This window comes from Lonchura striata, chromosome 5, assembly GCF_046129695.1.
Source record: "Lonchura striata isolate bLonStr1 chromosome 5, bLonStr1.mat, whole genome shotgun sequence".
NCBI classification, from domain to species: Eukaryota; Metazoa; Chordata; class Aves; order Passeriformes; family Estrildidae; genus Lonchura; species Lonchura striata.
This window is the reverse complement of record NC_134607.1, coordinates 23,903,289-23,968,718: the sequence shown is the minus strand read 5'-3', so window position 1 is coordinate 23,968,718 and position 65,430 is coordinate 23,903,289. Positions and strand designations below refer to the sequence as shown.

Genomic DNA, 65,430 nt, shown 5'->3' with positions numbered 1-65,430 from the left:
TTCAACAGTGCTGTCAAGGAATATGTCCCTCAGGGACCTTAAAACACAGGAAAGAGTTGCTGGGGCTAGCAACTCACATCTGAGAGTGGGGTTTTCCCTGGATCTGGCATGGCACTTGTTTTTATCAGCTGCCAAACCTTTGGCAATTCACCAGCTCCTGATAACACAAGTAAAAACCTGGAAAAGACAAATCCAAACACTTAGGCCGAATTACTATGTACACACAGGGATTCTCGTGCCTGGTGGGAACAACCAGGTTATCCATTCTTCCCCTTATGTCCAGGGCAGGCCCTGGACACCAGGTCTCAGTGAGAAAGAGCAGCACTGCTGGCAGATCTCTCTCCTGCCACTGAGACTTTGGTGAAACTTTTATGCAGCAAATGTTTGCTGCTTGGCCTCATCTATTAAGGGGGCAGATGCTGAAAGTTGTTTGGCTAGCGGATTAAATAAATCCCAGTGTTTTCTGCCAGACCAGGTGGATCAAGGTTTTCAGCTCCCTGGTCCTTACAAGATCAACAAGCAGCATTCAGCAGCTCAGTTACTGCTGAATATTCAGCTTTGAGAGTTTCATTGTGGCCATAGCCCTAGTAGCAACCATGAATCCACATTTCAAATGGCACTTGGAAGCACCAGACAACTAGAATACAAAAGGAGTATATTCAGATCAGGCGGTGTATGTGCTCTTTAAACTGTTTTTAATGTTCCTCGGGACTCAGCCTTGGAGGCCTGTGTAGATAAGTGGTGGGTTTTGCTGGTCACCTCACATGTGGTCCTGTTCAGAGCTGCGTCAGTGCCATGCCAGCTCACCAAACTGAGGTATTTTCAAGGTGACTATCAGAATGATCACTTCCCATAGCAACCTGTCACATGGAATATGTGTTATTTTGACTGGGAAAGTCCATCCCTAGCTCTATTTTGTACACCAGGTACACATCTGGTATGCGTGATGTTCATCTGGATGCCAGGTTCATCTGCATCACAGAAAGTGGGAAGCAATGGTGGCGACATCAGCCATGGCTGAGTGCTGAGAAGTCACATGAACATTTATAAAAGGAGATGTAGGGCACTACCCCATCTGTTTGGTATCTCCCTTCACTCAGGTATAAACCTCCTGCAGCTGATGCCAACCCTGGTAGCTCAATTATCCACCAGAGTATGACCCCTTGCTCCTCTCTCCTTTGGTGAACAGAGATCTTACTGGGGATAAAATTACCTCTTAATGTTTTCATTACCATGTCTTTTGTACATCCTCTCGTAACAACCTACCAACTCCCAACACTAAAAGAGGATCTATTCAGATTAGATAGAAGGCTTTGTGAGGTGGTGAAACACTGGCAAAGGCTGCCTAGTAAGGTGGTACATGACAAATCCTTGGAAACATTCACAATTAGCTTGGAAAAGTCCCTGAGCAGGTTCATTCAGTTGAAGATGTCCCTGTTCATTGCAAGGGGGTTGGACTAGATGATCTTTAAAGGTCCTTTCAACCCAAACCATTCTAGGATTCTTTGAATACCACTGGCAGCAATGGTATTGGGATGAGCATCTGCTTTGGGATGAGGCACGTGTATAGTGACAGCTTTGAAGTGGCATCTGTAACACTGACTATCTACTTTTCTTTACTTTTTACAAGTTAGCCTACAAAATAATTCTATTCATTGGCAACTTTCTTGACCTGAATTTCCAGGGGTTACGATGTCCAGTGATCCTACAGAGTTCTACATCTTTTAAGGGGGTTCAATCACCCATTTGGCCAAACTGTACCAGGAACCATCTTTCTATTGAGTTTTGCAAGTAGAGGGTGCTGTACCTGTCAATCTTGCTGAAGCAACAGTTTTCCTCAGAAACCAATCTACCTACGCTGCAGTTTCAGGCTCTTCCTAAGAAAGGTTCTTCTGAAGTGCAGTGTAAGGCTGAATAATTTCAGATGGGAAGCATAACTGCCTACTGAGAGAAACGGGAACATACACTCCATTTTAAGCCCATTACAGAAAGAATTAGAAAGTCACGCGGATGCAAAGCTAATATCATCCTCTAGATAGTAACTGCTGCATCTAGTGCTGCTCAGCAATGTGCAAAAATAGAAGTAGACAGAAATCCACCCAGACAAAAGGCAAGATTTTTTTCTAATGTCAATCAGGTGCCCAGACATGGCTCCAGAGCTGTGAACATCCCATTGGCCTGACTGCCCCAGCGACCCCTCCTCACCTCCATTCTCCCAGACACCTGCAGTTTTCTTTGAAGCAGGGACATGGCAGGCATTTCCCAGAGACATGTCAGGACGCAGAAGGAAAAGCAGAGATGGATTCTATCTGTCAACTCACGATGAAATACAGTGACAGCCCCCCAAGTCCCAAAAGAAAGCTCAATTTTTTCTAGTTAAAAAAAGCATTTGGCTCCTTCCCTAGACCAGCTGCTTCCTACATAAGTAAGAGGCATGCACAGTGTACAGAAAAGAATATTTGACATTCCTAATCAATTAGATAAGGGGAAAAAACAGTCCATTTTCCTGTTCAAAATAAAATTATCATGGTTACTTCAGATTTCAAGGACATTTATCTTTCAGCTTCAGACAGAGGGGCACTGAGTAGACTGCAGGTTACTGACCCAGGGCTAGAGAATGACTAAACTGCCAGCTGGAATGGAGGAGCCCAGGCTCAGCTCTAGTGGAACACCGGGATGGGAACAGCTGTGTCAGTAGTCAGCCAAGTCAGGTGTGCCCTAACAGAGCCAGGAGTGTGCCAGGCCAGGAAAAACTGGCAACATGGCAGGAGGGAGTTAAAACACCTCAAACCAAATTGTTCAAGGGAAGCACTCCCAGATCTTGCCTGCACACTCCCTGGCTTTGAAAACTTGTGTAAACATTTAACCAGGGAAATGCCAAGGAAATCAAGGTGAGGAAGAAGGTGGCTGGAAGGGTTGTAAGAGGACATAGGCACTTTCACAATTTGAGCTCAGCTCAGGATATTTCAGTGGAAAAGACACAATCTGTGTGTTCTGTATCTTTTACTCAAAATCACTGGAGGCTCCAGGCCCCGGGGCAGATGCCAGGCACCACTGCCAGCCATCCAGTGGAGGCAAAAGGAGCAGGCACAGTGGCATGATGCCCTCTCCTTGAAGATCATGTGTCTCTGGATCATCTTTGAAGCCTCTCCACAGGCCAGTGGAGGATGGATGAGATCTTTGACAGGATTGACTGTGCTGTCTCCCAGTTCAGAGGAAAGCAGCAGCCCCTTTGCACTGGCTTAGTGCAACCAGGGTGGGCAGGGTGGGCTGCAGGTCCCTGGTATGGAATTTACCACAAGCACTTAGAGGCTCCCCCTGCAGTTCTTGGAGACTTCAATCCCAGACAGCTGTATCAGAAGTCTCAATTGCTGCTGCTTTGCACTTCCAATACTAAGCCTGTGTTCTTCCAATACTAAGCCTGTGTTCTTCCACTGTTTGTCAGGATAGCATGTTTCCCCAGAAAAAATATATGCCAATAGTGTAGCAAAGTGTCCGAGCCTACAAACCCTTGTCCAGACCCAGCAGAGCCCTCTGGAGACCGCACTCACATGTGGAATCTTGGGCCTGTAGTGCCACCTAATGAACAGGCGCGGCTCAGAGCCCGCATGGATGCTGCTGTGTGCAGGGAAACCAGGCAAAGGCACTTCATTACTCTCAAATGCCTTTCATCCCTCTCCCAGCACTTCAAAAACGACTTAATAAATCCTCGCAACCTTACTTTCAGGCAGCAGATAATAGTTACCCCGTTCTGTGAACAAGATGAGGAGCAGATTTTTGCTGAGCCCAAATACACAAAACAAGCCAAGAGTAGCTGAGTAACAAATGAGTGTTAACTCCTTGTTCCATGTCACTTTTGGAAATAGTGCTTCCAAGGGACAGGGCAAAGCAGTGACATGGTGCATTGTTGCAATTTGCATTCTTCTCCTGGGACTCGCTGGCTTGCTCATCATGCACCAACAGGACCCACCTGGGTGACAAGCCATGAACTCCCCTCTATCAGGAGGCAGAAGCTTGGTTCTGTTTGGTTTGTGAGGACGGTGGTCAGGTATGAGGATCAGGAATGGCTCTCAAGGTACTAAAGGACATTCCCTCAGGAAGAAGCCTGGTGGTTGGCTTTTACAGAGGACATTGTCAAGGAGAACAAATATTCCACATAAAGTGTGATCTTCATGTGGTCACAGCAACTGTCTTCTCAGATCCAGAGAGCAAGACACTGAGGTGCCTCCTAGGACTGCATTCTGGTTTCTGGCTTCTGCTGATACAAGGAAGCATCCCAGGGGACAAACCATTACCCAGGGTAGGGAGCTGCCTTTAGGCAGCAGGCAGACAGTGTGGGGAGTTCAGTCTTTCCCTGGAGCTTTGGAGTTAGGGCTCTGCATTCTTCCTTCTCCCTTTACCTTTTCTGTCATGATCTCAGGTCAGGCACCCACCAGAGCAGAGGCCTCTGTAAAGGTGCTGTCACAGAGTGCAGCATGTGTGTGAATGGCAGCTGCAGTCAGAGCCCTTCCCCAGAAATGGAGGGTGTGAGCTGAGCGTTCTCCTCAGGCTGCAGTGACTATAACACACTCTTTCCAGCAGCCCAGTCGGCTCTACTCCACGCAGCATGGCATGGCAGGGCATGGTTTAATGTGGTAGGTCTGTATATGGGCAGAGAGCACCTCCCAGGTTCAGCTTCCCAAGGGCATAACCCAGACATGTCTTGGTGTGAAGGCTGGGAGCCTGATTCTGGCACCAAAGCAGCAGATCTGGCCACAAACACCAATCATGTCATGGCTGCACAGATGCTGAACTCTCAGCTAAGTGTGAAACAGGCTCTAACCCCATAGCTGGTTTTGAACTCCTTCAAATTTTTCAGAGTGCTTCAGGGGTGAAGGAAGTGAGAACTGCCACTCTGGCCCTTCACAAAGAAGGGACAGGGGATGTACACTGTCTCACATGCAAATAGTCCTCCATGAAAGAAACATTTTTAGGGCTGGATGCTCTACAAACAGGCGGTGCCAGGAGAAGATCATACGTGAGAGTGGGAGTCTTTGGAAGTTTTAAGCAATGAACAGCTGAAGAAGTTTCCACAGAGCATGTGGGAGCCAAGGCTTTTCAAAGACATATCGTATGTCCACAGATGGGCAGGCTTTCACTAAAACAACAAAACTCAAATTAATTGAAACAACAAAACTCGATTTCATTGAAACCACAAAAAATATTTTTAAAGAAAGCAAGCCAAAAAAGCACTTCTTTTCTCTTGCCCACCCACACTTCTAGTCTAGGCTTCAGAGCAATGAAAATCGTACTACAGCTTCCTGTAGAGGAATTTATCTGAAGTGTGTGTTTTGTGTACCAAACCCGCAAGGTTCACTCTTGCTGTGACAGTCAAAGTGGCCCAGAGAGAAGGAAGACTGATCTCTAGCTAAGTGTTTATCTTGGAAAGCAGAAATCAGTGTTTCAGCACCTTCCCTAGGACATGTTTAGGAATTTTGCATGAGTCAGGCACTGGATGACATGTACACACAGCCAGGAGCTGTGGTTGGAACACAAATCTCATCTTGCCCAGGAAAAGCACCATGTCATAGCTGCTCCATGGCCCAGTGAACTCTGAGTTTGTCTTGTACTGAGCAAGTGATTCAGTGTATTGCCCTTGCTCTTGAAAAAGAGGATAATCTGGTGTTTGGGGGCAGTGTCCCAGAAGGTGGGATTTTATGGCTCTGAAGACAGAGGATGGACAGGACCTCCATCACAGCACTACTGGGTTTGTGCAATAATTGCTGAGCTATCATTTAAAATGTAGGAAAACAACAAACCCTCTTCCAGTGGCATTTGCAATGTCATAGCTGCTATTTTTTGCACTGATTCTGCTCTGGGAAGTAGCTGAGCTCTCCAAGGAAGTCGGGGAAGAAACACGTACCTTGTGGTTCCCAGTCACACCTGGCTGTGAGACAGGGTGCAGAGGAAAAGAGCTGCCCACCAGGCTGATCAAAGACTAAATGACAAGTGCCAGCTGTGTTTGGGATTCTGGGATTCTGGCTTACCATCCCACTAAAATGGTCCTCTAAGGGCCTTAGATGTGCATCCAAGGCATGGCCACATATCAAGAGAAGTGCTGGGTGTTCATATCTAAAGAGGACGGAAGGCTGCAGTCAACAGCTGTGCTGTACGCTGTGTGAGGAGTGGAGAAACCTCATGCTGGGCAAAAATTGGTTATGAATGGAAAAAAAAATTACACGGAAACCATGACAGATCTCAACCAGAGCTCTCAGGGAGTCCTCTGCTTGGGCCAGATGATCTTTTATCTACCCTCTAGGACCATCTCCTTTGGCAAGGCTGGGGGACTTCTGCGGGTTTTTTTTCCCTTGTGTCTGCTGTGCCACACTTGGAGGCAGAGCACTGCTTTGGGCTGGGGCTCACTGGCCATCCAGCCGGGGGAAGTCCTTGCGCTGGGAGCAGACCAGAGCCAGGTGAGGAACACGCAGCAGCACAGGTTTAAACACACTGTTCGCTGGCTGCTGGTGCTAAGGGCTCCGGGTAAGACGAGGAGCTGCCAACTGGCAGCAGGGGGCGGCTGCATTCCTTCCACACGTTTTAAGAATCTAACATTAAAAATACTAATTGATGTGAGCATACCGACAGGGTAGTTTTTCTGGTGCCCTTGGGCTCGGACTGCGCTGATACCCAGTGCTTCCTGCGTGCGCTTTCCAAGCTTCCATGGGGCAGACGGGGCTGCTGGGGCAGCAGCGGCTGCGCCTGTTTACTGCTCTTTACTCCTGCGATGTGCTCGGAGGCTGCCTGCCGAAACCGCAGTGTGCAAATGAACCGGGCTGTGCTTGTAGGGCAGCAGGGTGAGAGCCATCTGCTGCTGATCAGACACGCAGAGCCGCAGGGCGAGAGGCCGGCTCGCCTCCGGCTCGCCCCCGGCTCAGCGGCACCTCGCACCCGGCACCCACAGCCCGGCTCCCCCGGCTCCGGGACACCGCGGAGGCTGCCAGCGCTGGCTTCTGCTGCAAGGTCGTTTCCCGAAGCTTCACCAAGCAGCGTTTCTTCGGGATGTGCTGGGTGGTTTTGAAGCTATGCTGATCTTTGCTGCAGTCCTTGGCGGGGATAAAAAAAAAAAAATCTTTGGCAGGATTAGGCTTTGTAGAATATAAATGACCATTAATAAATTTTTAGTGTTAATGTAAGTGCTTGTATCAACTGAAAGCTGAATCACTTAATCAGGCTAGCAGCAATTAAAATGGTAATTTTTTCCTGTACTAGATTCTGCTTGCAATTTTTGCTCAAGTAAAACTCTTTGAAGTTAATTGGAATTTTGATTAAAGCCTCCTGGATCTGGGTCTCTGAATTTGTACTAAGGAAGGTTCAATATTTGCTTTGGTTTTCTGCACATGGAGTTCATCGCTATATATTAGCGTGACTGTACAATTAGTGGTAACAAGAACAACTCCAATAAAGATTTCTGTAATCTAGTTCTTGATATACTTCAGAAGAGGTCTTTTATCACAGAATGGCTTTTAAAATACTGCTAAAACAGGCTGTAAGATCTGAAAACCTTGATTGATTAAATTGTTTGTCTTAATTATTTCTAGTCCCAACGAACGGCTTAGCAAAATTCTCTTAACGGTAATTCAGAACTTGGATGGGGTGGGAGGATGGGAAATGTCCCTGCTCTTTGCCTTTAGCGCTTGGATTTTGGTTGCCAAAGCAAAGGAAAAAAAAAATAAGAACCTACAGAAATTACATTGTAACCATTAGTAGAATGTAAAGTAACTGTGGTGGAACAGCTTTCAAAGGTAACGTTTTGTCCAAAATGTTGTAAAATAAACCCCAAGCAAACGCAACCCCCGACCAGACTGCAGTAAGGCACTCTAGGGTTTTGTGACAAGGATTTTCAGGCAAAAGAGTGCTTTTCTAAAAGCTGTGACATAACTGGTGCAAATATTGCTTAAACTTCACTTGGGTCAGTTGCTGGTATGAGAAAAGCAGAAAGAAAGAAGTGAATAATCATGTGGAAATTACACTGATATACCAAGCGTGTGGGTTCTTACTATCTGTCTCTGTTATAAGAAGAGTATTACAGCTTGTGGTAAAAATGCAGGTCAATTCGTTCTTGAGAACCCCTTTGGTATCCATTAGCAAAGTTAATCTATCTACATGTATTATTTGCCTTAAGGAGACATATATTAAATAACGAGCTGCAAACATCCTGGACTAAGAAGTACAGAAGTTTATCAATAATTGAAATAATAATAACCAAAAGTTTGTTGTGACTAGGGGGCTTCTTTCTTTTATTTTGTCCTAACATGGTCATTGGAGCACGTTTTCTTCCTTTTTCCGGTCTGACAACTCAGCAGGTGGATTCCAATGTGAGGGAAAGGAATACAAGCAGATCTTTGCAATTCAGAGAAATGTTCTGTTGTTTTGTGTCTACTTTTTCTGAAGGTCTTAATTTTGAGAAACAAAGAAAATTTTACCTTAAATATTTTTCCTATTCCGTCTAAAACATAGACACAGAATAAAGGAAGAATTAAAAAGATCATAACTTTTATTGTTATTATTAACTATTATTTTGTAATATAGTATAAATGTTTTGAATATGCAACAGCTATGCTATTAAATACCAAAACCCTGTTACAAACTGCTAGTTCTGCCTAATGATTATCCAAAGGGTTATCATTCCCTGACAGTGGACTTTGAGTTCTTAGATGGCTTCAGCAAGGGTAGGCACCCTGCCAGTTACCCAAACCCATACCTGTGGGCAAATGAACACAGGCAGACTAAACAACTGAGATGAACACATTCACACTGTGCGTTTGCCATTTCTACAGTAAGGTTTGTCCCGCCTCAGACTTCACGTGCAAACAGCACCCAGTGACATTCAGTCACAGCAGAGGAGCAACCGAGCACACTTGTGGGAGTAGGTAGTTGCATATGTAGAAATAAGTCCCTGCTCTGATGTAAAAAGTTTCCTAGGAGACTTCAAAGAAAAAAAACCCTCAGTCTGTTGTTTGAAGTAGTGGTTGGGAAGAAAAAGCACATTTCTGCAGACTGGTGTGTGAGGGAGCCTGGATACCTGAATGCCTGCTCATAATGTGCTTGTTTTCTCACGCCTCACCCAGGAAAGCCTTAGTTGCCTGGAAGAGGCGGCCTGAGGTCCTGCTTGTTGCACGATGACTGAGAGCTACACGTGCGCTGTGCTCACAGAGCCCCTGCGCGCTGGTAGAGGCACAGAGGCACCCCCAGGACCCAGGACATCCCATCGGCCGGGTGGATGCAGCTGGATCGACGCTGAAACCACGATTATCAACTGGATCGACGCTGAAACCAGGACTGACATCGCATCAGCTGGATTGACACTGGAACCAGGACTGGTGATCCCTTTTTCTCTCTTTTCTCCCGTTTTTATATTTCTCTCTGTCTCTCTCCTGCCCTGCATCCCCCCCCCCACTCCCCCCCACGCCCCTCAATACATATTTTCTTTCTTCCTTCTCATCTTACCCCTTTTTTCCAAAACCCACTGCCGTGTGCTTATACAGTAGGTCAGGGACTAACACACCAATTTCCACGCCAAGTATGTAATTTACTAGTCAAACTTTCTGATCGTTCGCGGGCCCTCAGACCCCCATCGCTGCTTTCCACCGCGAGCGTGCCCGAATCCCGGCCGCTCCCTTTCCCTCACAGGCGGGCCGTGGCGGGCACCTGGCGCTGAGGCACCGTGCGGCGGCTGCCCGGGCAGGGGAGGCGCGCCGGGTCCGTGCCGCAGCGCTTCCCCCGCCACGCCGCCGCCCGGGGCCGCGTTCCTGCGGAGAGCGCCCGTAGACGCCGCGGCTCGGCACGCTCGGCGGCGGGCAGCGCTCCCTCCCGGCGCTGCCCCCGGCGGGAGGCGGGACGGAGGCGGCGCGGCCGGGGCGGGAACCGCCTGAGGCGCCGCTCCCGCCTCCTTGGCTCGCTCGCTCCCTCCCCTCCTCGCCCCCCGCTCCCGCCCCCTCTCGCGCGCGCGCCGGGGAAAACGTTGCGCAGGTTCTAAAGCGGCGGCGGGGGCGCGGCCGCGCGCGAGGGGGCGTGTGAGGGGGAGCGGCGGGGAACGGCCGCCACCGGCACAGCCTCGGCCCGCCGCCGCCCGCCCGCCCGCCCGCCGCATGGAGCTGTCGGCCATCGGCGAGCAGGTGTTCGCCGTGGAGAGCATCCGCAAGAAGCGCGTGCGGAAGGTGGGCAGCGGCGGGGCGGGGCGGGGGGAGCGCGCCGGGACACCCCCGGCCCCTCCCGCCGCGCACCGGGAGCGGGGAGGCGTGGTGGGTGCGCGCGCGGCCGCCCGGTCCCCGTGGCCGTCCCCCGGTCCCCGTCCCCTCACACCCGCGGGGGAGGCACCGGCACCTGCCCGGGGCTGGCGGGCGGGGGACGCACGTGTCAGCCGTGAGGCGGTGCGGGGCGGAGGGGGGCCCGTCGCTGCTGGGGTTCAGCCGCTCTGCAGGACGAGCGCGGGTGACGCCAAACGGGAGAGCCCGAGCCGGAGAGGGTTTGGGAAAGCTCCCGTGACTCAGTTTCCCCAGCCGCGGAAGCGCTCCCGGCCCCGCAGAGTGTTGCAAGGATTAACCTGTAAGCATGCAGTGTGTAGAGATCCTCTGGTGGAAAGTTCCTTACAGGGCAGGGTTTTTCAACCTCGGGAAGCTGATTAGACCCCCAAGAGGAAAATGAAACTGGTTCTCTGCCTCAAATAGCCGAGTGCTTTCCTCGCTCTGCCCTCCTGTAAAGGTGTCTGTGGCTGCCGCAGCGGCTTTTGGAGAGTGGTCGTCCTGCCTGCACAAAGGCCTTTGCCATGCTTTGGGAAGTGCTTAACAAACCCCTCAGCACAACATTAAATATTTTGATAGTTGTTCACGTTGCTTGCAGAGTCCTTGAATGCGGCTTCCAATCACTACACTTTTTTTTTTTTTTTTAAATCTTGTACTTAGAGTAAAAAAAAAAAAAGATAGCTCTGAACTTCAGCTGTGAGCTGCTGATTGCTTGGGTCGAAAGGATAAATGCCTGTGATGGATGGAGGAGTGTTTGAGTAGAACGTGTAGCAAGTGGAAAAGAACATGCCAGAGACACTTCATAGGTTCTGATATACTGTTTCTTTTCTCTGCTTAAAAAAAAATTAATCTGACATTTGCTCCTGGCATACATCTCCTTCCTGCATTTATGTGTGCTGACTTGTAGGTTTGCCTGTGAATGTGTGAATGGTTTGGTCTTGCTCTCTGGTTGGCTTTTAGTGTTCTGCCTGCAAGCCTTCTGCAAAGCTATGCTCCAAGCTGATGGTGGTACAAGCATGCTTAAACACCCCTGTGTGCCCAATTTTTGGAGAAAAATTTACAGCAAGTGTAGTTGAATGGGGAAGTGGCTATGTTTTGAAAATGAAGTGGTGGGACACAAGCTTTTTGGTTGCAGAGTTCAGTCTGTTGCATCTCGTACTGTAGCCCATATTTAGTTCCATCATTCACCTATTTTCCTCCGCTTTTTCCACCCTCAGGGTAAAGTAGAATATTTGGTGAAGTGGAAAGGATGGCCTCCAAAGTAAGTTGTGTTTACTTGTCTGTTTTTTCTTTAATATTCTGTAATGGCTTGCACTGTGTCTCTGCAATTGAGCATTTCATTCATAATGGGTAGTGGCTTGTCCCTCATTTCAACAACAATAAACAACACCAAAGAGCCACAAACCAAACCCAAATTTGTTTGTGAATTGGCAGCTAAGGAATACAAACTGCGTGCCAGTCTATTCTGACTGGTTTTTGCCACCACTGAAATATTTCATTGAGATACTTTCTAGATACAAATGTTTTTAAATTCCTTATGAGTTCAACAAAGAACCCACATTCTTCTGAACTTGGAATAGCTCCTGCTTTTCTGAGTCAGCACCAAGAGGACCCCACTTTATTTTTAGAGCTGTCTGCGGTCTTTTAAAATAGAAAACGTGTTGATGGTTTTGTCTTCCTCTGCAATTCACCAACGGAAAGGGGCAATATTTCAGATTTATTGATTGTAGCCAAATGCAGGTGATCTTTGTCCCTTGAAAATTACCACCATGCCTTCATTTCCTTGTCTGAAGCCTCCTGTTACTTTGAGTGCCTTTTCTGCTTTTGCTTTGGTTGCTCCATTGCAAAAAAGAAGAAAAGTTTGGGTTTTTTTCAGCATTGCTGTGCACTGTTTACAGACACTTCTCTCATTAAAATGCAGCTGCTCTTGAAGAAGAGCAATTTCTCTGTGCTTAAGCAGTCTGTGAAATGCTTTGAGATTAAAAGGATTAGGCAACTGGAGAATATTACTCTGTCATCTAGCAGTCTAGTAGAACAGCCTCGTGGCCAATCCATATGGGGCCCAGTCTTTGCTTTTCTGTTTGTGCCTGTGTGTGTACATACACAATGTGCGTGGGTACAGCAGTGTTACACACGCAGTTGCTCTGCGCGTTGCTAAGCAAAGGGAGCCGCTTGGTACGGGCTCATCCTCGCAGCTGCAAAGTGGGGCCCGCCAGGATGGTTCTGTAAGGCTGTACCTGGAGTCCAAGAAGCTGAAATGTGTTCTTGGGTGCCTAATTGTCATGCCTAATCCTGTGATTATAGGCCATGTGTGAAGATAAACAGCTTCCCTTCTCTGGTGGTGGTGGGAGAGGGTGACTTTGTTCTTGAGAGTTCTGCTGTCAGAGTGTAACCTTGTGCACTTGTTGAGCACCAGCTGCCGTGTAGCATGGGTTGGACTGCTTCAGCCTCAAATAGCCAAGTCTTACTTAATCACTGATAGAGGGTGGGGAATGTATTTGGAGCCTGTGAGTCCTCATCCCCTCTTGGCCAGAATACTGATGTTTATCCCATTCTCCTTTCAACAAATGCATTGAAGTCTTTCTCTTGTAAAGCCTGTTGCCAAGAGGGTGGGCTGAGGCAGGTTGTAATGTTTCTTGGACATAGTAGGCTTATTCCTAACTGCTGCCTTTCCTTGTCCTGCACCTTGGAACACAGTGGGAGACAGAAACACTTTGAGGAATTAATAGTACAGTTCCACTGGGTGCAAGATGATGTCAGGGTTCTCTTATTTTGATATATGGCATGTCTAAGCATCTTCCCTCTTTCCCCAGACTCCAAATCTGAAGATTGTTGATTATTTTTTTGTCCTTCCTCCTGCCTGCCTCCACTTTAACTATTGTCTCAGTAGTTTGAATTACTTAAACTCAAGATGCTCAGAGCATTGGAGTCACTTTCATCCCACTCTCAGTCTCTGTTCCTTGTTTCTAAACATATATGTGCCTGTGATGGCATGCATCACCACAAGCTGTTCGTGGCTTTGTGTCTGTTTCTTCATTCCACATCCTTCCCTTCCTTAATTACCAACCTTGTTTCATTGCTTTTTATAGTCTCTCTACCTATTATCCTATCATTCCCATTGGAAATATCATGGAAGAGAATAAGGATAAGTCAGTAGTTTACTGCTTTCACATGCAATTCACATTTCACTTTTCCCCCCCCCCTTCTTAATAAAAAATTCTTATTCATGCCCTATACCTCAGATTTATAGATTGCACTGCTGAAGTCAGGGAATGGAGGAGTGACTAGCTACAAGCTTGTTTACAACTTGTGTTGGAGTTAAAAGGAGGGGGAAGAGGAGGAGTAGAAGGAGGGGGAAGGAAGATCATATGATCTGTGTTTTCCAGAGTGCCTGCTCTCTGCAGTTTGCTGCAGCCCGGGCTGTGTGTACCCATATATAAAGCTCCGTGTGCGCGCGCGCGTGGCAAACTCAACCATGTTTTTTTATATGCAGTGTTTTGCCACTGCAGCGAAGCCAGAATCTGAACTGCAGAGAAGAAGGCAACACCCACCAGGGTGTTTTTGGTTTGTTTTTTTTTTTTTTTTTAAGCAAATCTCTTTTCTTCTCCTGCCTATGAAAAGCAATCCAATGAATTTTTTTTCCCCTTGTGGTGTTATTTTTCTTAAATTTGTAGGATGAGTGCCAGAATCCCTGCAGCTGGGAGGAAACCTTCCTCTTTTGAAACACTATCTTGGCTTTGACAGCTCACAGTCAGGTTGCTGCAGGAGGCATGGGCAAAGGAGGGAGGGAGGGAGGGATCAGCTCATTATGAAGACATGTCTGTTCTTAATTCTCTGATGTACAGTGCACCTTGAGATATTGGAATGTCATATTTTTGTTTCTCCCTTTTACAAAGGAATTGTATTTTCATTTCTAGACCCATCCTCCAGTATTGTTCCTGTATTACAGTACCTTTCTTCTCTGTAATGGAGAGATAGAAGGGAAAAGCATTCCCAAACCACCTCTCCTGTGTACCCCATGTATCCCGTGTCCTTACATGCAGCCTGTGCTTCATCCAGAAATGTAAACATCCTAAAATGCTTTCTTGCTGTTTAAAGGCACTAATACAAATACACCCTTATGCACCTGCATGTGACTCCTCTCTGGTCCTCCTCCCCAGGGTCTGGTACAAGCTCTGCCTCCAGGCCTGGATCTCACATTTCAGAAAAGTTTGGGTTCTGAGTGTTTGAGGATTCATGTTTGCTTTCTTGCCTTAGAGTTTGTATGGTAGAGACACAACACTCACCTTTTCTGGGCAAGTGTGACCCCTAAGAAGTAAACATGCCCCAAGGACCACTTTATGATTCTTTCAGCTTCCACAGTGGGAGCATTTTGGCTGCTTCTCCCTAGTGTTAAGTGCATCTGTGCTCTTTGGGAACCAGTTTTGGAGTTGCCTGCTAGGTGTGTTCAGTCCTTTCCTGAGTATCTGATTCCTGTCGCAGCTGTCTGGCTGTCGAGGAGGGAGCTAGGGCAGTGAGTGACACCGTTCCCAGGCTACTTCGGGAGTATGAAGCCTGTTCGGAGCGGTGTTGGCGGCCCTGTCCGTAATGCAGTTGGGGTACTTTGTATGGATGAGCTCCGCTCCATAGGAACAACCTGCAGGGGGAGCCGAGCAGGAGAAGGAGGCGTTGGCAAGTGGCCATCAGCTTGCCCCAGGGCCCAGCTCCTAACATATTTGGTTGAACGGCATCAGTGGAAAGAATTAAATTCTTAAATGAATACTTTCAGCTTCAGTGATTAGAAGTAATTAATAATGCAGGTGAGAAAGCGTACTTACTCTTTGAGGACTCTAAATTAAAAGAGACCTATTTTTCAGAAATATGTATCAGACTGTGCCTCATTGTTCCATGGGGTTTGTGGGATTTGAGGGAATGCTGCAAATGAGAACTGTTTAGGTATGGACTTAAAAACAGTTTGTGAGTGTCTGCACAGGCTTTGCACACAGTGTGGAGGGGGCCCTGGGGAGGAAAGTCTTCCCCATTTTCATACAAAGAGCCGCTTGATGCTTGGCCCTGCCTGTTTTGGGAAGGGGAGGTGGTATCTGGGAAGTTGGGGAGGGAATGGCTGGGATTCCTCAGAGCTCTCGCAATGTTGTGGCAGGCCCCACCAACCCTTGTGAAGACAGTATCCAGGGCTGCAGCACCCTGGTAGCAGGCCTGCAGAGAGAATGTTTCATTAAAATATTGTTTACTTTTTATTCCTTATGTTTTTCTTCAGATACAGCACATGGGAGCCGGAGGATCATATCTTGGATCCTCGCCTGGTAGTGGCTTATGAAGAAAAGTAAGGACACATGTTCTTTCTCTCCCTGGACACAGGAAAAATAAAGTGTTTTTATTTCATTGTATGCATAAAGTTCCCCATTCATGCATGAAGTGTCCCTGCTTCAGTCAAAGATGAGATGTATAGCAATGACTCCTGCTTGATTTTTGTACCCTGGTGTGGGTTGAGATGGAGAAGACAGGGTTAAAGCAGCTTTGATTGGCACTGTTCAGGAAATGAGGCCAAGAACAGGCAGCACTGAGCCAGTGAACAATCAGATTCAGGTTTTAATCGGGTCCAGAGCTGGACTGGACTGATTTGAGGTGGGAAGCTTCTCTAACCCATCCTTGATTAGCTGTGTCAGAGAAATTCCTCTATTGCAAAGTTTTCACTCCTACAGGAAGCAATTCTGGGATGTTTTCCAAGCTCACACTGGTTACCATTGGGTTTTATTGAAGGAAATTGAGGGAGCTACGCTGCAAAAGATTGAAGTCCCAACTAGGTTTTATGCTGTGGTATTTAGTGCTCAGTTTGATTTGTATTCCTTTTTCACAGGGAAGAAAGAGACCGTGCATCAGGGTACAGGAAAAGAGGCCCCAAACCAAAGCGCCTCCTACTGCAGGTAGCCTCTTGCTCTTCTGTGTATTTCTAACTCCTTAGCTGCTGTGCTGCTCCCCTGCTCTCAGTGAGGTGGAAACTGTCTGTTTGCTGTTGCATGGACAACATTGGAGGTAACAAGTTAACATAATAACATTAAATCAGTGTTTAGGCAGATAGTTTTAACCTGTTAGATGAAGAGCTAGCTAATTTGTCTTTAAAAAAGCAAAACAAAATAAAACAACAGCTCTTTCTCTCTGAACTAGGATTTTATAAAGTGTGGGCCTGGATAGCTGCAGGATACCTGGTTTGTGTGTTCTTTTAATTTCATGTTGAGCTTGGATTTTCCATCAAGTCAAAGGTAGCCCGTAGTTGGAAGCAGAGTTTCAGCATGCTTTTACTATTGCCAAGCAAAGCAGCTCATCCTAGGAAACAGGTATTAGGAAGAGCTTAGAAGGCAGTTGAAGAGGGGAGAGCAACGGTCTTGCAGAAGCAGCACATCTTATCCTAGCTCATCGAGAGGTTCAGAGACTGAACAAAGAATATTTTCCTGGTTCCCAGTGGGGAGCCCTCACTGCATGATCAGATGTCTTCTCTGACCCTTGCTGCATTGGTGTCTTGGCAGCGGCTATATGGCATGGACTTGAGGAGTGCTCACAAGGGAAAGGAGAAGCTCTGCTTCTCTCTTGCACGGAGGTTTGGAGGAGGAGACAGTAGCCTTCCAGGGGCCAAGACAGGGCAGGCAGAGTTCCCCGAGAAGACTGGGGGTGCAGTCCTGCCATTCTCTCTCCGGAAGCAACGCAAAAACCAGAAGTACCTACGACTGTCAAGGAAGAAGTTTCCGCGCATGGCGAGTCTGGAGAACCGAAACTGCAGGCATGAGTTCTTCCTGAATGATGCAGTGGGCCTAGAGGCCAGGCAGAGCCCCGAGGACTGGGAGGCCATGCAGCACACCAGCAAAGAAGGTAAGGCTAGTCATTCTTTGGTGAAGTTCTGGGGAATGTGAAGGATGTTCTGCATCCTTCTACCTTGGTTACATCCTCCTGGGATTGTGGTAGCAGCCCTTGCTGGCCTATATTATGTCCCTCTTGTTTGCAGGTTTCTTTCTTGTTTGAAGAGCACAGATTTTTTTTTTTTTTTTTTTTGTCCTGGTGGCACTATGTAGTCTTATATTCCTCATACCCCTCCCAATGTTAGAAAACGTGCAGAAGACACTGCAATTTTTCCTCCTCTTAAAATTTCCTCCCAGCAGCGGTGACACACAAGTATGACAGAAGAATTCTGCCTCTGTCCACATTATCCACATATGTGCAGTCTGCTGCTTGGCTCAAAAGACTTTGGCTGGCAGTGGGCAAGCTTGGACAGTGGCACTCCTCTCATAGTGCTGCTTTAAGAAGCATACAGGAATACTGCTAGGAACTCACAATATACTCGCTGCCCCCTCCTTCTCTTTCCTCTCCACACCCCTCTAAAGCCTCTTGATATAGAGCTATGTGAGAAAGGGAGAGAGAGATGAGGTGAGGATGGTAACTCTTGCCTGATCCCACTGAGTAGGCAGCATGAGTGTAGGCATGGGAGATGTCCAAGCACATTTGGCATTTTGGGGAAGGATACCAGTAGCTTGTGCAGGAGGGTTGTGGGATGTGTGTGTTGCTCTCAGTTACCAAGGAAACTCTATCCCTGCATTATTAGAGCTTCTGAAGGCGTAGCTTTCCTGAGGAGTGGAAAACTGGGGTTTGTGCTGCTTGTAGTAGCTAAGGGAATCCTGTTACTCCTTGCTAGGAGTAGCTGTTAGCCAGGCTGGATTAGGCAGGATCTTAGGTAGAGCGCTGTGTTCTGGGGATAATCAGCACTATTCCCTCCTTTCTGAGAGAGACTGGATTGGTGCTCAGAATCCAGGGAGACAGCAATGGGAGTAGCACAGAGGAACCCAGTGTTACATCCTGGCAGTGAGGAAATGTGTGCAGCTGTTCTCCCCAGAAGTGTGGCACTAAAGCACTTGGGGATCAGAAGAGTGAGTGGCACTACAGAATTGTAAAACTATTGTTGTTCTCTTCTTGACACATGGGCTGTGTGGAATCCCAGTTACTGTTAGGGGGAATTGGACTCTTTCTGAGGGAAGTAGAAACCACTGGTGTTTGAGACAGAAGCCAGGAAATACACTCTTAAGGGGATCTCATTCTTTGTTCAGGTTTGGACAGCAAGGTATGTAGTGGACAGGTAGAGTGACAAGGGAGAGGGTGTGTTTTCCTTCCTCTCTCTTTACATGGCAGTCTCTGGGGGCTGTGGGGAAGTGAACCTTTGGGTGGCAGAGGGGCTGATAATTGTTCTTACAGTGAGAAAGTGCAGGGGTGCTTGAGTTTCTTGTATGGAGCTGTCTGGGAGCAAAGGAGGCATATGAGGAAAAGCAGCTTCTCTGTGGACCACTACTGTGGGATTTTTGGGAGCATCACACCCAGGCTGTGTTGCAGGTGCCGTACAAGGCATTTGTACTCCATTTTATCTCCCTTTGACTCCCCTAGGAGTATATGAAGAGTAAGAGATTTTACTATGTGTATGAAGTGTAAGAGATTTTCATTTTTGCCTTTTCCACTGGGTAGGGTGTTTAGAAGACGGTGAGTTCAAACCAGGGTGAGGATGAGTGTGCTTTGCTGACACAAAACCAAATTAGGGGCTGAGATGGGATGAGGGATATGGGGGAAATGAACTTGGTGGTTTTACAGAGTCTTTTGACCTCTGCGTAGGCTGCTCTGATACTACTATGTGTCTGGACTCCTGATGCTCCATTTCCCCTTAGCCTGTGAGGGTAGGGCTTGCACATCTTGCTCTGTACATGCAGATTCAGTACAGGCTGATTTCACCTATGGTTTGTCAGAAAGGTTCCATCCTTCCTTTCCCTCTCCCCTTCCTCCTTTCTTCTCCCTCACCTCTGTTTCACTAACATGCTCTTATGTGCCTTTCTTCCTGAGCAGATGTGGATGCCAGTCTCCCTTGGATTCCCACTGTGCCCCCCAGTGAAGTGACAGTGACAGACATCACAGCAAACTCCATCACCGTCACTTTCAGAGAAGCACAAGTGGCTGAGGGCTTCTTTCGAGACCGGAGTGCGCAGTTCTGAATCTGTTTGCAATGCTCCCCAAAACCAGTGCTTTTAGGGTGGGGCTAGGGAAGGCTTACATTATCCCTGAAGAGAAAAAAAATTCAAAATGTCTCCTCTTAAAATGTTTACAGAGACCCTTTTTTTCTTTCTCCTTTTCCCCCTTTCAGATACGCAAAAAAGAGCAGTGTAGGGGGTGTGTATTTGTCATTGCTTTGTCCAGCTGAAAAACTGACAGCCCTTTCCCTGGCAAAGACTCCCCTCCTTGATGTGACAGCAGCAAGCTGAACAATTTGCCTTTTATCTTGTTAAGTGGCAGCAGCTGCATTTGTGGGGAGAGGGCATGTGGAGGTGGAAAGAGAGCTGGATCTCTAGCCTGCCGCCTTGTTCTGCAATTGATATCCCTTAGATAAAGATATGTCTCTGTACGTTGCTCTTCCCACCTTCCTCCTCCCTCTCTTCCTGCAGCAGTGAGAGGCGATGGATCCTACCTGTGTAGATAACTCCAGCCTGTTAAGACTTTCTCTCCAGTGCTGTTTTCCCTGTGGCCTGCTGTCAGGACTTCAGAAGCATATTTGCCTGTCTGTGGTAAGTCAGTCTTTGCAGCATGGGTCCATATAGACAGCAGAGCTTTCTCCCTTTGATTGTTGATCATGCGGAAAGACTGAAATGCATCTCTGAAATCCAAACTGGCAACATAAATTCAATTTGCCCTCATTAAAAGCTCAGAAAGCCTGCATAGTTGAGACATACCATTCTCTATACGCTAAAAAGGATTTGCAGGCTTGGCTCTGCTGCATGAGGAATGCATTATGGAAAGCGGGGTCCTCTTACCCTTTGCCAAATTCAGTATTAATAACAAATCTTGCCCTGAATCTGTGGTAGTATGTTCATTGAAAACTGACTCCTCTCCCCTGGGAGGAGGTACTAATAGGACAACTGAAGCATTGCCTGGCACTGCAGAGATATCTAAGATACTGGCACAGGCCCAGGATGCAGGAATTGGACAGAACTGAGCTAGAAATGGACTTTGATTAGCAGCAAGTTCTGTTCTTGGATCCCATAGAGAGATTCAAAATAAACAACATGTGGGGAAGGCATGTATTAGATCTGAGGAGAGGAAAAATTCCTAATTCTTAGCCATGAGAATTCTTGGATTGTGCTGCCTGAGTGATACTCTTCCATGACTCCAGTATCCTCACAGTATCTGTGATTCTGTACTACTTTACTGATAGGAACTTCCCCTTGGAAGGCTTAAAAATCTTTGCCAAGGAAAGTGGTCTGCATTTCAATAGACCCACCTGATCTTGCACTTAAAAATGCCTTGTCCTGGACTGCCTGTGACACTTTGAGGTTTTTGAAGAATTGCTGTATTTTGAGTTGGTAGTTTAGCAGAGCATCTGTTCTTGCACATGCATGTTCTCTTTCATTTTTAAAAGCAAATTTTATTTAAATAACTTAATTTTTTTAAAATATAGACCTTTTCCAACAGAAAGCAAGAAAAGTAAGGTAGTCTAAAGTGGGAACTGCAGGTCAGAGTGCTTCAGGGTAACATTGGCTACTGTCATGATCACTGTCCTCAAATACTATGTTTCCTTACTGCAACCCACCTGAAGCATCTCTTATCTGCTGTATTTATTCAAAATGAAGCCATGAGCCTTCTTAGCTCTGAGATAAAGACACCTGTGGAAATCCTCAATTATTTGTTTGAGGGGCTTGGCTCCTGGCCAGCAGAATTTGGGAACTCTAGGGTTTCTGGTCCTCCAAACATCTATTTATTATAAAGTGCTTGGACTGCCACTGTGGGTTTTTACTAGAAGCAATTTTTACCTCATTTAGGATATGGCAGCTCAATGTAGATTTAGGATTTCCCCTTCCATTTCAGAGCTGTTGGAGCAGGTCTGTCTTTCATGGCATCAGAGGAGTTTCAGGATTGCTGGGAAGTTCTTGAATTTCTGGACTGACCTTTTGTCTGTCAAAGAAGTAAGATGGGAGTTTTATTATGGAGAAATCTGAGAGGGTGAGAAGTGGAAGCTGGGGAGGGAATTATGTGGTGGGAGGAAGAGTGAGTGGGAAAGAAGCTTGCAATAGCTAGCAAGGGCAAGCTGATGAGGTAAGCATGCAGGCTCAGGATGTTTGTTGAACGTGGGTGTCCAGAGCGAGGTTTCTGTGTCTGGAGTTGCACTCTTTTTTGCAGGATGTGGGGTCAGACAGTGTTGTTACCATCACCCACACACCCCCTTTTCCTGACACCTGCCAAATATGCTGAATACCTGCATCTCTCTTTTGTTGTGACCAGTGGACACACCACATGGCCCAGTCCACTCTTGTGAGTTGGAGCAGGTCAGGTAGTGATGGTTGCAGAAGCATAATGTTTTAGCTTATTTTAAAAAAGTCTTGAACTGCATCTCATCCTCCTAAATCTTCATGGCATTTATTGGATCTGTTTTCTTCATCCTAATGCAGCAACTGCCACCTTTGTCATATCTTCATCTCGGTGTACAAATGCAACAAAAAAGCTTCCTATTTACTAAGTTCCTGGCTTTGGCTGACATTAGAAGCAATATCAATCCTGAAGCAGGAAAGAGCTTGTCCTAATAAACTAGATTTCCATCCTCTGCTTTTCTCCCCACTCTCCACCTGACACTTCTCAACACTTTGTTTTGGCATTTTTCTTTAAACATATTTTCTTTCTCTTGCAGTGGAGTTTTCAAAGACCTATGGTGGTCTTTCAAAAAGGATCCACCCACAGCTTCATATCTTAATCATTTTTTTGGATCAGGCTATCTAGTGTTCTGCTGGTGACTAATCATCTTGCTACACAAAATGTGGAACAAAGTACCTGGCTGCCATGCTGCTTTGTGTCAATGAGGAGATAACCATAATGGGGTTAAGACACAACAAGCTGCATGTGCGTGGGTTTGGAGGAGAGGGTGTGAAGAGGAGTTTGTGGTAGGAAATGAAGCAGTTACTTTATTGGTGTGGAATTTTTTTTGACATTCATGAATTCTTGTTTATCTCAAAGAACTTTTCAAGAAGATTTTTCTCCTGATCTTTTAAAACGTGGCTCTGTACCACATTGTCTGCTGACATATCACTGTAAACTTCCTTGGTAGAGCTGGTCTTCAGGGACTTTAAAATTAGCTTTATTCCACCTCTGCAGGTATAGAGAGGGTTTTACTAATGATAGAAAGACAGATTGTCTGGGTTTATCTCTTCTCCCCAATATTATCCATCTACCAGTTCAACCCAAAACCTGGCAGTTGAATTGGGACCTTCTGTGCTAACATATCATGAAAATCAGATGCTGTGTTTGGATCTTTGTTAAGCATTCCGTTTGATTAGAAGAGCCGGAATAGCATCCAGCTGAAGCTGAGTTTAATAATTCTATTTGAAGCACAAGCCAAGAATAGAAATGGGCTAACTCTCTCATACCTTGTTTGGCTCCATGGCTGTAAACAAGAAAAAATAAACTTCAGCCAGTGAAAATTACTGAACTGTACACAAGAAACAACCTTCTCTGAGAACTGCTCTAATAGTCATTCTTGGAACTGTTTCTGTGTGAAAATTTACCAGCAGTGTTGGGGGACAGAAGTGTTTATTTTATAGATCTTGCAGTGAACTCACTGTCTATGGGATAGACCTGAGGGACTTCATGAGACTGGAAAGCCTTTTTTGTTAACACTATGTTTAAAAAAAAAAAATCTGTATGGAAAGGACTGCCTCTGTTCCTGGATGGTTATAAACTAGATATTATTGCTCTGGTATACAAGTGATGCTTTGGAACAGCAAGTTTTAACACGTAAATAGTGGCATTAAGTAGCCTCCTGCATGCTCCTTATTGTCTTGCGTTTGCTTGGGGGCCCTTCTGCTTGTGAAGTCAGACTAAGGTGATTTTTTTTCTCTTTATGTTATTTTTTTTTCCAAGCAAGACCAGGATATTATTGTGAGAACATCCAAAAGCAGTTCCATTTGCCAAAATAAGCCCAAATTTGTTAGTGAATTGACTCTTGTTTATATCAGAGCTCAGACATAGAGAAGCTTATTGAGAAATGAATGGCTTTTTTTGTTATTAGTGTTGTGAAACTGTCCAGAATTGTTCTTCTGGTGTTTTGTGACTGGATGTATAAAATTGTTTGTTCACCTCACAGGGGGCCCTCGGTCCCAGTACTGTTTCATGCTGTACGCTAGCTAGTGCTCCTTGATGGTTTCACTGGAACAGAGAAGGGAGGCCTCACACAGGTCAAAAAGTAGGCAGGGTAGCTCAGGCAAGTGCCTCCGTGGTAGCCACAACAGAGGCCGGGGTGCAGAGACAGTGGGGGCTGCCAGCCACATCTATGTATTAAGCAAAGCAAAGTCTACTTACCACCTCTCCACCTCTTCCTCTCCTCCCAAGTTTTGAGCTTCTGTTTTCAGAAGTAGGGAAAGTACAAAAACCTCCTTTTCTTAGGTGAATTGGTATCTACCCATCTTTTGTTCCTCCCTGGCTTACCTGCAGCCTAGGAAAAAGGGGACAGTGGGCCTTTCTGGGAAAATAATAGGGACAAATGCTGGTCAGAGAAGGGAGGGACAGGGTTGCCTCTGAACTGCTCTCAGTAGGTGGTTGAGGAGCGGCCTTTGGGTCAGCTGGCAGTTGAGAGAGAAGGTGTGTTATAAGCAAAGAACTTGTAGTGAAACTGATCTCTTGCATCTGTGAGTGAAGTTCTGAATGGGCCTGCAGAGAGGTGAGTGCTGCATTTATATATCTGTCTTCTGCCATTTGGGAATGCAAGGGAGGTGTGTATGTTGACAACTTGCATAGGGTAGTGTCTACATAAAAATGTATAGCATTAGAACACATTGCTTTTGCCATGCCTGTTGTAAATGTTTTCCCCAAGGGCATGATAAACTTGTTTTAGGATAATAGCTTATGATTAGCAGGCCACAATGTCCTGCACCTGAACTTACTGTCTTCACAGAGAAAATGTGAGCTTCTGGGTGTCCAACCACCTGGATTCGACACACAAAGGTGGTCAAATAGGAAAGCTTATAAAACAGCCCCAAGACAATTGGAAGGAGAGTGAAGCAATCACTTAAAAAATGGAGTTCAGACCCTTCAAATCCTTTCCTGTAACTAGCACTTGCTGTAGAGATGACCCCTTTATCTCTTTCACCTCTTTCTCTTTCCCCCTTAACTTCTTGAAGTGCAGCAAGCGTGCAGGAGATGATCCCTAATTAACCTGGAATGATTGAGGTAAAGGGCTCCATGGGAGCATTTGGGGCTGCTGTGGATTGCTACGAAGTTGGGATGGGGTAGAATTCCTAAGAATTGGAACCTCCATCACAGCTTATCTCATTACTGCGGTATCAAAGTTTTGGCTGGGAGGGGAATTTTGGAGGAGAAGGAGGCGGAAAACATTTTTTTATTATTATTGTTGGTTTTTAACCAGAAAATGTAGTGTCAGCATAAAGAAGCTTTTTGCAAATCTGTCAAAATGTTAAGCAGCTTTTTTTTGCTTTTAAATCTGAAGTATGTTTTGAAGCACTTTGGAAATGCAAAGCACTAGGAGTGCTAAGTACTCCTTATCGTCTGTCTAAAAGTGGCATTTGAAAAGCAAAAGATGTATCTGTTTCAGGCCGCTGGCTGCTCCTTCTCATTTTTCCAGAGCTGCCACCCAGCCTTTTGCCTCCCTCCCATGGGGAGAAGTGTACTCCACCATGCCGGGAGCAGAGGGTTCCCTAAGAGAGAAGAGGAGACATCCTTGCCTTTGGGGCACAGATTGGCTTCCTCTCTCCCCACCTCCTTAGAACGAGGAAAGGGAAAAATGAAGTTGAGTTTCAGTTTGAGTGGTCCTAGTCTGGAACTATGACTGTTTCTTCCAGCTCTGGAGACATCTTTGTAGAGTTTCCTGTCTGAAAAATTGCACCTTATTAGCTTAATTGAGGAACAAGGAGATGTCTGTCGTTCTGCAGGGAGTGAGGAAGAGGAAGGGAAGGGTGAACCAGGAGCTGTCTCCAGTAGCTGCTGGATTTTTCCAGAGGCCATTTCCTCACCTCATCTCCAACAGAACAGCAACAAAACAACTAAAATAATTTAGATGAAGCTTTTGTTCTGTGTATATCAAGAACCTTTTGAGCTGGCTAAAGGCAGAGAATCCTTTTCCCTCACCTGGTCAGCTCTACAGTGTGGGGGTCAACACCCCAGTTCTCTTGCTGGGTTTTCAGCACCAACCTTTTCCCTCAGTGTATACACATCTAGAACGCTTTTGCACACTGATTCACCTAATTTCGCGTGCTCCCTTTCTGATGCAGGGGGAAGATGGGGAACAATGGGGTGAGTTAGAGGGGAGGGTCCCTGATTATTTTTGTCCCTGTCCCTTCAGTTGTTGCTGTTATTCCTGTCAGCACGCTAGAGTATTGGAGTCTTTGCACACAGAAAGCTTCCTTTTGCACAGAATGAGCTTCTAGCTTTTGTACAGACTAATTGAATGTATTTGGGGAGGGGGGGAAATAGGGAGTAAACCAATTCCAAACAAACCAATCAGAGTATAATGCCTTTTCTGAGCGAGTATGTGCTGTAAAAGGAGATTGTAATAGCAAAGGGAGGGCAGGCTCAAGTATAATTTGACACAAAGTGTGGTTTTATTTTTGTACTGATATGGATAAGAGACTGTACAGCATCTATTTATTTAGATGATTTATGTGGTAAATGTTACAAACAAAATTATTAAAATATTAAATATGAGAACTGACATTTACCTCATGGTATGTTTGTGTGGTCATTTACCCCCCCTTGCTTTAATTCTACAGCTGAATTATTTTCCAACAGTCACATCTGTTGGTGTATAAACATGCAGTGCAGTTGGAAAAAGAATTGAGAACATGCATGTGTGCATGATGAAGATCAGTAAAGAAGGATCAATGAAGAATGGAGCCTGAAAAGGGCTGCTTCTGACGTTACTCGTTACTTTGATTGGAGGAGGTCAAGTTTTTATTAATTTTTAATCCACTGGGTAAGTTAGAGCTGTCCAAGGGTGACCTGGGATGATTGGTCTTTTATGGATTATAATTTGAAGAGGAGAACGCTGATGGCAGGGTGGCTGTTGCTCTGGGTTTAGGAGTTCTCTACATCCTTGCATGAGGCTGCAATGCCAGGACAGCTGTGTCAGCACCAGGAAAGTGCTGGTGTACCCCATATCCTCCATCTCATTGGAATGGATAAAGTCTGAGGTGAGGCCTGGGCTGCCAGGCATGCTCTGCTGTGCTTGCCAGCAGGACAGCAGTTCTCCTCTAAGCCAAAGCCTCCAGTGGTTTGGCCAGCAAGGCTTCCAGGGACCTCTTCAGGAGCACAGCTGCTTCTGGGTACAGTTTGGCTCCTGGTTCACCCCAGGACTTAGCTAAGGAGCTTGAGTCCTGGAACTGCTGATACTCCATGGAGGAAATCCCAAATGTCATTTAGTTCACTTGGGTGCCTGGCTTGCTCCTTCAAGGTTTGTCCCACTCTATCCTCTGTGGAGGGGGAGGCCATGTGTTTATCAAGGTACCTGGCCAAGAGAATGGAGCTGTCTGAGATACCTCTAGTAGATTTAATGTGGGAGTGAGCCCTGCTCCTGAATGCACCTATGGCATCAATCACAAAACCATGTGGAGCAAAAGCAGAGGGGGATGGGGTGCGTTTCCTGAGTCAGTCACGGCTCAAGGCAGTATGGTTACATCTTGCCTGTGTTACCAAAGTGCCATCAGCATGCTTGCCTTGAATCAGGGAAGCTCGAGTTGAGTGATGGCATCAGAGCAGGACTCCAGCCAGCCACTTATTTTCTGGCAGCAGTTACCAGGTCAAGTGAAGTTGTAAGAAACTGCAGTGCAGAGTTACGGGAAAGCCTGCTCTGGAGATTGTGTCTTCCTACCTCTGCCAAAGCTGCAGAGGCTGGCTGGTACTAGAAACAGCTTGTCCTTTTGCATGCATGTGTTGGCTGGATTAAAGGTTAATCTGGGCAGTCCTTTTTTTAATAATCTGTTGCTATGCCACCCCTCTGTTCTGTGTGGTGCAGCTGACTTGCCTTGCGCAGCTCTCCCCATTGGATGCCTGATATCAAGGGCACTTGGCGATAGGGGAAACCACAAGGGTTGAGCAGTTTGATGTTCTCTGAGAAGCACAAAGTGAAATGCAGCCTGTGTGACCCCTGTGATGCAGTCACTTCCTGTCTGTTCAGTGCCACACAGCTTCCCTGCCCTTCACAGCATTTTGCTTGCCGAGCAACTGCTTTTGAAACAAGACTGAAAAAATCTAGCGGACTTGTATAATCATCCTGAGCCAGCAGCAGCCTGGGCAGCTGGGCCTGCTTTGTGAACTCCTAGGCAGGCCCCGGGGATGTCATAGCATCCTATCGGTGTGGGCACAGCACAAACTCCATGGGCCTTCTCTCTCTGCTGCATCAAAGAGTTACTGGGCTGGAGGGCTGGTTCTGGCCACTGCTTGGGCCATGCTGAGCCACCTGTACCTGGTGTTCAGGGTCAGCTCCAAGGGACCTACCTTTGCCTGTGTGTTTTTCAGAGCTGCAGCAGGGAAATCCCAGCACACGTTCACCTGGATGCCCATAGTGCCAAGGGTTTGCTTGCAAATGTACACAGCATTGGCTTGAGGAGCTGGGCTGTGTGCACTGTTCCTAGTATAGGTGAGGGACCGACCATTTGCTTTCTAAAATCTGCTGCTCCTAAGAGTAACCTCACTGGAGTGAAGAGCAGCAAAGTCAGTTGCTGCTGACTTGTAGCTTTTCTCCTGGAGATAAGTGCTGCTACTCCTGCCAGGTCCACAAAATGAGCTTGGAGGCAGCTACTGACTTTGAGCAGGTGAGTTTCTCATTATTAAGTGTCATTTCAAAAACACATAAAAATTCTCTCACACCTGCTGCTGTCCCTCGTGCCCCTACACCACTGACGTGGGGTTTTTATGTGAAAGATCTCCTTGCTCTCCCAAAGCTTATTGCTTCCAGGCACTGACTTCCTGTTGCTATTAAGAAGTGCTACAGTATATCCTATGGCACCAGGGTTTTGCAGGCAGCGAGTTGCAAGAAAAATATTTTATTTCAGTGTCTGTAGTGAACAATAGCTGCTCGGGGAGGGCTATCTTTCCAGGTGGCTTGGGGCTTTTTTTAAGTGTTTTACTAGAAATGTGAATGAAACAAAGGAAATGCCCAACAATGCCTTGAACAGCTGGATATTCTGCTACTATTTTGCTTTGTGAGAGTACAGGGTAGATGAAAGTGTTGGGCCATACCTGTGCTGTGGTAGCTTGCAGTGATTTGAGCAGTGGCTGTGGCTGGAAAGAAGGTTCTGCTGACAGGTGGAAGGAGAAAATAACTAGGTAGAGCACATAGAGCTTTCTGAAAAGCTGCTGCCCCTTCTGGTCCATGGATCATGGTGCCTTTTGCTCCTGTCCTGAGGCAGGCTGTACTATTTGTGACCCACACATCTGTTTTGAGACAAGGCCACCAGTCTTGGTTGCTGCACATGTGTTTGTGTAGCTATGTAAAGACTTTTCCCCCTGTTGATTTAAGGGTGTCTGCTTTTGGGGGTGGATGATGTTGTTAGTTGAAAGCTCAGTTGCTTGATACTCAGCTACAAATGAAAAAGTAGTTGTTTAAACAAAGTGAACAGTAACAAATGCTAATTTAAATGTGGATGGTGTTAATGAACACTTAATGTGCAAAGTTAAAAAAGTGAAAGGCAAACTGCAATGGATGTGATGGACTTACTCTTTTGGAGTCACTTTTAAACATATGAAGAACTGAGATTAAGAAAAAGTGTCTAGAGAAAAGGGGCAGTCCAGAAGGACTTGACCCACTCTAGGTGAGAGTCTTGGACTTTTGTTCTTGCCTGGCCTGTGATGCCAAACACCTGAGAAAGGGCCCCTTAAAGCCTATGCTCAAAGTGAGGGGCATGACGTAAATGCAGAATTATCAGCAATGAAGCACGCTGTGTTTCAGTCCCTGACTGCAGAAACATGTCCAAATTGTTCACATATCCTGAAAGAGGGTCTGTGTGATTGTCTCCATCAGCATTCAGCAACTCTCCACTAACCACTTCAAATGGGGACATGGCAGTGGGAGCGCATCCTCTCCTGAGTTGCTTTTCCTCCATGCAGAGAGCTTGTGTTGGCTGCAATATTTCGGCTGCTAAGGTGAAAAAGAAAAAAACACTCTGATCTTGCCTGAATCATAGGCAGTGACGAAAAAGTTCATTGTTGAATGTTACCTGCCTGCCTTGACTTTGGGAAATCCATCTCTACTAGAACTGATATTATAGCCATAATATAGCCATTTCCAGAATTTCCTCCCTCTGGGTGAAACCCCTCAGCAAGAGGTGGAAAGGGAATGTGAATGTAAATGTAGAAAGGGTTAGCCAGAGCCACAGGGGCTGTGAGGGGTCCCTGCCATCCCAGCTGAGGAGCAGAGGCATTCCAGTGCTCTGCAGGTACATTCCTGGTCACGGTGGGTTTAGGAAGAGCAGCAAATACAGGACAACCATTCCCTATAGCCCTCATCACGGCTCCCACTTTTTTCCAGAGGATATCTGTAAGTGCACACTCTCCTCATGCAAAAACCAGGTGAGAAAGCAGAACGGGCCAGATAAGGTCCTCCAGGTAAGGGTGGACCCTGCGCTCCACACAAAAACATCTGCAGGGCTGTGAGCTTCCACTTTGAATTACAGAGAACGATTTTTGACTGAGATTTTTGTATTTTTAGCACCTACAAGAGAGTGTTAAGTATGCTGCAAATTAATTAGGGGTTTGCAGTAATAGTCAGGACAGGGAATTCCTCTAAGTGACAACATTTTTCTGGTTTCCTTACAGGTTTTGTAGCGTGGTTGGCCCATTTACCTCGCAGTACCTTGCAATGGCTCAAAAATTGTACCTTATACTGGCACACACACCATCTAAACGAAATAAAACACAGAAAAAGGAAACAAAATATTTAAGCTCCTTTATTGCTAGTTTTTGCCTCGGTACGTGCTTCGAGGCTGCCTGCTTCTCCGCTGGCGAGAGGGGGTGACGGTGCATCTGCAGCGGGAAAAGAGGCTGCCGCCATTGTTTTAAGTACAAAAAAGGCCCCGTTCGGGCGGGAAGGGGCAATGCCGCCGCCATGCCGGGGATCTGTCCGGGCGGGATCCGCTTCCCGTCCCTTCGCTGCTCTCCCCGCCGCGCGGGCGCCCCGCGGGCCCGGGGCTCCCAACGCCCCCGCCCCGCTGCGGGCGCGGCCCCTTTAAGGGCCTTTAACCACGGGGGGGGCGGGTCACGCGCGGCCGCGGCGGGAGGGGGCGCGCGGGCGTGCGCGAGCCGGCGGCGGCACGAGGAGGGCGGGGCCGGGGGCAGGGGGCGGGGCGGCGCGCGCGGGCGGGCGGGATTATTATGGGCTGTGGGCGCCGCCGCCGAGGGGGAGCAGCAAGATGGAGCTGTCTGCAGTGGGGGAGCGCGTCTTCGCCGCCGAGTCCATCATCAAGCGCCGCATCCGAAAGGTGAGGGGCCGCCCCCGCTGGGGCTGCGGGGACCCCCCCCCGCCCCCCCTACCTCGGTCCTCGCTGCCGGGCCCCGGCCGCGCCGCTGGCCCGCCCGCCGGGCCCCCGCCTCACCCCCCCCCCCGCCTTCTCCCCCGTGTGTTGCAGGGACGCATCGAGTACCTGGTGAAATGGAAAGGCTGGGCCATCAAGTGAGTGTATCCCGCCCGGGCTGCGGGGATGGGGGGCATGGGATGGGGCGGAGTGGGATGGAGGGGGAGTACGTGTGTGTGCGGCTGCGGGGGGATCTGGGCGCTGACCCCTTCGCTTGTCCCCTCCGCGGCTCTCGCCCGGCAGGTACAGCACCTGGGAGCCCGAGGAGAACATCCTGGACTCCCGCCTCATCGCCGCCTTCGAGCAGAAGTGAGTGTTCATCCCCCACCCTGGGCTGGGGGGACTGCAGCAGCAGGTTTGACTTTGGGTGGGCGAGCGGGAAACAGCGTCCAGACGTTCCTTTGCCTGTTTTTTTTTTTTTTAATTTTTTTTTTTCCTTTTTTGCCTTTAACTGGTATGCTTCTGTTTTTCCCTTTGGGAAAAGTTTTAACTTCTTGAAAAATTTGATTCCCTAAAGGGAACGAGAACGTGAGCTGTATGGGCCCAAGAAGAGAGGACCTAAACCTAAAACTTTTCTGCTGAAGGTAACTCTTACTTAAATAACTTAGGCCTAGCAAAAAAAAAAAATCTCTCAAACCTTGCTGGTGTGTGCCCTTGGAAGGACTGGACTTTCAAGTGACTTGTGTCTGATGCCTGGCTCTGGGAGCGCGGGGAAAACCCGACAGGAAAGGCGGGGGGTGGGCAGAGGCGCAGAAGCGTGTGAGGGGAGAGAGCGTGTGCGTGCGACGGGTGCCTCAGCAGGACGGTCAGCACACGCAGATGTGCGTGGTGAGCCTGCAGTCTCTTTTTCCAATATCCTCTCCTTCTCCTGGCCTTCTGCTGCCGCAGTGGAGAGCTAGCCAATCTTGTTCCCTCTCCCTTCAGCAGACTATTCCATCCGACCCGTGCCCTGCAACTTAGCAGCATGCTGAGCGGTCAGGCAGCAGAGGTGGGAATCCCACTGCCACTTGTGCTCCTCTGATCGCATTTAAGGATGTAGGTGTTCCACGGGAGTTTCATGAAGGGCTCATGCTTCGATCTGTAAGCTGCAGGATTGTTTTGCTTTTGCAGAGGGTGAGGGGTGGCTGGGAGGAGGAGGAGTGTTTCACCTCTGCATAGGATGGCAGCTGAAGTTTCCAGTTCCTTTCTGATAGACTCAGCATCTCTGCAAGATGTTCTAGCATCTCTCTTTGCTTGTGGAGAAGAGCAAGGAAGGTAGTCCCTAGTGCAGGCCTACTTGCCCTGTATTTTTACCTTCTTTTTTTTAAATTAAGAACTCCGGTAGCTGCATGACTGTTATGTGAATTCTGTGAATTTATTAGTTTACAGAAGAAATACCTTGCTCTACTCCCCTTTTCACTCTCCTTCCTCTCTACTGTCACAATCTCAGGCTTCAAATGAGCATAGAAAGAACACATCTTTGTACAGTTTAGGGAGATGAACAAGTCTGGAGTTCCCCTGGTTTTATTCTGGTAGGAAGTCCTGGAACAGCCAGTGTGGGCCCTGTAGTAAGGCATCACTATCACCAAGTCATCCTGTGGCTTTGGGCAAGTCACTTAGGCTTTGTGCGTGTTTCCCCATCTGTGAAACAGGTTAATGCTTCCCTTCGCCTGGCAGCAGTAGGAGCTTTACTCCAGTCAGCACAGCACTTTTAACTGCATGAGCACCGGAAAGCACAGTGAGGGGTAGGGTATCACCTCCTCTCTGCTTTGAGAGGGTATAATGAAGCACGTAGAAGAAATGCAGGAACAGGCGTATTCTGATGCTCTGCGTGAAACCCAGGGGACCATGGTAATCCTTGGGAAGTCCTGCTGTTGGAACTGTCCTCCCCAGTTGCCTGTTTTTCTGCTAACAGTGTTCTGTATCTGTAGCCTGAGAATTACAAACATATCTGATATGTGCTACCTCTTATGCTGTATTCAGGGAACATAGCCTAGTTGGCTTTCCTCTTTCTGGCACTCATGCATTAAATGTAACTCTTGTGTTTAAATTTCCAGCAATGCAAAGGAACACTTGAAGGGAAAATCACCAGCTTGAAATAGTCCTCTGCCTGCATTAAAAAATACTGGTATTTGTAACACCTGACACTGTTCAGAGCTGTAGAGAGGTGACTATGCTATGTGTAATCAGTTTATTTTATTTTTGATTCTGAATGTGATATGGCCACATCTATTGCCATAGCTTTAAAAAAAAATTACTCATTCACACTCATTTAAAAAACCAAAACCAACCCCCGAACTCAAAACCCACTCATTGCTTCTCTTTTCCCCTTACCCTTTAAAACTCCCCTAAACTTAACGTGAATTATTCAGCAGCATCCTTTGAATCACATCCGTGACACGTTTCTGTGGCACATCTTTCTGCCAGCTCCTCAAATGGTAATGGAAACCTGTAGGTTTGCAGAGCTGGCTTGGTACTTTGTAGAAGATGACTCGTGATAGGGAGCAAGATCGGCTCTCCTGAAGGCTGGGGCCACGTTGTGGGAGAGGCTGGCAGGGTAGAGTGCTACCACTGCTGCTTGGTTTGCACCTCTGGGAAACAGAGCTGGTGGAACTGGTAGTGCTCTGACTTGCTGTTCCTCTGTGACTTCGGATCCCACCCTAAAAATAACACCCCAGACCAGGCAGTGAGAAGTAACTCTGTCTGAGCCAGCCCATTTGAACTTGTTTGAGCTCTGTTCAGGCAAACCACAATCAACACAACTGCAGCTAGAGTTACGACAGAGACAGTGAGATGATTTGGAACTCGGTTTTTCTGACCCCTGAAGATGCACATTTGACCTCTCCAGCCCCGCAGCTCTGGTTCTGCTGTGGGAGGAGTGGGATTGGGTTCTGCCTCGTGCATTACTAACGGTATTTTCAGTTCTTTCAGCTGCAGAATGTCTTGCCAGTGAGAATTTCGGAAGCAGGGGAAGAAATCTGATTCTTGTATCCCAGAGGGAGTATTTGGAGTTGGCAGTTAGAACAATATTCTTTTTGATCTGTTAACTGAACAGATTAGGCCTGCATGCAATGATGTTTGAGCAGAAATCTGGCCTAGGACTGCTTTGGTAGAGTAGTCTGCCCTTGACTTGGTGGCTTGCTAGGATTTTTCATGTGTATCAGTGCTTAAACCTAGGCTTCTGGGTCTCCAGAATGGCATCAAAATAAGTGCACTGATATGCCACTCAGTCCTTTGGCTTGTGTGGGTGTTTTAGCTTGCAGCTGGGACTAGGTTTATCCTGGGATTAGTTCTCAAAAGTTGCAGATAGGCACCCAGGGGGATTTGCAGAAAGCATTCCAGCAGGTTAGTGGCCCACGCCTTTGGAAAAGCTTTGAAAAGCTGCATCTTTGACCACCTGCTGCCTTTGTAAGCCAGGCTCCTGTTTCTGAGAGCTGTCTAACACTTGCCCTTTCGATCAGACTGCAGAGGCACATCACAGTCCAGGCTTTGTAATATCACTATCAAGATGGCCAGTGTTGAAAGCAACCCCTACAAACTTCAACTGCAAAGTTTTGGGCAGGAAATGGGTCTTTATCCTTTGCATGCTCAGGGCAAATTTTCCCACAGCTGGGCTTAGGCATGGCAGGAGGCTGCTGGTGTACTGCAGTCCTGTGCTGAGTGGATGGGAAACGAAGTTCTTAGTCTGAAACGGGCAGCACTGTATGTAAGGCTCTTCAGGTGTCTGGCAGAAGTCATCCTTGAGGACAGGCCCTTAAGCATGGATGCTAGTGTGAGGTTAGAAAGAGACATAGCACATGCTGTAGTGATCTTCCTCTTTTTCCTCTGTTCAATTTGCTCTTTTTATTTAGCTTTTTTTCTCTAGGCACTCCTCTGTGTGGAATGCAAACCTCACCAACTCATCTAATAAAGTCGAGCAAGTGCTATTCAGAGACAGAGCCCAATCTGCAAGCTCAGTGGGTGGCTGGCAAAGACCCCTGGTTGGGGTGGCCATAAATACTAAGGTGACAGGAGTGAAGAAGGTTAATGGGAAGGAAGAAGTAAGGGAGAACAAGGGCAAAGGGATTCTTAGTAGGGGAGTGGGGGAAGAAGGGGCTGAGCAGCATGGTGCTCTGTCCTTTCGCCCTCTCTTGAACTCCAAAGCTGGAATTGGGTTTCTTTTGATCTCCTCCCTGTTCGTAAATTATCCTGAGTAATTTGAAAACAGACCGTTCCCCTTTTGTAGCATTTTGTTCCCAATCCGGAGGGAAACTAAAGTTTATGGCAGTGTTGCTTGGGAGAACTGTGCTATGAACTGGCTTGCTTTTGCCTTGTCACTTGGAAGAGCGCAGAAGAAAGAGGGTGATAAAAAGGCAGAATGGCAGCCAAAAAGGGGAAAGAAGAGCTCTTGCAAATGCTGTTGGGAGCAAAGACTGTGGGAATGCAGGTGGAGAATAAAAGACAAAGCAGAGCCAGTAATTTATGAGAGAATAGTGCTACTATGGTGCAGCAGCACTACTGGAATTGGCGAGATTTTGAAATAATTTACTAGAAATCCATTGTCTTACGAGGTCTTTGGTTTGGTTTTTTCTTCCGAATCATAGAGATTTTGATACAAATCAGGTAAGAGAGGCCCTTTCTAAGCACGTGTCTGTGTACGTGCTTGTGTGCCTCAGTGCGTTAAGGGAATGAATGAACAAATATGCTTGCTGGGCCTCGAGGGACACTTATTCAGAAATAGTAGGGAATGGGGGAGGTACACTAGTTCCCAGGGGCAGTGAGGGAGAGCTGTACAAGATAAATAAAGGTGATACATATCCCAGACGGGAAGAGGGGGAAGGGAAGCAATCCCAGCAATTGGCTTGCTCCCATGACAGAGCACTGCAGCAAGCTTCCAGAAACTGCATCCTGATGTAGGCTGAGCTGTAAGCAGAGAGTGAATTACTTCGTACACATGCTGAGTGCCTCTTCAGCAGTGAGCATGTCCTGCTGGTGAAAGCAGCAAAACCTAGAGAGGTAGGTTCCGTGTGAAACACTTGTGAGCCAAGGAGCAAACTGTGGTGACACAGCTGAAAGGATACAGTGGGTTTGTTTTTCAAAAACCTTATCCTCATATGGCTTGTGAATGTGATCAAGGAATGGATCCAGAGCAGGAAGAAGTGCATTTCCAACAGATAAAACTGAGTGCTGAGTCTTCTCCAAACCAAAGGCAGCAAGTTACTTAATCTAAAGTTGGAAACAGGGCAAGGAGTGCCTCTGTGCTGTCCTCTGCAGTGAATGGATGAGTTCATGTAGGTGATGCCTGAATAAACCTGATCCTGTGGTAGGAATACTGAGCTTCCCAAGTGAGAAAGCTCTGGGGGCTGGTCTTAGATAAAGCATCTGATACGATTTTTCTTGAAACCTTACCTGGAAAAACAATCTCAAGGTAAGCTGAATATTTGCATAATGCTCTTTGGAATTTGCATTGAAGCTGGTCACTGGGGATAGCAGTGTAGTATCAGGGGAAGACTGTTGAGCCCTAACTTACCCTCTCAATAATCTGACCAGAGTATCAATGCTGTGTGTAGACTACGTAGACACTGCTGAAGCTGGAATTTAATAAAAGCAGGTAGCTGAAACATGAGTTAGAAACAGCTTCAGCCTTGGAGAAAGTGCCCCAGAAGTAACTGGAAATGCAGACACATAGCATGTAAATGAGACCTACTGGTTCTGACACACTGGAAAAGTCCAGGCCATGTACCAGGGCTCTGCAGTAGCTGTTGGGCAAGCACAAAACCAAGACAGGTCTCACTGTGAAAGCAGGACAGGAGCTGATTAATGTGTACAGGAAGCGAAAGTAAAAGCAACAGGGCTATTGAAGTGGTCAGGTAGTAACCATCCCAGCATTATCACTTTGTTTAATGTGGCTGATGGGAAGCTTTGCTCAGGAATTTTTGGGGTGTATAAGGAAACTGAGGATGTTTGTGACTGCTTCCCCCACACTTCTGGGAAGCTGCCTTCTTTCTCTTCTGGGTGTTAGAGGCGGTGCTGGTGGAAGGTAGCAATTAGATTTGACTTGGAGCAGAGTGGCACAGAGGGGGCAGAACTCCTCACTCGAAGGCGTGATGATGGGGTAGGCAATTAATCTGAAAGATGTGCAGTGCTGGCAACCGGAGAGGCCCTGAAGGATACCTGTGTCCATCCACTGAAGCTGTAGAAGGATTTTCAGTGATGCATCTGTAACCCTTGCCTGCTTTCCTTGTCCTGTATTTTGGAAGGGGACATTGTGTTGCATTTTGTAAATTGGTAAGAAACCCAAAGCACAAGAGCAGCAGTGCTGGAAGGGCTGGTTATGATGTGGAGCAGGATGAAAGGGAATTCATCAGGCTGTGCTGGTATGTAATGTCAGAAAGCAAACTTTAGCTTGTCCTTGTGTCTGCCATCTGCTTTAGAGGGACCCGTGAAAAGATGGAGTAAGCACAGCCCAAATGTGCATTTTCCTGTGCCTGTGACCTCCTGACCAGGTCTGCAGTGTCCCCAGGTTGTATATTGATGAGATGGGAGTGTTGATGTGTGGTGCAGGGAGTTCATCTGGTGCTGTTGCTGTGCTCAGGCCTGTACTATGCCTGTGACAGGAACTGTGTCTTATTTTCTCAACAGTTTGGGGTATGGAGTAACACACGAGGCTGAGCAAAGATGGACAACTAGATGGACAGTGGGATGCTTTCTGCTACATCAGGAAAAGCGTTGGGGTTTGTGTGTGCTGGCAACACTTCTCTTTAGCTAGGTGGAAACAGCCCTGTTTGTTAATGTGCAGTGTCTGTGCCTGCCTTGGGGCTGTGCTAACTTTGTTTCTTTGTCAGTTGGCTAACACAGAGTCTAGGTCCCCAGTCAGGATGAGCCTTCAGTTTGTGTTTTTTTGTACAGTCAGAGAAGGAGACCTCATTTTTGCAGTCATTTTAAAGCCAGAATAGAAGTAGTACAGAAGGCTGTGATCATCCAGTGTTAGTAAAGAGAGGAACAAAATGTCTTCACGTCTCTGTTCTCTGCTCATTCAGGATCTTCTGTGGTTCCCATGGGTATCTCTGTGGGAGAAGGGCTCTGGCTAACAGCAAAGCTCTGGAGCTGTAGGGCCAGGACTTTGAGCTTTTTGTGCAGGGGCTGGCTGGGCCCCTCGCTTAGATCTGTTAGATCCCTGCCTTTACACGCACATTTTTTTCCCCAGGCATTTCTCTGGTAGGAGGCACAGCCTGCAGGGTGACAAAGGAGACGGAGTTGAGTGCTAAGCTCTTAGCTGGCAAGAAGCCATCCCGATCTTGGCGTGTGCAAGGGGCAACGGGATAGAAAAGTTGGGGAGGAAAAGCAGCTGTTGTCTTCCAGCACTGCAGTTCTTTCTGTGCCCACGAGGTGGGGGAAGCTGCTCGTGGGATGGGCAGTCACAGGGTGGGGGCTCACCTGTCCCCTCCAGGGCTGTGTGCCTTCGACCTGTCACCACTGCTGAGAGGGAATATGCAGCGGGGTTGGCTTGGGCAAGTACTGGGGTGCAGGTGGAAGGATGAGCTATACAAGCAACAGTGCTCTGATGAGATGTGATGTAAGAATAGACTGGGTTTCCAAGCCCACAGGTCATACAGCACTAGCTTACCAATGAAACTGCTGTTCCTGCTCACAAAAAATGTTCCTGTCTCTGGTGCATGAAACAGGGCAGTTTTTGGCACCAGAAGAGCTTAAAAATATTGTTCCCCTGGCCTGGCTCTTGAGGAGGGCTGGCACAGAGCAGTTGAACAGGTGCTATTCCTGCTCTGGTCCAGTGCTAGGTTTCAAACAAATGTGGTGCTCAAAAGGATAAGTCAATCTCTTCTTTGGAGGTACAGTTAATTTTTACTTGAATTCCACCTGGCCTCATCTCTGTCTTTAAACACTGGAACTTGCTCCCACAGCACAGTAAGAATGAATGACTTCCATGTGATCCTAGTTAAAAATCGGATCTCTAAATTTCTTATGTTAACAAAAACAGCTCCATCAGACCATGCTCACCAGCCTCCATCTGTGTTCCTCAAGACGCCCTTCTACCACGCTTTTCAGAGACAATGCTCATTAGGCATTACTCTGCCTCTTCCCTCTTATCTTGTGTTCAATTTGTAGAGAACCTGGTGCAATCCCTTTGTAAGTTTGGGTGCTGTCTCAGCACTGACAGCACCAAGTGCCTAGGAAGATGCAGGCTTCTTTGGCTGACTGTGGAGGGTTGTGCACTTTGACTGATGACAACCAAGGGGGGCTGTGGAGACCATTAACCCTGAAACATGCCTGGGAAATCGCAGTTTGTCCCTGGGGAAAGCATGTGTCGACAGGAGTACAGCCTAGGGAGGCATCAGCTGCCCAAAAATTATATAGAGAGTGTCCTATGCCTGTCTGGGGGCTGTGTTGGAGATATCAATGGTTTGTAGGTGTGTACCCGTGCTTGTCATTGATGTTGGATATAAATGTGTCATGGTGCTGCCAGTGAGTGCTTGGCTTGAAGTGAGCAGTGCCCGATTTGATATCTGGCTATACCTAGGCTGCCTCTCTGACCCTGTTTGTTTTCTTTCTCCCCACCACCGCAGGCTCGGGCCCAAGCGGAGGCCCTCCACATTGGGGATGTACACTTTTCTGTCAAGCCTGGTTCCAGTACCTCCTCTCCCAAGCTCCACTCCAGCGCCGCGGTGCACCGGCTCAAGAAAGACATCCGGCGATGCCACCGCATGTCCCGGCGCCCCCTGCCCCGTCCAGATCCCCAGAATGGCGGGAGCGTGGGTGGCGGAGCTGGCATTCGTCCTCCTGTCTCGCCCTTCTCGGAGACCGTCCGCATCATCAACCGTAAGGTGAAACCCCGCGAGCCCAAACGCAGCCGCATCATCCTCAACCTCAAAGTCATCGACAAAGGTGGGAAGCCAGCCAATGGGGCCGGGGGCCTGGCTCGGCCCAAGATCCCGTCCCGAAACCGTGTCATTGGCAAGAGCAAAAAGTTCAGCGAGAGCGTCCTCCGCACTCAGATCCGCCACATGAAGTTTGGCACCTTTTCACTCTACAATAAGCCGTCTGCTGCACCTACGCCCTCTGCGGAGGGCAAGGGGGAGGCCGAAGGCTCCCAGGCAGCCTCCTGTGGGCTCATTATGGGCTCCACCCCCTATGATGCCCCCAGCTCCAGCTCCTCTGGCTGCCCATCACCTGCTCCCCACTCCTCCTCCGACCCAGATGATTCCCCTCCAAAGCTGCTCCCTGAGACCCTCAGCCCAGCCATCCCCGACTGGCGTGAGTCGGAGGTCCTCGACCTCTCAATCCCACCTGAGTCGGCTGCCACCAGCAAGCGTTCTCCCTCGGGGGGGTCCAGTGGGGGGCAGACACCCTCCTTGTCCCTCTCCTCTTCTGACCCGGAGCAGGAGGCTGGCGACTGGCGTCCCGAGATGTCCCCTTGCTCTAATGTGGTGGTCACAGATGTCACCAGCAACCTCCTCACTGTAACCATCAAGGAGTTCTGCAATGCAGAGGATTTTGAGAAGGTGGCGGCGGGCAGTGGTGGAGGAGGCAGCAAGTGAGCAACCAGGTCCCCCCACTCCAGGGTTGTGGGGGGTGCTTTACCTGAAAGAAGTCGTGGTGCGAATGGCTGTCCTTAGTTCTCTCCTTCTCCCCTTGGCTGTCCCTCTACCCTCACTGCCACCCTTCCTTCTCCTTTCCTCCTGCCCAATTCCTCTTGCCTGGAGGCTGGAGTGTGTCAGTGGGAGTGTGGGAGCACCCACTGTTCTTGGTTGTTGGTACTGCCAGGAGGAGGTAGGGAGGGTTGTGGTGGGGCTGGGGAGTGGTTGTTTGTCCTTGAATGTGGTGTTGTCCAACGGGCAGTGGAGCCTTTGGGGCTGAGGGATGAGTGAGCATGTGTCTGTGTGCCTGTGCAGGTGGTGACGAAGGTGCTGCTCTTCCTCATTCCCTTCTATCTTTGACAAAAACTGAAGAGGAGCTCCAAACCCGTGAGGGGAGGATGTAAGAGGATTGGAGCCCTTGCCCATGTCCTCCAGACCGTCTCCCACAATGTGCATGCTGACTCTTCCATTCTTGTTTCCCCCTTGCTATGACTACTATCCTGCCATTCTTCCCCTCTTAGCCTGTGGCCTGGATCTGCCCTCTCCTCTGCTGTTCTTGTGGCAGTTGCTGATCCAGATGCCCTCAGAGTGAGGGGGAGAAGGACAGGTGAAGTGTCATGCCTGGAAGGTGCTTGAGACAAAGCTGGGGTGGTGGGGGGTGCCCCATGCAGCCTATGCCTCATATTGGCTTCCCCTTTCCTTTGACTATTGGTGCTACCTTGGCAGTTGTATGGGTGCTTTCAGGTGCCCTGATCCCTCCTCTTCTCCTGCATCTTCCAACCTGTTCAGCTTCTCAGGAGAAAGGGAAGAAAAGAGGAGTCTGCTTCCAGCCCATATCTTCCTCCTGATGTTCATTTGCACTTGTTTGGGAGAGAGGGACATGAAATGTCTTTCTCTGATCTTTCTGTGGCAGAAGCGGGAGTGGGAGATCTTTCAGTCTGTGGGAAGATAATGCCAACAGCGTGACGCTGCCCCAGCCGCGTGAGGCTGCTCTCCCACCTTGTGCGTAAGCTTCCCCTGGCCCTCTTTGCTTCCTCTTGCTCCTTCCAAAGGAAGGAGGGGTGAATGCTAAGGCAGGTTGTTTGTTCTTCCTGCTCGCTTTTGCCCCTCCTGCTCTCCCTCCCTCTGGTGGGTGGCCTGGAAGAGGTTTCCTCTCTGTCTTTTCAGCATCTGAAACAGCCCTTACAACTGTCAACCAAAGGTGCTCATAAGAAATACCTGTCTCTCTCACATCGTATGCATGTGCGCTGGATCTCGTCCCCTAAAGCTCCTGTGAGCTGATCTAGAAATTCCTTCTCTTCACCCCTAGCAAATAGGAGGGAGCAAGACCACAGCTTGCTGTTTATTCCACAGCTCCCTCTTTCCCTGACCAGCTTTGTTCACATTCAAACTAAGCTCTATTTTTTGCCTGCCATTTCTGGCTTGCTCTGTTTCTGTGTGGGTCCTAAGCTTCACGGTGAGAAGCCATTCCTTTGTTCTCCTTTCTTCCTCTACTTGCACGGGACTGAGCCTGTAGAGGTAAGGAAAAGAGGTGCTGATGAACTGGTGAGAGCCTCACCCTCACAGCCTTGTCCCTGGATGGGGCAGAGGGATGTCACTTCTACATAACATGCTGCAGAGGTGAAAAGGGTGGAAAAAATTCCTCATGCCAGGGCTCGTTTACTTATAAGCCTGCCCTGGGCGGGTGAACAGAAGTGGAATTGGCCCCTCTGGTGCTTTCACACAAGTATGTTCAGGAGCTGCTGGCTCTGAGGAGTGCTCTCCTGCAGTAGTGATTTTGTGGTTGTAGTGATCTGAGCATAGAAGGGAGGCAATTTGTGGGAGGGAAGTAATATTTGACTGCCCAAGGGACATTGTCAGGGTGGTAGAGGGGTAGACCAGCTTCTGACCTTAATTAGGGCTTTTGTGCCCAGAGTGTGTCTATTCCCTGCCTCCAGCGCCTGGGTTGGTGTAATAAAATATTCGCTGCCTTCCCCACAAACCTTGCCTTGGCAGTGGGTGGCATTCCAAGCTGTGGGAAATGGTGAATTCACACCAGTTGCGGTTGGGTGTCTGTGCAGACAGTCTGAGGGGGATTCCAGGTGCTGTTAGCACCACCCTTGGTACACCTCTTTCTTTCCTTGGTTAAAGAGCTTAGTGGACTCTTCGGGGATGTGCTTTCATTCACAGCTGAAGCTAGGGGCAGGGAGAAAGAGACTTCCCTGATCCATTCACTAAGCTAAGGCTTTCTATAACTTGTTGGACTTGTGTGCGTGTCTGTGTTAATACCTGCTTGTACTTTTTGTGGGTGTTGTTTTTTTTCTTAATTTGGGTTTTCTTTTGCGCATCTTTCCTGTGCCTGGCACACCCAGGGATCCCTTATGTTAGCATAGCCTATCCATTTGGCTGCAGCTTCAACGATGAGCAGTTTGTAGGCATAGGGAAAAGCTCTTTCTTAGGAAAATAGCGAGGAGATTCTTCTTTTTTTCCTCCCCCTTCTGAATAAGAACTAATCTGTGGCTGTGAGATAAGAAGAGCTGCTTTATGGGGTGAATGCAAACTGGCCAGTCACTTTAGGTTGTTAAGTTACTGTTTGGTGTGTATGTGGTGATGTGTTTTGTTTTGTGGTATCAAGGTTCTGAAAAAAGTTTTGAAGCGTTTAAGTGGGAGATAAAAGGGAACTTTAATAGGAAACTCTTGATGTGTATTGGCCAAGATGTGTTGCTTGGCAGAATTCTTTTCCCCAGTGTCTCTTGTATGGTGTTCTTTGGGGGCAAGGGGCAGGAATTGTTTAATTGAAGGGATTTTGCCTTTCTCCAGAGTGGCAAGCAAGGGAACTGTCTGTGAAGAGAAAAACAGTGGGTCATTGTAGGGATGCTCCGCAAGGACCTCCTTCCTGCGGTGAGGAGATGAGGGGACTTGTTGCAGAAGGGAAACTCGTGTGTGGTAGATCCTCTTTGTGGAGGAAGAAAGGAGTATGATCCGGCTTGCAGACACAGCTCACCTGCTTGTGTGACAAATCCCTCCCTGGGTGGGTCACCAGGTGGGAACCAAACCCTGAACCTCTGGATCCAAAATGAGGATCCCATGCTGGTTTGAGTTAGATGTTTGCTAACTTGAATGCAGCAGTCACCTCAAGTCCCCTCAGGTGGACAAGACACTTGAGGCTGACTAACCTACCTTCGTATTCACGTGGGCTGTGCTCCTCCTTCTGAATTTTTGCCCTTGCTCCTTAATGGAGATAGGAAAGAAGATTCATTCATGCCTTTTAAAAAGGGCATGGAATTGAGGGAGGAGTTTATTTGAAAGTATCCCCTTCCTTTCCCCATAACCCTTAGGAAAAAAAAAATTCAACAAAAACAGGGAAATAATTCTCTGTGTCTGTGCCATGTTTGTTCTCGTTGTCGTGTTTTTAGAGGAGATTTTATGATGGAGTGGAAAAAGTGAAATGATTAGTTTTGCATAAAAAAAGAAAAGTTTTAAAAAAAATTTCTACAGGGAGAGAGCGAGAGAGAGTTTAAAAATGAATAATAAATGCAGTGATTGCACAAACTGTAGTGGTATTAGATGGTCCTTAGAGAAAAGAGTATTTTGTAGTATCGAAGCATGTGTGTCTGGGATGGTGTTTGGCTTGCTTGAACTGGAGGGAAAGGCATTCTAGGACTAAGCAGCGATCTCTGAGCTGAAAAGGCAAGTTGCATGTTGGAGGAACCCTGTCTACAAACCTTTCCCGTCCTTGCCTCCCAAGTGTTGGAGTGAGTTCCTTTCCCTCCCATACCTCTCCTGTGAGCTAAGGTGGAGTCTCCAAGTGGTTTTCTGGCTGAGCAGCCCTCAGAGATGGCCAGTCACATTCTGACAGAATGTGGATCAGGCCATCAACATGAAACAGTTGACTTTGCATGTACAGCAAGCTGCTAATGTTTGGGGTTGGCATGTACCTTTCCTGCCAAGTTGCTGTCTCTTTCCCATCCCCTATATCTAAGCAGAATTATTCATAGTGGGCTTATTTCCTGGGAAGCAGATATGCCTCTCTTCTGTAAGGTTTCTTAAACTTCTTCCAACACCAAGTGGGGGTTGACATTTTTCTGTATAGAATTCACCACATCCAGACAGGAAACTGAATCCCATTGGTGTGTATTCCAGCACCCCTTCTCCAACAGTGGCCAGATCTCTAGAGGCAGATGAGAGTGCTGTCTTGTGTGCTCTGATTGTGTTGCTGAGGGACATGGACCCTCTTCTCGAGGCCAGCAATTGCTGGAAGTTTTTAGAGTGGAGAGGGGAGAGGAACACTCTTGACAGGTCAAGTAGGGCAGCCTTCTACAGCTTCCTTTGGGGTGGTGGGGAAGAGTTGCCTGAATGTTCCTTCAGAGCAAGGAGGCAGCTCTTGTGTGCTGGCTTTCCTGTCCACGATGTCTCTGGTGTTCATCTGGCATGTGGGAGTGACTGCAGGGAAGAGGGAAACCACCAGATGTTGGTGTCTGAGCAGAAGATGGTAGGCAGAGACGCTTGAACAGCTTTTCTTGTCTGGACTTCTCTGGTGCCCTTTGCAGTGGCTTTGTAGTGGCAGATGACTGATGTCTCAATGCGTCCCATAGCCTGGGCTGCACGTGGGAGCTTTTCTCTCCGCCCATCAAACTGTCGGTGCTTCCCATGGCTTTCAACTTGGAACAAAACCTCCTGTCTCAGGCTCTCTTCTCAATGAGCAGCATGGGACTGGAGGAGCATGAAGCTAATGAGATACAAGCTCCTTTGGGGATGAAAAACAGAAATAGTGTGGTGAGCAGGCCCAGCTGTGGTGAGCCACTGCTTAAATTCTGTTTTCAAAAGAGAGTGGGAGCATTTCTCTCTGTCTCCCCTTACTGAAGTTCCCAGGGAGATTTTGTGAAATAAACAAATTTTAAAAAAAGAAAAAAAAAAAGAAAAAAATCACAACCACAGTCATGCTTTTTACCAGGTAGGAGCTGTCTCTGAGCTGAGTCTTCCTAGGGATATCACTCCCTTCTCCAGCCCCTCTGTGTAGAGGAGGCTTCAGCAGCTCCCAGCGTTTGGAGATTATCACTTTCCTGGGAACTTCCTGGCAGAAAAGGTTGCTGTGCTTGAAGGATGGTGTCCCAAGTTCTCTGTACTTGTGCCCACCCCAGGCCATGGCATTAGTGGGGCTGCTCAGGAGCAGGTCCTTCCCAGGGAGGTGTAACAAACCTGGAGTGCGTGTTTGGCTAAGTGCTTATTTTCCCTTTTGCTTCCTTCCCCACCTTCTGACAAGACTTTTTCCTCCTTGCCTGGCACATCCTTTTACTCCAATGTCGCTTGCTTTTGCTGCATTTTTCAATTGCCCAATAATCACGCAAGAGCTGGGATCTTATTTACTTCTTATATATAAATATATGAATATAAAAAGCCTCCTTCTCCCCCTTTCTCCCCATCTCACCCACCACCCCCCATGTGCAGCCTCCCTGATCTCCACTCTGAAGGCAATCTGCTGTAGAGGGTTAATTTGGGGTCGGGGATTCGGTGCCTCCTAAGTTCTGTTCCTTCTTGGCTTGCCATGATTTTTCTGCCAGCTGTGTCACTGCCCTGTGCCTCTGTCTCCCATGCAGAGGGGATGGGGGTGGAGGAAACCATCCTGCTGAGGGTGCTGGCGGCCCAACTCTCGAGGTGTTTGCACAGAGATGGGAGTGCTCAGTGTTGCTTCAGAAATCCCCTGCTCCCTGTCTGTGCTTCCTTCCCCAGGTAATCTCCAGGAAGTATCTTCATTTCACCAGTGCTCTGAGGTTGAGAAAATAAGTGTCTTTATTTTCTTGTAACTTCTGAGATCCTTCCCCAGAGTGCAATCTGTGTGGTTTCTTTTTGGGGGTATAGATGGCAGGAGATGTTGGAGTCTGTCTCCATCCTCACCTTTGCCTTTCTGTCCTCTGTTCCTCTCACACTTTGCCATTGCCCTGTATCAGACTGATGCGCTCAGAGGTATTTGCACCCTTTTCTGTGCAGTGTCAGTCTTGGCATCAGGAGCTTCTCCTGTGTTCTTTGGTGATTCTGAGGTGCCCTGTGTCCCACCTGCCTCACCTGTAAGCATGCAGCAGGGCCCTGAGTTCTTCTTTCTTCCCTTCTGTAAATTTCTCCTTCCAGGAGTGAAGGGAGATACAGTCCTGTGGTGGTTGGCTGCCTCTGGCAGCTCTTCTGTCCATTCCAGCCTCTCTGTGGTGGGAAACAATGATTCCAGGGCTGTCCAAAAGCACAGTCCTTGGGGTGAGGGTCCTTCCAGCCCAGGTGAGCTCTGTGCTTTGAGCCCACACCCTCCAGGCACTGGCAGATGGCACTGGGATGGAGGAGCGGGATGCCCTCTGTGCCCTGGGCTGGGTGGGCAGCAAGCAGCGTGCTGTGGCACAGGGATGAAGTAAGGTGACAGAACTGCAGCAAGATGCAATCAGAGTGGTGCCAGCTTCTGCAATGGTTCAGAAAATGTGTCTGCTGGGAGAAAAGGGGCATAGTGGGACATGCAGGCAAAGTGTTAATTCCCATTGCAAGGCCCTGGTTCTTTACTTCATTCCTTGTTCAGCTGAGCACTTGGAGCTCACATTAAACCTCCGGAGCACAGCTGGGTGGGTCAAAGCACTTCGTGGGGCTTCAGGGCCTCATAGGACTAATGGGGCTTTCCCATGCTCCCAAGCAGCCCCCCAGCTGGTCCCTGCTCTCTAGGGATATGAGGGTTTTCCTCTGGGCAGAGCAGCAGGTAGGTGCTCTTGCACAGGTAGGTTGCTCTTCAGCTGCCCTGGAGGGAGCCTGCTGCTTCCAGCCCCCAGCTGCAAAGCAGGGGCAGAATCTTAGGTCAAGTTCTCAAACGGAACAAAAAAATTAATCGTTGTGATGACTTTTTTTAGAAAAGAGTTGTCATGCCTGCACCTCCCCCAAGCAAATCAACTCAGTGTGCTGTCCTCCTTCCTCTTCTCCCCTGTGCCATTAAGCCTTGTACACTCCCTAAGAATAGAGGAGACTCTCTGCTTTGGGATTTTTTTCCCCCGTTCGTTTTCTTTTTGCATAGAAAGTTGTCTGCTGGTGGTGGAGGACAGGGGCCTGCTTCATCTGTTCCTTCCTTTCACCTTCCCCTATGCCAAGCTTAGGCTTAAATGCTGCAGATTCCTGCAAACACTGAACTTGGAGCAGGCGAGTGACCCCACTGTGTTCTGTGGTACTTGGGTGCTTCAGATTCTGCCTGTGCTTGAGCTTTGGCAGCATCAGAGCCCTTCCTTCCTCTTGGAGAAGGTCAGCCCTAACTCCAAGTGCTGATAGTTCTGATGCAACCCATCTGTCTCCACATTTCCCCTCACTTGGCATACAGAGTGAAGGTGGTAATTTTTTTTAATTTAAAATAAACCTAAATATGTATCTTGTAATTTTTTTTATTTTGAAAAAAATGCATTTAAGGATTGTGCACGGATGAATTGTATATCTATATATTATTTTTTTGTCTTGCAATTTTCATTTTAAATATAGTGTTTGTTCAGTTTTGTTTTGTTTTTTAATCCAGTTCCCAGCTGGCTAAACTCTGTCTAGAGTGGATGGGTAGGAGGAGAGCCACTGGAAGGGTGATTGAATCACTCCTTCCCTTGGTGCTTCCTACAAGAAACTGGTTTGCTCCAGGTTTGGGGGTGGGGGTTGTGCTAATTACTCTTGTATTCTTGTACATTTTGTTCTTTCTGCTGCTCTTGAATATTGTATCAATGCCAGAAATGGGGAGTTAAAAATTAAGACAAAAAAATTAACCCCAATAAATTGTTACATTCCAAAACCTGTTGTTTTCCTTGGGCGGGCTGTGACTTGTGGAGCTTGGGAAGAAGGCAATGGAAATGACTGCCCTGAGTCATGGATCAGCACTGCAAACACAAGCACCTGCACCCTTCTTGGGCACCATGGATCAGCCCAGGTTTGGTCTTTGGACCTTTCTGGACATAGAGAAGCTCTGAAAAAAGACAAAGGAGTATTCTGGAATGTTAAGGGAAGAGGCAGCATTGGTGAAGGCCAAGCTGTAGCAAGTGGAACCTGAACACCCTCATCCCAAGTGCTTTGGAGAGTCTCCCATGGGTCTCCCACATTCTTTTCTTTTAATAATGAAATTAGATCAGGGTACAACCTAGCACTTGGTGGCTGAAAAATGCTTTAGGCTTTTCCCAACTCCAGAACATGTGCTCAAGTGCACTTTCTGACAAGCTGATCTAAGAAACACAGTGAAAAATCTCCCCCCTGTGTCTAACTGAACGCCCGGATTCACTCCATCCCTCTCCAGCCTGTAGCAGCTGCACAAACAGGCTCAGCTAAACTTCTAGGTGGGAGGTGCTGGTGGTGGGGCAAGCGAGTTGGTTTTTGACAGATTCCCTTTGGACAGGCAGGAGAGAAGGGCAGGAAGGCAACACTTCTGGGTACACGGAAAGGGCAGTGTCTGGGCACAGCTCCAACCAAAACACCTTCAGGGCTGCCCTTCAGGAGGGTGTGATGAGGTGTCACCTGGAGGGGAGAGATTGGGCTGAGCTGGGTGTTCCTTGCACAGAGTTGCTGCCTTGTGGTACTTCTGCAGCGTCTGAGTTTTAGAAAACCCGAGCAGGGCCTGCTCCAGTGGTGGCATGGCTGGCACCAGGGAACGCTGCCCACCAAAGCCAAGCAGAGTCCAGGTGCCAGCCATGTCATGCCATCAGGCTCACCTTGCCTCTTCTGCATAAAACACTTGCAAGGCCAGCACTCCCTCCTCCGTTGCCCTTGCACCCTGGTTTTGCTCAGAAGCCAGTGGGCTTTTGGGTGGATTTGAGAACATCAAATGAAGGCAACTCTCACCCAATGCTTTCTGGAGGAGGAGGAAGGCTGGAGAGAGAGACCTCAGCCTGACTGAACAAATCCAGTGAGGTCTTGCACCAGCTTCTGGTGCAGGCAGACCCAGTAACCAGGGCAAGGCGATGCAAGTCACGTCTGCAGGGCTGAGAAACCTGGAAATTAAAGAAACCAGGATTTCCATGCTAAGTAGAATCTGCAGATCCCCAGGATCTGAAGTCTCCTGGTCTAAGGAGATGGTGGAGATGAGTCCATGGAGTAGCAGAGGAGCCCTTTCATCTCCTTAGGGTGGCCCTGAGGATGTTCCTAAACTGGGTGATAACCTGGGAGAAGGGAATCCCCCACCTCAGAGGCATCAGGTTACAGTCCCCTGAGAAAAGGTTTCTCCTCTTGCCTCACCCCACCACCCTGCTGGCCTCAGCATCATGAATGGGCCAGAATGGAGCTGCCAGGTTGGATGCAGGGCAGCTTTGGAGCAGCGGGTGTCCTTCCCATCAAGCCAGTAGTCCATCCCAAACATCCCTCTCACTCAGGGGGCACAGCAGGGTGACCCCTTGTCCTGCTTTGCCCTATCTTGGGGATAGCTGCTAGTCCCAGACACTGGGTGTTAATTAAATGTAAGAAAATCCCTTAATTGCTTGCTCCCAGTCCCTCTGGGCTGAATCCATGAGCTCTTGTTAAACCCATCTTCTGTCACCAATCCTGCTCAAAACAGGAACCAAAAAAGCCCCACACTGCTTTCCCCCACCCTGTCATGCATTGTGTCCTTGCAAGGGCCAGCTGCCCACCGAGCGTCTCTGAACTGTTATTCATGGGACAGGCAGGCTGCTCTGGCCACTCACCAGTCTGAGTCATAGCTCCCTATGAAAATCTATTTTTGTCACCTCTTTGTCTCTGGGAAGAAGTTGTGGTCCCTGCTGAGAGACAGGTCGGGACCATGGGAGAGGTGAGCCCTGCCCTGCTGTGATGCCCAACTCTTCCCCATCCCAGCATGGGTGAGTGGGGCCAGGCTGGTGCAGAGGGGCTCAGCCTTCCCCTCGCTGCCACAGCAGCACCAGCCAGAGGTATAAACCTTGCCACCACCATCCTACAACTCTTGGTAATAAAATCTGGACAGTGCAAAGCATCACTTCCCCTGGCAAAAGCTTTGTGGAAGTGTACAGCACTTTTCCCCGCAGGGTAGCAGAAAAAGGATACCCCTCCCACCCTGATCTGCACACTGTGGGGTACGGTGGCCAGGTGCAGCTCTCACATGGGCTCCTTTCAATTCCACTCCTGCCTGGCTGCTGCCAGGGTGGGCATGCAGCAGGCAGGGGGTGACACAGCAGGTGCAATCCCCTGCCACTGTTAGCAAGGGACAGGTTGGAGGCAGGGGCCTCCCCTCATGTCATGGGGTGCAGGCTTCTGTTTCCTTTGCATCCCACACCAAGTGCCCACTTGTCCTATCACACTGAGCACTCACCCTCCACAACGCTCACTGGCCTCGCCTGCAGGGCCAGATGCCTGTTGCTTGGGCTTTCTTCACATCCACCTTCCCAGACTACTCCATGTCCAGCTCCACTTTTCCTCCTCGGTATTCCCTTCATCTCTATCTCTTCCTTGAACCGTCCCATCTGTCCTCCTCTCCTCCTCCCCACAGCCTTACAATGCCACAAGTCAGGCAGGTCTCTTGTTGGCTCCGGGGTGATAGTTTTGAGGGGCTGGGGTACAATGCACTCTGTAGGGAGAAAGGGTGACTGTAGCTGTCAACAGCCAAATTTAAGGAATCTTTTGTAGCTCTGGCTCCCTTGCTATCTACTCAAATATGCCTGGGGGGAAAGAAGAGGTAATCTTCACCATCATTTCATACCCAGCACTGGAGCTGTTCTAAACACACATGCTCCTGCTTCCTTGTCTGCTAGGAAAGATTTACTGCCATTTCTGAGTACACCTTGAAATTGATTTTGTTTGTTTTCCCTCTTCTGCTCCTCTTTTCTCGGCAGTGCTGGGTCGCCAAGGCCCCAGTATGCCTGGAGAACAGGAGAGGGCACGGCACAGCTTCTGTTGGAGCAAGGAGAAAGTGGTTGTCTGAAGCAGCTCGTTTATGAGCAGTTCAGACAAGAGTGATGGTGGGGAAAGACTAAACGTGTGTCTTTATTTCCTAAATGGATAACATGGGTGTGTGGGGCAGAGGGTGAGGCATCCCATGGCAGCTCTCTGCAACAGTCCTGTCTGAGGTGGGAGAGCAAGACAGCTAGGAAGTTGGCTAGTTTAATTTTTGGAGAAAGGCAAGAAGGAAAAGGCCCGAAAGACCATCACAGGGAATGACTGATTAATGGGCTCTCTCCCTCGGGGCATCAAGCGGCCCTTTACATCCAGCCTAGAGCAAAAATCATCCCTTGGGCTGAGCCGGAGCAGCATCCTCTCGCCAGAGGCTCCCACCGGGCTGACTTCAGCGAGCCCGAGGCAGGGCTGGCTCCGTTGCCTTACCCGCTCGCTTCCCACCGCTCGGACCGCCGCCCTTGCAGCCCGGGGAGGGTGCTCAGCGGGAAGGGGGGGTCACTAAGAGGGGCACGGCCGGGGCCGGGGCGGGGGCGGCGGCGGGGGCGGCGCGGTGCGGTGCGGGCGGCGCCGCCCGGCACATATAAGCGCGGCGCGGCGCGGCGGGGCCCCGGCGCCGGTGCTGCTGCCGGTACCGTCCTTCCCCGCCGGCTCCCTCCGGGCTGCCCGTCCATCCCTCCGGCCGGCCGTCCCCCTCTCCATCCCCGCCCGCTTTCTTTTCTCGCCGTCCGCGGGCTCGGGCCCCCCACGCCGCTGCCACCCTGAAGTTTCTGGCGGTGCTGCTGGCGGCGGGCATGCTGGCTTTCCTTGGGGCCATCATCTGCATCATCGCCAGCGTCCACCCGGCCGGCACCGCCGCGCCCGCCGCCGCCGCCGACAATGACTCGGCCGCCGCCGCCCTCCTGCCCGCCGCCGACAAGGGGCTGGGAGCGCTGCACGGCCCCGCCGAGGCGCTGGCCAGCGCCGGGCCGCGCCTGCCGGGGGGACCGCCGCTCTTCAGCCGCTTCGTCTGCACCCCGCTGAGCACCGAGTGCCCGGCCACCGGCACCGGCAGCGCCGCCGGCAGCGCCGCCGGCCCCGAGGAGCTGCTGGCGCTGCGGAGCGCGGCGGCCCAGCTGCGCCGCACGGCGCTGGAGCAGAAGGAGCGGATCCGCATGGACCAGGAGACCATCCGGGAGCTCACCGGCAAGCTCAGCCGCTGCGAGGGCGGCCTGCGGAGCCCCCCCGCCGCCGCGCCCCCCGCCGCCGCCGCCGGGCTCCGCGCCGCCCCGCGCCCCGGCACCATGGGCCACCCTCCCGACGAGCCGCCCGCCGTGCGGGAGCTGGAAGAGGCAGTCCGCACCCTCCAGGACCGAATCGACCGAATAGAGGTGCGAGGGATGCTCCTGGGGGTCTGGGAGGGATGCTCCCAGGGAAGGATGTTCCTACACGTGCCATTCCCCACACCTGCAGCCACATGCACCCCGAATTAGCTCGTCCCCCTCATGAGACTTCAGGAAGGTTGTCCTTGCCTTCCCATTTTCTGAGATCTCTGCCCAGGGGTAAGGGACTCACCTTGAGCCCTCCTCTCCCCTTCCCACGCAGGGAAGTCCCGAAGCACCAGGGCTGCCCCACTTTCCCCAGAGTCTGCACTCAGGTAGGATACCTTGCTTGCCCCATAGCACCCGCTAAGGACTCCTCCAGAGCAGGTTGGCAGCTCTGGCAGCCAGATCCTGCCCTTTATCAAAAAGGTAAATCCCATCTGATGCCATCATGGTTATGAATGGGACCTCTCACAAAGTAAAGTGCAGTGCCACCCACCGGGAGCCTGGCACCCTTTTCCCACATGGTCCATAGGAGCAGGAGGGAGAAGGGCACAGCTGGAGTCATTCACTGTGCCCATTCCTGTGGCACTGGGCTGTTGGCACTTGGGATGCAGAGCCCTGGTGCCCATTCTGTGGCAGTTGTGCAGTGTGTGCCTGGCAGGCTCAGCCCTGGCCCAGCCACAATCCAGTGGCACCAAAAGCTCTGCCATGATGTCCGTCATGGGGCACATCACGGAGTGCATGTGATTTATTTGGGCTGATTTGGACTCAGCAGTCCCATGGAACTTGGCAGACTTTGCAGGATATGGCTGTGGCACATGAGAGCTGCAAGAGGAGAGTTGTCTGTTTTCCCTATGGGAATTGCTCCAGGTAGGAGTTAATCCCTGCGGTCTGTCAGGCATCAGAACCACCTGCAAGGAGCCTCCTGTGAATCCTCAACCTTCTCATCTTCCTGCTCAGTTTGTGTTGCCCTCTCCACTCTTCCCTGGAGTGTGGAGCTAGGAGGGGGGTCATGCAACACCCTATGGAGTCCTTCTCCTCAGCTTTGCCCCTCTGCCCCCCTCACTACAGACACGCGAGTACAGCAGCAAGCAATGGAAATGGGAAATTCAGAGCCACTAAGGTCACAGGCTGAGAAATGAAACTGGGAGAGAGGGTTATTGTAAGCAATGGAGATATGAACAGGAATACAAAGACAGAGAAAGGCAAATAAACACATGAACACAAGAATGAAAAGAGCTGTAAGACCAGAGAGGAGGCACCTGTGAGCTGCCAGGCTCATGCACACACAGGCACAAGAAAAAACACAGAGACATGCCAGGCACATGCAGGAAGAGTGGGATGTGCAGCCTGTCTAACATGTTGCCCAGAGCTAAATGCAGCCAGAGGGAAGAACAGACCCCCCAAAAAAAATCTCTGTAGCTTTAAACAAATGATTTTCCATCAGTGGAATAGCACAACAGCTATGCTTACCCAAAAATAAAGCAGGGAAATAGGTCTCTGCACACACATCCCAGAGGATGCATGGTGGGATTGTGCCCAGCATATCAGTTTGGATCCTGGGGAGCATCAGGCCATAGAGCCTTGCTCTCCCTCTTCTCTGTGGGGCAGCATCACCCATGAGCTGGCCCCTCTCCTGGGATTTCTGATGATGGTGGAAGATTTGGGGTGAAGGATGGGGAAGCTCACAAGGGTTAGAGCAGGCTGTCACATGTGCCTAGGGAGCCTAGAGCGGTGCTGGGACGAGGCTTGTGCACACACACTGATGAGGGAGCCAAGTGGCACATGACCAAAACTGTTTGGTTTTGTGTTGCCAGGGGCCTGAGGGTCCCAAGTATACTCTGCAGGGGAGACACAGCACCCTGAGGCTCAGTGAGCCCTGCCAGATGAGGAAATAGGGCAGCTGTTACAGGTGGGCTGGTCTTTGTCCTGGCTCCTGCCTGGTAAAAAGTGTCACTGGTGTGCACCAAACCCCTGTGATGGCTGCAGCCCAGCCAGCTGAACCTCGTGGTCACACCTCAGCCATCAGGGACAGTTGCCTATGTCCTCCCATTCCCAATTGCCTCCCAGCCCACCCTAGCAGCAGACACCTAAAACTCCACAGTGGGGTATCTGCACTCTTCTGTCCCGCATGGCTTCAGCTGTCAGCCCTGGGAGCCTTCCTGGGGTACCCCATGACATGGGAGGCAGTGATCATCCCAAAAGATGACTTGGATAGGGACAGTCCTGGAGTGGCCCCCACGTGCTGAAAACTGCAAAACCCATTGGGAAGGAGAGGAAATGATGCCAAGTCTGTGATGGCTTAGTCTCAGAAGAGAGGTGACACAAAATGCCATGAGCCGCTCTGGGAAGGCTGCATCCCAGGGAGTCTCCAGTCAGGTTTGCCAGTAGGGATTACTGCTGGATGCTTCAGAGCTGGGACTGCAGGGAGGGGGCTGGTGGAAGATTGCTGATCTAATCTGGGCACTCTCAGCCTGTCTGTAAGGCATAACAAGATCTATTCATGCACTGAAAAACCCATTAAGGCATTTGTTTAATTTTCTCAGCATGGCAGAAGGATTTCCCAGGAGAGGATACAGGGAGGGCCCCCATGGTCTCGCTCTTTGTCCCCTGCCATTTCTGTGGAGCTGGGCTAGCATCAGCACAGCATTCACACATCTTTCCTCACCTCTTCCTAACACCAGCCCATCACTGATAGTCTTTTCCTCATGCACAGCAGCCTAGTTAGGCTTTTTCAACCTGGTTTTGAGGGTCCCCCCATTTCTCTCAGCAGGTGCTCATGTCTGTACACTCTGGTGCATCTTGGAACACAGAGCTGAGGGACCCAGGTGCTCCTTTTCCATTCTTTTACTGATTGCTGCAAGTGGAAAGGGATAGGGGAGAGAATCACCTTGGCTGCCTGGGCTGTGCAGAGATGCAGCTGCCCCCCTTCTCCCCATCATCCCTCGCAGGAGAGCGGAGCGGGAGAGGGGACAGCCCGATGGGCTCCGTGGGGGACCTGGTGGAATTGCAACAGCCTGTTTGCTCCTCAGCTGGTTCGTGGCTGTGCCATTGCAGCTGGTGACCTGGCTGCTGGCAGGAAACCCTCGGGTGAGGGAATGGGAATGGCGGTGACCTAGCTGCTTCCCTCATCTTAATCTCCAGCAGTGAGGGGATATAAACACCCAAATTGTGACAGTCCCAGCCGCCCTCCTCTGAGCGAGATTTTAGGGGGACAGGATCAACGGTGAGCCCTTCTCTTGTGAGGAAAGGCTGATGCATCCCTCCTTGTCTTCTACTCCACGCAGTCCCTTTTGGAGTTTTAATGATCCCCAAGGTCCTGCCTGGGTCCAAAGAGGTGGCAGTGTCCAAAAAACCCTGGTGCAGCAGGTGTGCTGTCCTACAGCAGTGAGTATCCCAAGGTGGCAGCCACAGAGGAGTTTTGTGTGGGCTGTAAGGATTCATGGGTCCAAGGAGCAGAATGGGTCTGCTGTGTGCATGCACCCAGCCGAGCATCATGATCCCTGGGATGTGCCAGGGCTCCATCCTGCAGGCATCGTCCTGTGCTCCTGCCTGCCCTGTCCCAGCAGCCAAGGTGGGCACTGGGGTGCTGGGGGCTCAGGGGGAGCAGTGGCGCCCAGATTTGCCCGTGCATTAGTAAATGAGGCTCTGATCTCCTTACGTAAATCAAAATGCATTTGCTGACTGAGGGCTGCAGCCCCACAGAGCACACGCCGGGTGGCTGCTGCAGCCCCCTGCCCCCACCTCCCCCTCCCCACCTCCTGCCAGCCGCTGACATTTAACGTGATTAATATTACCTGGCATCTTTCAATCTTTTTTTGCCCGTTCTGGTGGCCAAAAAGTGTGGAACGAGCCTCCCCCACACCCACTGCCCACTCCCCTGCTGCCTGTGCGGTGGCAGATGGGAAGCCGGTGCCTGCCGAACAGCCAGGGAGAAGGCGCTCCCCCCCTTCCCCTCCCCTAAGGTCACCAGTAAATAACAGCTGCACATCAACCATTAATAATTTTGCAAATAATTTGCCTGGTGAGAAAGATGCTCGAGCGGCAGCTCGGAGATGAGGATCATGGCTCAGGGATACAGCCCAGCCTGGGATCAGGGGGATCATCCACCACAACTCAGCTGCACGGGGTAGAATGGGGAGTCTAGTCCCCTGTCCAGCCATGGTCTGGCTGCAGGGATATGGATGGTGTTTGCTGGGATGGCCCTGAAACCCTGCCAGATGAGGGTACTGACTGTAATCCCTTTCCAGAAGGAACACGGGGGCAGCAATGGTTCAGTCGGCCATGTGGCTCTGGCTGTCGGTACCCTGGCTGCCAACTTGGAAGGATCAGCAAGAGCTGGAGAGAGGGCTGGATAGGGAAAAACTCGGGAGGGGGGAAGTAAGTGAATGGGGAAAGACACAGTGTGTGAGCATGGAGAGAAGCATCAGGAGGAGATGCCCTAAAGCCAGGGAAATGAAAAACCCATAGGGAGAAAAGTTACAGAGGGAAGAAAATAGCAGCAGGGAGAAAAGCAGGAGGAAGAGGGAGGTAAAAAAAAGTACTCAGTCACTACTGAATAATGTAGGGCAGGCTATCGGGGGCTAGTGAGAGTGACAAAATCTCCCAGCTTTTTCTTTTTTCATCATTAACAGATGGAGCCATGCATGCAAGCAGGGACGTAGGCTCCAAACCCGCAGCTCGAGCAATCAAAGCGTGCGGCAGACAGGAGCGTGCCAGCCTCCGCTGTAGCCAGGCAGCCTGAAAGGATGACAAAAGCTCTTGGAGCCCACAGGATGTGGCCATAGAGGCAAAGGCAACCCCATCCCACCTGTGCTGCCTCCTGCCAGTGCAGCCAGCTCAGCTTGGGTACAAATGCAGACAGCCCCAGGTGGGAATTATCCCTGCCAGGAGGATGCACTTCCCTTCCCTCCTGCCATCTCTACCCTGCCTTTCATGCAGTGCCTAAGACCCTTAAAAAAAAACCCAAAACAATCTAAAAATACCCCCAACCCCCCTCCCCGCAAAACAAAAACAAAAAAAAAAAAAAAACAAACCACCAAACCCCAGCAAAACAGTTAAAGCCCATTTCCCATCAGCTAATCTTTCAATTTTGCAAAGACCAAAGGTAGGATGCTCTTTGATGGGCACTTTTCCCTTACCAGAGAGGTTTTGCAATCACTGTGCATCCTTAGTGCTGCCCGGAGCAAGCTGGCAGTGAGAACTGGCATTTGGTCAGGGCTGGCAGATGTCCCCTGCACAACCTCCTTTTTCTTGCTGGGTTTGGCTTTTCCTGGTTGGTTTTCCTCACAGAACTTGTAGGTTTGCCCTGGCAGACCCTGCTGGCATCTCTTGCCAACCTTGGGACATCATAACTTCCATTTTATTTGCAGCCTGAGCCTTTGTTGCCCAGAGTGGGTACATTTGTGCTCACACCAATACCATCTTCTCACTTTTCCTCTCCCTGCTGTTCCCATCCACCAAGGCTGCATCCTGCCCAGCCAAACCTGACTTTTTTCCAGCCTTCCCCTTCCCTCTGTTCTTCATGTTGGATAGTGAAGATTAGGGGTGATGTGGGCAGGCATCCCTCCCCTTCAGCTTTGTGTGCGTCATTATCAGGTCTTGTCCAGCCTGGAGAAGCTGGATATAAGAAAGAAGAGAAAACAGGAAACCACAACCACAGGTGAGTGTGCTGACCTCCCCCAGGCCAGCTCTGAGGCAGGAGGGAAGCTGTTCAGATTGAAGGGATGGTGTCCCCCATGTCCTGCCAGCAAAAACCATTGGAATATCCAGGGCTGAAGCAGGCATGCAGATCCTTTGGTGCCAGAGGAGCCAAGGCAAGGGTCTCCATGGCTGCTCCAGCACCTCTGGGAAGATCTGGCAACACAGAGAAGGTGGTTGTCATCTTTCAGAGCCCATGGTAGAGACACTAATGCACTAAGGACATAGGGAAAAAAGAGGGCTCCTATTTACAGAGAAACTCCAGGAGCATGGCAGAGGGTCACTTTTCTCCCTTCCAGACTGGTTTTCTTCCACCTGGGAGGGGTTTCCCAGTCAGGTGGGATCTGGGGTCTTTGCAGAGTTCAGTAACAGTTGGGAGTATCTTCATCAGCTGCCGTGTTGGATTTGCCATGGGAAGAGTTTTGGTCTGAGTGTTAACCCTGATGGGACAAGACAGGCTCAATGTCCCCAGGTGATGGCCAGAGACAGGGCAGCCTGGCACCAGTCCCACTTGTTCCTGCCATCCCGGTGGAGCGGGAGAGGTTGGCTTATGGAGAGCTACCTGGCACACGTGCACACACCCCCGCATGCCAGCTGAGCTCGCCTAAGAGGATTACAGCCCCATTAAGTGATGTTAACATTAACGTGCTGGCTATAGGTAAGCAGCCTCACGAGCAGCAGGAGTGGTGGGGAGCTCCAAGGTCCTGCCTGCATCATTTCCTCATCGTGGGAGGCTGCCTGCAGGAGCAGAGCCAAGGGATGACCCAAACATCCCATCCTTGCTCTGTCTCTGAAGCAGCAGAAAGTCATTAAGAGCAGCCAAGCTTCATTTTGCAGTAATGAGCTCAATGGGGGCTCTGAGAGGGGAGGTACAAAGTCAGCTGGAGGCACTTGGAGAAGACCCCACTGCGGATATGGGGCTGTCATCCCAGCAGTACCTGTAGTGCTGAAGGCTGGGCATGTCCTTATTCTAACACTTGTAGTGACACTGTGCTGAATTTTCTCTTTTGTCCCTCCTATTGCCACCATCGTGGCTGCCACCAAATGCAGCAGGAACTGCCAGCCCGCACCAATGGCTCAGCACCCACTGCCCCGGCACTTGCCCGTGATGCCCTCCACACCAAGATGGAGCAGCTGGAGGAGCAGCTCCTTTCCAAGATCCTGACCCTGCAGAAGGAGCGCCAGGCCGCCAGCACTGACCACAGCCAGCAGCAGCACAACATCGAGAAGGAGCTGAACTCCCTCCAGAACCGGGTGACGGAGCTGGAGCACGGTGAGTCCTGCCCAGCGACGATGGAGCTGGGGTGGAGGGCTCCTACCCTGAGGTACATCGCCAGGAGAGCCCTAGGACAGGTCACCCTCATCCCAATTACAGGTGCTGACCTTGCTCTCTCCTCCCCATCCTTGATGTGTAGGACCACTGGGCTACAGCCCTCCTGATGCCTTCAAGGTGACCATCCCAGTGCAGAACAACTACATGTATGCCCGCATGAAGAAAAGCCTGCCGGAGCTGTACGCCTTCACCATCTGCATGTGGCTGAAGTCCAAGGCCCTGGCAGGCATTGGCACCCCATTCTCCTACTCTGTCCCGAGCCAAGCCAACGAGATCGTGCTGCTGGAGTGGGGCTCTAACCCCCTGGAGCTGCTCATCAATGACAAGGTCAGCACAGTTGCAGGAGGGGCAGGAGAGAAAACCCTGCCCATATTTTCCCTGCTTCAATCCCTCTAGGAAATTACATTCTTGGGGGCACTGGTGTGGGGGAGCTGGGAGGAGGGGGCCCTAGGTTTATGGTGGGAAGCAGGAGGATTGGTTCACTGGGGTGAGTTCTGAGAGGGAGAAGTAGATCGTGGGATGCCATGGGGGTGCACTGCTTGCTCTTCAAGGGGCTGGGGAGATCCTGGGGTCCCCCAGCAGTTTTATCAAGCACTGTGATCTTCTCTCAAAGGTTGCCCAGCTGCCACTGAGTCTGAAGGACAAGGCCTGGCACCACGTCTGCGTGGCATGGACCACCCGGGACGGCAAGTGGTCGGCGTACCAGGATGGTGAGCAGCGGGGTGCCGGTGAGAACCTGGCCTCCTGGCATTCCATCAGGCCCCAGGGCGTCCTCATCCTGGGTCAGGAGCAGGTAGGTACCAGTTTGACACCGAGAGCTGCAAGTTAGCATCTCTCTAGTGGGAATTGGCTGGGGGGAAAAGCCCCCAAATGGGGCGAGGGGAGGGGGCAGCATGGGCAGGGCAGTTGGCTCTCCTGCCTGCTCATCCAGCCTCCAGGCTGGCCGTGTCCCCTCATTGTCTTCTCCTCCCTCTCCCTATCCCTTTGGCCTCCCTGCCTTGTCTTGAATCTCTTCTATGCATTCATCCCCTTGCCTCCTTGCCATCAACCACCTTGCTCTGCTTCTCCTCAAACCTTTCCCTCCCCCTTGCCATTTCCCACTGGATGCATGTTCCTCCTTTTCTCTCCATCCCTGTCCAATCACCTCTCCTGCTCTTTCCCAGGACACCCTGGGGGGCCGCTTTGACGCCACACAGGCCTTCGTGGGAGAGCTGGCGCAGTTTGGCGTGTGGGACCACATGCTGGCGCCAGCAGAGATCCTGGCCTTGGCTAACTGCACCTCCCACCTCCAAGGGAATGTGATCCAGTGGGATGACCAGGCGGTGGAGGTCTTTGGAGGTGCCAGCAAGGCGGGCTTTGCCGCCTGTGAGGAAGGGAGGAAGGCATGAGTGGCCCCAGCCCTCTCCCCAGCGCCAAGGAGCCCGGTGGCAGCCCTCAAGCAGGGAGCCCCTTTCTCCCCTCCCAGACCAGTAAGCCTTGCTGGGGCAATGCTTGAGCCCCCTGTGCTGGTGTCCCAGGAGGGAGAGGGGCCCCTGGAAGCCTCCCTGTTGTCCTTGTGCTGGTGCTGTGGCTTGTCCTCATTCCTGGCAGGCTGGCTCCTAAGTCTCATCTTGCCCCACTTCTGTTTTGGGTGGAACTCGCTGTACCTGCAGGTGTCCTTAGTACGGTGAGGGTCCTCACCGTGTCAGACCTAACAGGGAGTGGGAAGGAGAACTCCATCTACTTTGAGTGCAGTCCAGCCTCAGTGGGATGCCAGGGTGCAGGCATCACCTGAACACATCCCCTTTCCTTATTTATTTCTCGCAACCTCACTGTCCAGTTTTATGAGCCTGCATTCCAGGATCTCACCTCTAGCCCCATCCTTCTCCTGCTGCCCTGGTTTTTCACATGTGGCCCCAGGGAAGCTGAGGGAGAATGGCAGAGATTCAGTAGCACAGCACTTACCCCCCTGCACCCCTTTTCCTGCCTCTGCTGCCTGTTTGGGAGGGCTGCTCAAAGGAAGCCATGTTTTTGAGGCAGAGGGAAGAGAGCACTCCCCACCACCTCCAAGCTGGGGGATGGGTCAGGCACCAAGGGAATGGGGGGAAAGGGGCAAAGCATCTCCCCCAGCGCTGGCCGAGGGGGAAAGAGTGCAGCACTGCCACTGAAGGGAGCAAAAGCAAGAAAAAAAGAGATAGAGGATGGTGGTAGTCAGAGGAGCCCTGCCATCCATCCCCCAATTTTTTGGTACTGAATTGGGCTACTGCCCTTGGTTCCACCCAGGTACCCTTCTTTAGCTGCTCCTTGCCAGGAACAGGGCTGCCACTGTCCTTGAAGCTGGGAGGGTGAAAGAGCAGGCTGGTGTTTTCCCTGTGGAGTGCCTGAGAATACGCTGTTTCCACATTGTGTGGTCACCAACATCTCGATATGTGAGTGTGTGTATGTGCACGTGTGTGTGTGTCTGGGGGTGGGGTGGGAGGGTTATTTCGGGGCTCTCATGGTTGCTCAATGCAGTGTTCAGCTTCCAGTGTTCCCCCTACCCCAAGTCCCACTCTGGGCGACAGCTGTCCCCTCCCTTGGGGGAGGCAAAGCTGGCAGAAGGGACAGCCCCGCCAACCTCATCCCCCCACCCAGGGTCTCTGCCAGTGCTGGGGTGGCTCAGCCCACTGGGGATGACATGGTGGGGATGGGAGCAGCCCCTGTGCCAAGTGGGAACACTGTGACCTTTGTGCACCCTGAGGAGCTGCCCCCTCTCCCTCGCTCGCTCACGCGCTTTCTCTAATGCACGTTTGTGAAAAGGGCCCCTGACGTGTGCCCGTGTTGGGACGTTTCTTTTGTAAAGCTGATCGTGAACAATAAAGGTGATGTTTTCTGTTCGAGCCTCCTGTGGAGTGCGAGGTTGCTGGGGGATGGACGGGACTGGTCAGCCCTAGATGAGGTGACCTTCCCCAGGGAGCTTAGGGTTGCATCATTGAAGGGAGTTGGCCAGGCCCACCAGTGGCATTACAGGAATATTATCACAGGGGTTTGGTATTTTTGCCCCAGAGGGGCAGGGGATGTTGTCACAGTCTGGCTGCCTTTGATCTACCCCAGTGCAGAGCAGTATGGGGTACAGGCTGCTGCTGCTGGGGCACGAGGGCTGGAGGAAACACCTCTCCATGGAGGGAAGAAGGAACAAGTGAGAAATCCTGACGTCTAGGTCAGAGCATGATAGCATGGAACTCACATTGAGTGTAAATCTAATTAAGTACTAGTAATGAGTTTCTGACCTAGCTAGGCACAAGATGGTTCAGGTATGTCTCTTGGAGCTCCTGTTGTAGAACAATTCATGACCAGGTCTGGCATGGTGCTTTTGCCTCTCAATGGGTCCTGCTCTGGCTGTGAAAGGCACAGCTCCCCCAATATTTGGGGGAAACAGAGCACAAAGCCCAAGTACTGAGTTTCCCCATTGTTGGCATGCTGGTGGGATCTCCTCTCTGAGTCAGAGTTGCCCTCCCACCACTTCTCCCTCTGGAGGGTATTTAATGCCGTAAAAGAAAGGCTGGCACTCTCACCTTCAGCACATCTTCACAAAGTTAAGGGCTGGTTTTGAAGAGAAAGTATGTACTTCAGCTGAAACACTGGTTCAAGGGTCTTGCCAAGCTGGAGGCTCACACCCCCATCACTAAGAGGAGAGGGTTCAACAGGTGCCATCTGCTCATGTGCCCAAATAACAGCAGCATAATTAAGGAGCACAACATTTTTTAGAGGAGGAAATGTCAAAAAAACACTAATGGGAACATAAACTCAGAAAGAGGTTAAATGGGGAGGAAACTGGTCCAGAAGACCCTCCTGTCAAAGCTGAAGAAGCACTGTGAGAGGGCTCTTGGGGCTGCTGGCCAAGGCAGGAGAAACGTGAGAGGATGAGCAAGGATGGAAACAGCCTGGCCGCTGATGTAGGCTACTGGCAAAACACCCATCTCCTCCAGAGCCCAGAAATCCAGCCCACGTTGAAACTGTGTAAATCCTCTCCAGAAAAGCAGGAACAAAGGGGACACCAGGAGATGCTTGATCAGGGCCTTCGGTGCTGCCCTCCTCACTTCTGCCAGATGATGCTGGCATGATCCTAATCCCAGCCATGTCCCCAGGATGTGGATCTGTTGCTTCTGGAACAGGAGAAAGGGGGGAGCCTAGTGGCAGAGCTTCTGCGGGGTGAGCTCCTCTCCCCCAGAGGCTCACAGACAGTTAGTCAGACCTGGAGGCACACAGGAAAACTTGGTAGAATTTTCCCAAACCTTTTAAAAGCTTCCAGCAAATGGAAGCCTCCACATAAGGCTCTTCAGGAAACAAAGGCATTATGGAGAGATTAGAAACTGGATGGGAGACACAAATGAAGAGCAGAAATAAATATTTTATTTCCATCCTGCCCTGGCTCTCTGCAGGAAGCAATGTCTGTTTCTTACCCGTCTGGGGAGGAGGAGAGCAAGATGAGACCATTTCTTTTCAGTAAGCCAAGCCTTGCAAGAGCTGCAAACCTGCAACAGGGCTTAAAAGGTAGAGAAGATGACAAATCAATAGCTTTGCTGGCTGCAAGGAGTAATTACAATGACTTACACATATTGCTTGCTTCTCAATTAACCAGGAGCACTCAGCAGAAGCCCCGTGTCTCTCTAAGGGCAGCTGGTTGGAAAACAACATGCTGTGCACAGAAGAGATGAGGAACAACAAAGTCAGCCTTGAGGGAAAGAGGAGGGTAAGGAAGGAAATATTTAACAGTGGCGTGAAGAAGGTTTTGTGCTTGTGGCAGGTACTTCAGCTGGTTGGCTGTGTTGTGTCCAGATATCCAGGATGGGGGGGAAAAGGAGGAGGGCACCCAAGAGCTGGGCAGTGCAGGGCGGGGGAAACCGCTGGGCTGTGGCAGCTCAGCAGGAGCTGGCACAAGAGGAGATGTTGTGGGAGACAGGCAGGTGTGATGGATGCCACCCACGTGCTGTCCTCTATGCCAAGGGGACATAGATGTGCCAGATGCTCTGGCACACTTCGAGGAGAGGAAGGGAACTGCCATTTCCTTCCCCAATCTGCAGGACCCGCTGCTGAAGGGCTTTCTGCTAGCCAAGGGCTTAGCCAGACTCAAATACCACCCATCCACACTCCCAAAGGGCTTTGTCTGGCAGTGAAAAAGATCAAGCTGAGCACGGCAATAGGAAACCTTCAGGCCCGATGACTATTTTGTGTTTGAAAAGAAAATGCTGACATTTATGACCCCCTCCAGCCCCTGCCCCTCTTTCCAGAGCTTACCACTGGCTATGCAGGCTCTGCCTTCCCAGGGACATGGGCAATCCTGGGACCCCCCATTTCAGAGCAGGCTTTGGGGGTCTTCTGTGCTCCCCAATACCTGCAACCTCAGCAGAGTTTGCGTGTCACGGCTCCCTGCAGTGTGTCAGCCTCCTGGTGCCCTCAAATGAGGTCAAGCCAGCCAATACTTGTCCCCAGGAGATGACTTCCAAAGTCCCCACTACTGCTCTGCCCTAACAATGGGGCGCTGCCTAATTGCCTCCTTTCACCTTCCTGTCCTGCTGGGAGCTTCGCTTGCTCCCTCCCAGAGCCAGGAAGGCTCATTAAGAATTGTGCAGTGATCACACAGGGAATGCACCACGATTCCGGAGCATCTGGCACAGGAACAGCCCCCGCACGGCTGCTAGTGCTGCAGCAACAGACCTTACTAACAGTAGCTGTCGTTACTAGAGGTAGTAGCTATGGGATCACATGGAGCACTATGTTTCCCAGCAGACCAGGGTATCAGGCTGTCCCAAAGCAAGCTGCCCTGTCCTCTGGCACAGAGGCTGAGCTGCTCCCAGCTGACACCCATTCCTGCACACCAGT

General features: G+C 49.9%; 3 protein-coding genes across 6 annotated transcripts; all 3 read left to right on the top strand.

The window, feature by feature from the left end:
• Positions 1-6,480: 6,480 nt before the first annotated feature.
• On the top strand, positions 6,481-26,007 carry CBX7 (chromobox 7). 3 transcript variants are annotated; one of them, XM_021554061.2, is made up of 7 exons: positions 6,481-6,519; positions 9,108-9,359; positions 11,498-11,541; positions 15,538-15,603; positions 16,138-16,204; positions 16,805-17,144; positions 19,152-26,007. In XM_021554061.2, the coding sequence occupies exons 2-7, from the start codon at positions 9,159-9,161 to the stop codon at positions 19,295-19,297; spliced, it is 864 nt and encodes a 287-aa protein (XP_021409736.2). In that variant the 5' UTR covers positions 6,481-6,519; positions 9,108-9,158; the 3' UTR covers positions 19,298-26,007. The 3 variants fall into 3 exon arrangements, with proteins under 3 accessions (XP_021409736.2, XP_021409735.2, XP_021409737.2); XM_021554060.2 differs by lacking the exon at positions 6,481-6,519 and adding an exon at positions 8,808-8,905; XM_021554062.2 differs by lacking the exons at positions 6,481-6,519; positions 9,108-9,359 and adding an exon at positions 10,050-10,196.
• A 4,631-nt stretch (positions 26,008-30,638) lies between these two features.
• CBX6 (chromobox 6) lies at positions 30,639-48,181 on the top strand. Of its 2 annotated transcripts, none has more exons than XM_021554044.2 (5): positions 30,639-30,769; positions 30,917-30,960; positions 31,106-31,171; positions 31,380-31,446; positions 39,460-48,181. In XM_021554044.2, exons 1-5 carry the CDS (start codon positions 30,701-30,703, stop codon positions 40,375-40,377), a joined length of 1,164 nt encoding a protein of 387 aa, XP_021409719.1. In that variant the 5' UTR covers positions 30,639-30,700; the 3' UTR covers positions 40,378-48,181. The 2 variants fall into 2 exon arrangements, with proteins under 2 accessions (XP_021409719.1, XP_021409718.1); XM_021554043.2 differs by having other exon boundaries at positions 39,406-48,181.
• Positions 48,182-51,807: 3,626 nt separating this feature from the next.
• NPTXR (neuronal pentraxin receptor) lies at positions 51,808-62,447 on the top strand. The gene is made up of 5 exons (XM_021554042.3): positions 51,808-52,622; positions 59,307-59,529; positions 59,672-59,916; positions 60,203-60,382; positions 60,753-62,447. Exons 1-5 carry the CDS (start codon positions 52,047-52,049, stop codon positions 60,975-60,977), a joined length of 1,449 nt encoding a protein of 482 aa, XP_021409717.1. The 5' UTR covers positions 51,808-52,046; the 3' UTR covers positions 60,978-62,447.
• The last annotated feature ends 2,983 nt before the right edge of the window (positions 62,448-65,430 follow it).

Coding starts and splice junctions, on each gene's coding strand:
- CBX7 (XM_021554061.2), top strand. CDS start 9,159: ATGACTGAGAGCTACACGTGCGCTGTGCTCACAGAGCCCCTGCGCGCT. Junction 9,360..11,497: donor TGACACTGGAACCAGGACTG/GTGATCCCTTTT, acceptor TTCCACCCTCAG/GGTAAAGTAGAATATTTGGT. Junction 11,542..15,537: donor TGGAAAGGATGGCCTCCAAA/GTAAGTTGTGTT, acceptor GTTTTTCTTCAG/ATACAGCACATGGGAGCCGG.
- CBX6 (XM_021554043.2), top strand. CDS start 30,701: ATGGAGCTGTCTGCAGTGGGGGAGCGCGTCTTCGCCGCCGAGTCCATC. Junction 30,770..30,916: donor TCAAGCGCCGCATCCGAAAG/GTGAGGGGCCGC, acceptor CGTGTGTTGCAG/GGACGCATCGAGTACCTGGT. Junction 31,172..31,379: donor ATCGCCGCCTTCGAGCAGAA/GTGAGTGTTCAT, acceptor GATTCCCTAAAG/GGAACGAGAACGTGAGCTGT.
- NPTXR (XM_021554042.3), top strand. CDS start 52,047: ATGCTGGCTTTCCTTGGGGCCATCATCTGCATCATCGCCAGCGTCCAC. Junction 52,623..59,306: donor ACCGAATCGACCGAATAGAG/GTGCGAGGGATG, acceptor CACCAAATGCAG/CAGGAACTGCCAGCCCGCAC. Junction 59,530..59,671: donor GGTGACGGAGCTGGAGCACG/GTGAGTCCTGCC, acceptor CTTGATGTGTAG/GACCACTGGGCTACAGCCCT.